The 72,089-nt window shown below is 36.6% G+C and overlaps 1 protein-coding gene across 2 annotated transcripts; it reads right to left on the bottom strand.

Annotated features, from left to right (window-relative positions):
• Positions 1–17,039: 17,039 nt before the first annotated feature.
• Positions 17,040–49,280, bottom strand: LOC141397153 (probable 4-coumarate--CoA ligase 1). Of its 2 annotated transcripts, none has more exons than XM_073973101.1 (5): positions 48,841–49,280; positions 26,519–26,726; positions 18,684–18,870; positions 18,492–18,608; positions 17,040–18,430 (listed from the first exon to the last, which is right to left on the bottom strand). In XM_073973101.1, the coding sequence occupies exons 1-5, from the start codon at positions 48,970–48,972 to the stop codon at positions 17,473–17,475; spliced, it is 1,602 nt and encodes a 533-aa protein (XP_073829202.1). In that variant the 5' UTR covers positions 48,973–49,280; the 3' UTR covers positions 17,040–17,472. The 2 variants fall into 2 exon arrangements, with proteins under 2 accessions (XP_073829202.1, XP_073829201.1); XM_073973100.1 differs by lacking the exon at positions 48,841–49,280 and adding an exon at positions 36,691–37,107.
• Positions 49,281–72,089: the final 22,809 nt, after the last annotated feature.

A 72,089-nucleotide genomic window follows, 5' to 3' on the forward strand; every position in this document is an offset into this window, starting at 1 on the left:
TTCCCCAAGGTGGCTTGATATCTCCGGAACTGGTTAAACTCTACTTCTTGCACGATCCTGGCGTCGGGTACCTTCCCTGATGACATCTGTGAGAGACTGAGCTCCTATTTAACCGATCTTACCACCTTTTTCCATGCGAGGAATATGCAGATTTCCAGCCTCTCTGTTCACCACATGGACAACGCAGTTTGAAAGAGAATTGAATGTCGTGGTCGACGGTAGCAGAATTCCGACCACAAACTGCCCCAAAATTTTAGGGGTCACATTCGATACTACGTTCAAGTCGTGAGCGCACGCCACAGCTATCTACGACAAACTGAAAAGCAGGAACAAGGTCCTCAAGTCCCTAGCCGGCAGCATTTAGTGTGCAGATAAAGAAACCTTGTTGACCATATACAACGCGATAGGCCGGTCTGTGGTAAGCTATGCGGCTCCAGTTTGGACCCCGGGATTATGTGATATGAATTGGAAAAAGATTCGAACCTGTCAGAATGCCGTACTGAGAACAGCAACAGAGTGTCTCCTCAAGTCTTCAGTGGACCATCTACATGAGGAGGCAAAGATTCTTCCAGTAAAGCAACACAATGAGATGCTTTCGTTTCAGTACTTGCTTGGGTGTTACTGTGAGGGCCATCCCACTCACCATCTGCTTGCTAGGTCGACACATTCAGGCATATCATGCTCATTCATGCTCTAGAAGGGGAGGTCCAACAGTATAGGAAAGAACCCCTAGATCAACAGGCATATCAAGAAGGTTTAAATAGTATTCATACGGATGCAGTTGCTAAGGCCATAAGCAAATATGGGGTGAATAAAGTCCTCGGAGTACATTCCCCATATATCGCAACTGCGGAGCGTCAGCTGCCACGACAAACCAGAGTAGTTTTGGTTCAACTACGCTAGGGATATTGCAGTCGCCTAAATTCTTATTGGGCGGAAATCGAACGCGCCGTGCATGATATCTGCCCTGTATGCGGCATGGGTCCGCACGACACAAAACACCTTTTCAACTGCCCCCGCCAAAACTACTCATCTAACTCCAGTGGTTACATCCCATCGAAGCAGCTACTTTCTTGAACTGTAGATAGACCCAGAGCCAGATTGAACAGAAGAACGAACATACAAACATAATAATAAACACTGTTACAACAATAACCGGTCTTCTGTCCACCATAAGAGACCTTACACGATTTTCAGTGTTATAAAAAGGTCACCTGTATATCACCCGGATTGAGATACATCCAAACATGGATCTTGAAAGCTTTTACCGCATCTTCTGGCGACCACGTCTTTTTTTCTTGATATTCTGGAATCAAATGAAGTCAAGCAGGCGCTGGTTTGAATCGATGTGTGAGAGCTCGCATTGCCATGATGCATAATGATTCGTCTTTACTTGTTCGTTTTTCGAATTTCTCAGGAAAGGCAAAAAAATTGTAGTGTACCACTAAGAATTAACAGTCCTACATTTCTCAAGCCGTATGGTCGCCACATGGTCAGTTTTGCCTAAGACACAGGCCAGAATTTGCTTCGAAGTGCTTCTTACATAAACAACTTTTGTCGGATTTGGCTCTTCTGTTAAAATAGTCTTCTGTTTACAATAAAAGACATTTCAAAGTCTTCTATCTACCATGGAATACCATAAGCCGTTTTCTGCCTACTAGATGATGCTTCTTCTGTGTACTAAAAAACCTTAAAAGGTCTTCAGTCTACTATACAATACTTCAAAACGTCATCTGTCTACCAAAGAAGACCTCAAAAGGTCTTCTGCTTACTATAGAGGGATAGGTTATCCCCAATTGAATAACATGCTCTGATGCTGGGGATGAGTAACGCCTCAACGCCCGCATCCCTGCTATTGGTGACAAAAGTGGATCGTTCTGTATGGTTCAACGTTGCTGGCATCCTTGCCGGGACCACCACCATTTTCCAGGCTTTGGAAGCTATTAGGGTAGCGGTGAATTCTCCGAATCCTCCTCCTAGTACCAGTGGATTGTCCAAAAGTGACTTAATTTCAGGCGAATAATGTGGGACACAGCTATTAATCGGCGAGATGTACACACTAGACCCAACTATGGGTCACTACAGTCGAGCTCATGCGAAATAGGCCTGTACTGAACAGTGCAATAGGATTGCAAGTTCACTATTGCCAAGTATCATACGATCCAAGCGAAGAACGTTGTATCCACCACAACTCCGAAGACCCCTGTGGTGTATCAGAAGATTCCGGAGCAGGCATTCTTTGACATACAGTTCCCAAAATAAAAATAAGAGGAACACGCACATGTAGTTGCTGGGGTGACGGCTTCTGGCCGAGATGAGGTTTCCTCGCGTTAGTAGTGTCTGTGTCCCTGTCAGGCAACTTGATGCCATCGGTCCTGACGACGGCAACATAGCTGACACCAATCAGTGGGAGGTAGTCGAACTTGATGTATACCTGGTAGAAATATTACGACGTACAAAGTATGGACCAAATTGGTTACTCCTCTCGAGAGTTATCATGCGACTTTTTAACGAAAAATTTTGAACTTTTGTAGGGGGTGTTATAGGGAGTGGACCAATATGGCAAATCTTTTGGACAAAATATTACTACTGCCCAATTTTGAACCGAATCAGTTGACTTATTCGAGAGTTATCGTGAGCTCCAGCCAGCCATATGGCTACATCGACTCCAAATTTTCTGTAAAGGATATCATCCAAACATACTTGAGGTCCAAAGCCTTAATTTCGATGAGACGCATTTTCATCGTATATATACCTATGTATATATACCCGTGTATATACCTTACCCTCTTTAGCCTAAAGGCTGACGTTATAAAAATGAGAAACTAAACAATGAACTGAATTTTCAAACGCCACAATAAAGAAATGTTATCGCCATGCTTGAATTTAACTTTTCCTTTTCCGTCTCGGATTTTATGGCACTCTGTTGTCAACGTTGTCATATGGAATTTGTTAGGTTTGTGTCTGTTACTTTTGCCGCTGCTTGGCAGTCAGTCTCAATGCATTGACATTTCTATCATCATTTGTCAATCAGCGGTTTTCTATCATTATCGTTAAATTCTTGTTGCCAGTTATGGAGTTTTGGTTTCTCATCAATATGCGCGATGTGCCATCATTGTTGTAGTATGCTTATTTCACCATCACCACCACCTCCTCAAAAAAATGCCACAATGATTATTTGGACAATTTGATTGTCAGGAAATTTCAAACTTCTTGCTTTGGCAAGGAGAACAAGGAAAATGTTGTAAAATAAAGTCATAATGACGAAATAGGCTTTAGTAGTTATTGATGTGATGACAATGAATGGGTTTTAAAGTCAGCATATTTAAAAAATTAGAAGCATTTTAAGCGAGAAGTTAATGATTGGTTATATGTTTGTAGGTGCCGGCTGGCAATTTTAGAGCTTTTAGTTAATAATCTCAGGGAGTACCGACTTGCATCCTAAAAAATTTTCCAGTTGCAAAAGAGGCCGTGAGAACAACCTGCTGAAAAAATTCTTATATTCCACATTCAAACCTGATGTGTGTCTGAAAGAAATACATATTAGGAGAAAGTCATTTTGGACAAAATAATTTGATGGAACTCTACCAAAGTGGACTGAGTTATATTTATTGTCTACCTATTATGTTTCGAGAACATATTAATGCGTTGGGGGTAATTAAAGGTGGAAACATCTGTAAATACTTGATACCGGGTGGATTCAATCCCATGGCGGTTCTTCGGCATCGGAATGATCCGGAAGTACACAACACCCGTATTCCGGCCAGCGGCATAAGTTTGTATTTGTCTCGTCTTTTGTGTTGGGAGCAGCATATCCCGGAATTCCTGCTACGGATTTTTTATCCATATTGGGACGGGGGAAAAGCCTGTAGCCACAATCAAGCTTCGGCGAGGTGCAATAGATGTCATGAGTAGGTGCATCTCAGGGGTTGCTCTGGACTCCATCAGTCGTGATCAGAATACGAGACACCCCACAGTTTCCTCAACAGCAGCCGCACATGGAGTCATCGCTGTTCAAATCCCCAAAAATGAATCCTTTTGGCAATTTAATCACAATGGACTCTGAGGTAAGATCGAGCATATGGTTCAGGAGGAATGGCAGCAAAGGTACGAACCCGTCTAAACGTTGCAAACAAAGCACAAACGGATACAACGCGGAAGCTGGATATCGGTAGGCAGCAAACACAACAGATAGCTACAGCATATTCCATTTAACTAGCCCAATTGCTTCATGAAAGCACTCCTCGTCCCGATAACATATCAGCACAATGGCAAAATATTGCCCTCTCCATGCAAACCGCAGCAAAATCCATACTTGGATACCTGATACCTCCACCAAGGAATCCATGGTATGACCAGTAGTGTCGTGCTGCTACTGAAGAGAAAATGCCGCATATAGGGCTACTCTACAATAAGTAGCAACGCGTAGCGCACGAAAGTGGCATCGGGAGAAAAGGAGAGAAGAGAAACGTCTTTTCCGAAGGAAAAAGATAGAAATGGAAAGGCGGGAGAGTGAAAAAATCAAGATATACAGGAGCCAGAATGAAGTTCGAAAGTTTTTCCAAAGAATGAAATATCAAACCGGCTTTGGTAAAGGCGCATCCTTCTGTAAAGACCAGAAAGGTAATTTGGTAACTGATACAGAGAGTGTGCTCAAGATATGGAAAGAACACTTTTCCAAACTGTTGGTATCCGATAGTAGCGAATACGGCAAATATACCACAGATCCAATCCCAGAAGATGGTATTGAATGCATACCGCCCAGCCAAGATGAGGCTTACCAGTCAAGCTGTTCAAAACCGTAGGCGAAACCCTGATAAGGTGTATTCATCAGCTAGTTACCACCATCTGGCAGGAAGAACGAGTACCCAACGATTGGAACCTGAGTTTCCTGTGCCCTGTCCACAAGAAAGAAGATAAGACTGTATGCTCTAACTATAGGGACATACGTTTTCTCGCTATTGCCCACAAGCCTGTGGTCATTGAAATAATTTGACCATACCAATGCGGGTTTAGACCTGGCAATTCCACAATTGACCAGATATTTACCCTGCGGCAAATCCTGGAGAAGTCCCAAGAGATGTAGATCGCAACCTACCATATTTTTGTCGATTAGAAAGCAGCTTAAAGGGCGTATAAATACGTGCCACATGGCGGTGCACGCAGAATTGGCAGGCCAAGGAATAGATAGCGCAAACAAGTGGATGCAGAGATGAAAAGGCACGGTATTCCAGAAAGCGAATTAGCAAACAGAGAGAATTGGATATCTTTTCTTAGTTCGGCTTATGAAACAAATGTTCTGTAATGGGCCAGTAAGGAATGGAAGAAAGGTCCAGAAACCCATTTTTATCTCTACGTTTTGCACAGTCAATGAGGAAGCCCCTACCATAATTAGCGGAGTGTGTCACAGTTCACCGGTTCTGACAAATGACGTTACTTGTCAAACCGTAGTTTTTCTTGGGGCAGACCTTCTCCTCATAATTGTCTCCATCAAGGGACCGCCGATTATATTACCTCTCAACGCCACACTGTCATCACCGCTAATCACCGCTTCAGAGATCTTCCCAACTCTTCTGATTTCGGGTAGCAGAAAGTATGTTTCGGGACATCATCAGAGCTGCAGCCGCTCGCTATATACCTTTTGGTCGAATACCCGAAGTGATTCCAATTTACCCAGCGGAGTCGACGGACAAGCAAACTCCGCTTTTTATTACTAGTACCGCCGCCTAGAGCCAGTCTCAGTGACCCCAAGTTGGGGAGCTGACAATGGAGATTAATCGGTAGGCAGAACAAGTGGCTACATCATCTAAAGAGTTGCACCATTTGAGCCGAAATTAGTGAATTATGGGCAACGGTTATGTCACTCTATCGAGAAAGAAAATATGACCCCAGTCACATTTGTAGTTGTTACGCTGGTTGATCCGAAGATCCTGGCCTAATATATAACAAGTAAAAAAATTTAAAGTAAAAAATTTTATGAACTAAAATGGAATAATTAGTTTTCATTCCTGGCCACAATTTTAATTGGAGAAGTTATTTGGCCCCTGATATCCAAATGTCTAAACTATGTTAAACAAGTAAGAATGGCGTTAAGTTCGGCGGGCCGTACTTGTAATACCCTCCACTACGAGTTGTATTGAGGTAAAATGGAACAATTAGTTTGCTTTCGTTTACGAAGAAGACTAAATACTAAATTTCAGCAATTTCGTCGATCTATACCAATAAATTTACGCGGAAAGTTGTTAGACTCAAGGAAGACTAAATACTAAATTTCCGATATTTCGGTAAGATAATGTGGCTACAACCTAAAAAAATACCAAAAATCAAGAGGTATGTTTCTATGGGGGATATAGGAAGACGTGGACCTATACTAATAATTCTTTTCTTTTGGTGTGTTTTGCAAACACTTTCATCGGGGTTGTGTGAGATTGCCAAAGAAAAACTTCTCATAGGTTGCCAAAGAAAAACTTCCCAGGTGTAAACACCTTCCACCGTGGAATGACTCCCAAAGTAAAACCCACTTCCAACCTCACTATGTCGGGCGATTCCTTTAGTAACTTTTTTTGGAAAGAAGTGTTCCAGTTCACACACAGGCTGAGGGCATATCTCTGTCGGCAAAACTGACTGATACGTTTTTACTTGTTTAAAAAGTTTTCAAACCCAATAACACCATGGATAGTATGCGCCTTGTTACCAAACAATGGTGTTTGTGTGTATTTGGTTTGCCATACATTTTTGTCATAATTTTAACAAGTTAAAGCCTTATTAGCATTTATATTGTTTTGACCATTACCTTTTTAACTCATAATTTTTAACTGTTGTACAGTTTAGCGACAGTGTGCCTGACAGTAGTAGTGCAACATGGCAATAACAGTGTTAGTCGATATTATTGGAGCGCAATGTTGAAACGGTGAAACCTTAAGATTCAGAAAGAAGAAACAAAAATTCATCATCGTTCGTTCAATCGTGTTCCATAAAATAAAATACAGAAGGAACATTCTCTCTCCAAATTGCATTCAAAAATATATTACATCAAACAAGACATGCACGAGTGATTTTAGCATAATTAAGTCCCGGACCATGCGTGACGTAGGGGATGGAAGATACCAAGGAACGGTCCCGACCGGCTTTAACATGGCAAAGCCCAGGATTTATCTTGGTCCCTCTTTCATCTCAAGTGGACACTGACCCTGTAGTGTCACCTGGGGAACTGCCTTTAACACCCGTTAAAGGTAGTGAGCTAACATGTGCCGCGCGTTCACCCATAAGAACGTTAAAAACTTGGGTTTGGGCGTCGGGTTAGTAACCCTCCCCTAGAAAAAACAGCATACTATGAAAAAACGAACGAAAAGAAAAACAAATCCCTCAAAAGTTGACGACCCCCGCAAACGTTTTAAGGACCATGATCTGCTAATTCGCACTCTTTATAGAAAAGCTGCAGTTTACGCATTGGCAGATGTACTTGAAAAGTACAAGGCCGATATTACTGCCATACAGGAAATACGATGGAACGGGAAAGGCGTCACAACAACACCTAAAGGTGACGCACTGTATTATAGCTGCCATGACACAGAGCATGAGTTTGGTTGCGGATTTGTAGTTAAAACATCTGTTCTCCAGCTTCAACCCAGTGAATGAAAGACTCGCTGCAATTCGATTTAAAGCAACATTCTTCAACATCAGCTTTATTTGCGCTCATGCTCCCACTGAAGACAAGGACGAACAGACCAAAGATATATTTTACGAGCGCTTAGAAGAAACTTATGACGGTTGTCCTACCCATGACATTAAAAATATACTACGCGATTTTAATCCCAAAATTGGAAAGGAGAATATCTTTGGCCCAACAGTCGGGAAATTCAGTCTCTACAGTGAAACATCTGACAATGGTATAAGGCTGATAGACTTTGCAGCTGCAAGAAACGTGGTAGTTAGCAGTACCAGATTTAAGCATCTCGATATTCATAAGGCAACTGGCTGTCGCCAGATCAAAGAACAAGAAATCAAATTGATCACGTTGTGATAGATGGAAGACATACATCAAGCGTGTTGGATGTACGATCGTTCCGAGGTGCAAACATAGACTTGGACCACTACCTTGTTACAGCCCAGGTACATACCAGATTAAACGTAGCCAACAAAGTGAGAACAGACACATCAAGGAAGTTGGACATCGGTAAGCTGCAATCTTAACAGATAGAAACAGCATATTCCACTCACCTGGCCCAACTGCTTAATCAAAGCACTCCTCGTCCCGATAACATATCAGTACAATGTCAAAACATTGCCCACTCCATGCAAACAGCCGCAAAATCATTACTTGGATACCAGAGACAACCATCAAGAAATCCATGGTATGACCAGGAGTGTCGTACTGCAACCGAAGAGAAAAATGCGGCATATAGGGTTACTTTACAATCCGTAGCAACGCGTAGCGCTCGAGAGAGGTATCGGGAGAAAAGGAGAGAGGAGAAACGTCTTTTCCATCTCACTGTACAGGAGACAGAATGAAGTCCAAAAATTCTACCAAAGAGTAAAACATCAAACTGATGGCTTTGGAACTGGCACATCCTCCTGTAGAGACCAGCAAGGTAATCTGGTAACTGATACAGATAGTGTGCTAAGGATATGGAAAGATAATTTTTCCAAACTGTTGGTATCCAATAATAGCGAAGTCGGCGAAGATACCACAGATCCAATCCCAGAAGATGGTATTGAATGTATACCACCCGGCCAAGATGAGGTAATGACAGCAATAAACCGGCTGAAGAATAATAAGGCAGCAGGAGCTGATGGCCTACCAGCCGAGCTGTTTAAAACCGGAGGCAACAAGCTGATAAGGTGTATGCATCAGCTAGTTAGCTCCATCGGGCAGGAGCAACGCGTACCCGACGATTGGAACCTAACCATCCTGTGTCCTGTCCATAAGAAAGGAGATAAGTCTTTATGCTCCAACTATAGGGGCGTAAGTCTTCTCCCTATCGTCTACAAGATAGTGTCAAGAGATGCAGATCGTCACCTACCACCTTTTTGTCGATTATAAAGCAGCCTTCGACAGCCCGCTATGTTCAAAGGTATTCCAAGCAATGTCTGAATTTGGTATCCCCGCAAAGCTCATTCGGCTTTGTAAAATGACTCTAACTGACACAAGATCTTCAGTAAAAATAGGAAAGAACCTCTTCGAAGAGTTTTGTACCAAAAGAGGTTTCAGGCAAGGAGACAGCCTTTCGTGTGATCTTTTCAACATCTTGCTAGAAAAGATTATACGAGAGGCAAACGTCAAAAGAAGTGGCACAATCTACACCAATAGCCACATGTTACTTGCTTATGCTGATGATATAGACATCATGGGACGATCAGTAAAAGAAGTAACCGATACCTTTATGAAGGTCGAAGGAGAATCTGCTAAGGTGAGTCTGGCGGTAAACGGCGAGAAGACCAAGTTTATGGTGTCGACGCGCAATGCGTCCATTGAGATCGGACCAACTGTTAGTTGCTTCCCATAATTTTGAGGTAGTAAAAGACTTCGTATACCTCGGCACCGCCGGAAACAAACGATATCAGTTGTGAAATAAAAAGAAGAATTGTATTGGCCTTTGTAAGCACTTAAGTAAGCACTTTAAAAACAAAGCCACAGCTCTGAGAGAAAAATTCTTCGAAAGATCTACGGACCGATCTGCGTTGACGGTGAATATCGACGTCATATGAACCACGAGCTGTATCTTCTATACAACGACATCGAGATGCAGCGATTGCGTTGGCCAGGCCATATAATAAGAATGAGCGATGATGAAGCCGCTAAAAAGGCGTATAAATTCGAGCCACATTGCGGGCACGCAGAATTGGCAGGCCAAAGAATAGATGGCGCAAACAAATGGATTTAGAGATGACAGGGCACGGTATACCAGAAAGCGAAGCATTAAACAGAGAGAATTGGAGATCTTTTCTTAGTTCGGCCTATGGAACAAATTTTCTGTAATGGGCCAGCTAAGTAAGTAAGTCCCGGACGATGCAGCCATCTCAATTCATATTGGGCCCGAAGCGATACCGATCACATGTGTTGCTTGTGGATTGGGCCGCATGGCACATTGCATCTGTTGAACTGCCCAGTTAAAACCGCTCACATGTCTCCAGATTCTTTACGGACGCAGCCAGTCCAGTTTGTAGAATTTTTAAATCTAGACTTACTGTGATCAGAAACAGATAACATAAAGATATACGAACGAACATATTTGCGCTACTACAACAACCACAACGCGTTCTTTCACGATTGCTTAATGTTCTCAAGAAAATAAAACCATAAAATTATAAAAAAAAATCAGCAACACATTTTTCGAGTTTTTGTGCAACGGGAAGTTAGCTACATGGCACAGTGCGAAATATCGGAACATTAGTGGAACTTTACTCAAAAATTAAAGTACATAGAACTAGTAAGATTCTTCTTGAATTCCATTGCTAAGTATGCCATTACAAATGCCTCATATTCAGTTTTGCAATTTACACCGCGAAACAGCTAGAAATTAACTTAAAAGTGCACTTTTGTTTTACAATATTTATTTTCCTTAAAAATTGCTTCTAGCTTTGCTTAAGTGATAGAGTGTTAGTTGACTATAGCTTTTTGTCGCTGTTATAACTCCTGAAATTTTTTTAATTATTTGGTGTTTATAGAGTTGTAATATTTAGTTTAGTTTGATTGCTTTTCGTTCCCCAAAAATTTACTTTTTTTAAAGTCCACTAATTTCCTTTTTTTATAAAATCTTTGGAAGTTTTTAAATGTGTGCAGAATAAAATTTTTAAATTTTTTTCAAATAATTTAAAATTTGTTAAAAAATACTCATTTATGTCAAAAATGTTCATTTGTGTAAAAAAGCTATAATTTATATGGGAAAATTTAAATTTAAACAAGTGAGCCAAGGCTATAGTCTGGTCGAGCCCGACTATGTGATACCCTTACACCACTTCCCCTGTGCATAAGCTTTTGACTGGTAAAATTCAAAATATTAAAATTGGGATAGCTTAGCGCCTTTGCTCTGAATGTCTTCATTAATACAGGTCAATTTTATTGAAACGCGTTTAAGTGCATCGTCAGAATAACTCAAATAAAAAATGGAAAAGTGGGATGTATGCCAACCATCAACCATCACATTCCGACCCCTGAATAATATCTGACCATTACCAAAATCAATAGGTTTATTCCTCTGTGGGACCCCCATTAACACCCAAAATTTCGTGACGATCCTATCAAAATTGCGACCTGTAGCGTGATTACAAGGTTTAGATGGACAGACGGACAGACGGACGGACGGAAGGACGGACTGACGGACGGACACACATAGCCATCGACATCGACTCAGCTCATCGAGACATTCATTTTGGTATATATAAGTATGGGTCTACGACCATTATATCGATGCGTTACAAACTTTTTGGCCAAAACCAACTTATAATACCCTCCCCACATAGTGGTGTAGGGTATAAAAAGTGCTCAACGGATGGAACGGGACGTGTACAAAGTATATATAAACTGAAAGACGACACTCTCAGGCATCATTCTGTGAAAATGAAAGCCTATTCCATACTGTTCCCTAAAAGTTCTAGTCAACTAAATTTGGAATTTCACTAAAATTTAGAACCTGAGGAAAAATAAAGTTGCTCACTTCGTGTAAAAGCTACGGTACAACAATCCTACCTACCTAACAAAAACACAATGAATATAATATCTGTTATAGTTTCCGAGTAATAGCTATTTCTTTCTCCAGAAATTTGCGAAAATTACGTATTTTCAAAATTGGGGAAAAATTTTCGTCTTTAGGAGCACGTCACCTCCCCACCTTCCAATGTTTTGACCTAGTTTTTTGGTTCCTTAGTTTCAATTAGTTTACTATCGAATTTCATATAGAAATTAACAATCGGTGACAACAACAAAATTGGGGTTTTGGCCAGGAAAATTGATTCCTGAACCACTGTGTGACGAAGATTTTACTGTTGTGTCAGTATAACAAGATGTTGTCGATGCTGTACCTGCTTACCGTCGTGAGCATTCCTGCCACAATCCACTTAGGCACGCCAGGAGAGATCTTCATGATCTAGAGAGAGATCCAAAGGTACAAGCCAGAACCTCTAGATTAACGACCCTATCAGGCTGTCACACTTATGCAGTTGCAAAGGTAGTGCAAAGGTACTGTGTTAATCTCATACTCGGAGACCACCCACCATCCATCGACGCAAAAGAACGGCATATAGAGAGCAGTTTCCCTGTTTCCGTTCCTGAAATGTTCGATTTACTTTTACATATGATACAGAATAATTTCATTGACGGTGATGATATTGTCCTTCTTCCTGTTGCGCTGAACTCACTGTTTTAGGTTTTATTTTGTATTTTTTATCATTCTAATTTACTTTTGATATAACTTTTTTCTCCACTATTCCATGGTGTTGGCGTCGTTCTACGCCGAGATGTAATAAGAATTATTTATTAAGGACATTATTTTTTATGGCTTCTACTGGAGTTGGCTGGCTGTTCACTACGTCGTCGTCGTCTGCTGGTGACAGTGTTAAAATAATTTCGAATATTTCTATTTTTATTTGCCAACAAATACTCCATGGCTGTTGGAATATCGCACACGGAAGTTTATATCAAATTTATACAATTAGTTGCAGTCACGAAAAAATGAAAAATATTTCTTGACAGTAAAAAATAAAGTGATAATCGATGCTGTTATTAAATGGGACTAATTAACAATATTGTTGGACTGTAAATAAGGATGGTGTCTGGTGATTTGGTGAGGGTGCAGAAAAACGGGGATTCTTTTCATTTACACCTTTGGGAATAATAAATAATATTCAACTAATTAATTGAGAAATATGTTCAAATATTGATAGTTTATTGGGGAAAATATAAATTGGCAATTAAGCTTTGCTTAACATAATGCGAAATCACAAGAAGTAAAAAATTATCTCCTGAATGAATTGAAACTGACATTTATGAACAAATCGAATGTCCGGCTACACAACAGAAATCCTTTTCTCCACAAACTAAATAATCAGAATTTTGTGGCCTTATTTGGACATATGAACTTGCCAATAAAATACCTAAACTGTTTGGATATTTATCTTATTCATTGTGGACATTCCGAATAAAGACGGACGATTTGACAGTAAATTTGATTTGGATTAAATCTCAAAGGAGTTCAAGTTTGCGGGATAGGTACCACAAAGCATGGACTGTCATAGTCAATTTTGGAAGTGGATATTATTTTTGGAGCCATTCCTTTCGGGCAATCCACCATCCATTTTAGTTGATCACCGTGGGATTTTTTTTACAACTTTTAGATCGTTATGTCAGGAAACATGGACTTATTAATGAAAACATAAAGGACCACAAGGAGTACCTTCAATAAAAATTTCGAATGGATCATCGAACAGCCCCTAAATTGCACTTAAGCGAAAATGTAATGTATTGAACTCTTGTGTTGCTGTGCCATAAAGACCCTCTTTTAATTTTGGAAGAAATTTTACAATGTACAAAGTTTCGGCCAAATCGGATACTGAATTCCTAAGTTATCGCGATCAGATTTTGTTGTTGTTGTAGCAATGTTCGATCGTTCGTATATCTCTTTTAGTTACCAGATAATTATTACTCTTCAGATTCAACAAGTGAAAAAGTTTGTGAATTGAAACTTTCATCTGCGGTCAGATCGAATGTATTTAGGGGGTTTTCGTGTTATGTGGCATTTTTTGGACATTTGAACTTGCCGATGAAAATGTGAATTAGGATTAAAGTTCAAAGTGATTCATTCGGAGCAGGTCTTAAAGTTAACTTATCCTAAACTATGTGTGGGAGGTACCCAGAGGAGTGGGCAAATATAGCCCATATTTGAACCTGTTCTATATCCGGTATATATATATATATATATATATATATATATATATATATATATATATATATATATATATATATATATATATATATATATATATTAATATATAATAATTGCTCCACAAACATCCTAGGCGGGACAGGGGAGACTTCTCTCATATCAATGAGTGCACCCCGATTAATATTAGCTCAATGATATGGGACCTACAGATTATCGCCGAGTCCGAACGGCGTGTCCTAAGACACCATTTGTAGAGGAGTTTTACATGGCTGAAATACTCAGGAAATGTCGCCAACATTACTGAGGGGTATTTTGCCAACGTTGAAAATTTGATGTTGCCTAGCCGGGGAATCGAACCCACGAACTTCTGCGTGCAAGGCGGGTGTGCATACCCAGCAAACCAAATGTCTGATGTCCGACACGTCTGAACAATTTCGGAAGCAAAGTCGTTCAGATTTCGTTCCGATTTCTAAACGATTTTTGGGATAGGAAATAGTTCAGATTTTGTACCGATTTCGTTCCGATTTCGGAACGAATGTCGGAAAAAAATTTCCTTTCCGAATTTCCCAAGGATTTTCTTCAGATTTCGTTACGAAATCGGACCGAAATCGATCCGATGTCGCTAAGACATTTCGTTCCGAAATTATGTCAACCACTTCATACAACTTTCGTTAAGATATCGTTACGATTTCGGATCAGATATCGGACGTATCGTCCGAATTTTGTTCCGATTTCGTTACGATGTCGGTACGATTGGTTTGGTTTTTGGATGTGTAAAGTATGGACCAAATCGGTCGTTCGAACAATAATCATCAAACATCAACCTGTGGCTTTGGTACAGGTCAGAGAATGACTTCGATCACAAAAAATTTCATCACACTCATTCATTTACTCAATTTTTGTTCATAACGTTGTTGTGTTTGATCTGCATAGAATTATTGTTTTTAAATAGGCTTGAACAAAACGATCAGGTTTGATGAGTTTTATCCGCACACACAAAATGAGCGTGTGTGGTTGTGTCTTTTGTTCAGTAACAACCCAGCAAACCAATCGTACCGAGATCGTAACGAAATCGGAACAAAATTCGGAAGATACGTTGTATGAAGTGGTTGACATAATTTCGGAATAGAGTTTGGGAATACCCGACTTTTTTCATTCCCGGGAACCCGGGAATTCCCGGGACTATGGTAAATCAAATTCGTGGGGCATAGACGTGAAAGAGAGTAAGCCAACATGAAATACCTACTCCCTTTATGTGTAGTTGTGTCATTAGTTATCTCTTTGGAACAATATTAAGGGTAAAATAGGGTCAAAAAACAATATCAAACATCTTAAACGACGTTGTGCCCAAATCTTGAAGGAACCAATAAATCATATATGGCATATGGCAGCTGTTCAAGAGTATCTATATGTACGCGGTCAAAATCCAATTATTTCTGACTAATTAGCGGAGGTTATATAAATATCTTGTTCCAACTACCATCCTAGCAAGGCTTCCTTGAATCAAAGAGTGCTGTCCGATTACATTTTTAAAGTCAACGATATCGTATAACAAATATAACAAATAACAAATCCATTTATAACGAATTTTTACACGCCTGACCTTTTGAGTACACGGCTTTACAATGGCAATACGGTGGCACCAATGATATAGATTCGTACTTATATGAACATACATACCATTGTTATTACTGGTTTCCTATCCTAATATGCTCTATTTGCCACTTACACATTATACAGTGTTTTATATTGCAAACACTAATTTTGAAAAAAAAAAAACAATTCGAATGGATCACAGCTTTTATATCTTAGCAAATTAATATCCTTCAAGAATGCCACCAATAAAAATTTAGACTAGAACAACCGTGATAAACTAAAAAATAAGAATTATGTGAGGCTTTACAGACTTCGAACTCCAGAAAAAAATACCAATTATCCAAAAGACCAATACATACATATTTCATACGAATTATGGCAATTTTTCCAATGGGCCTGTAATTACGAATGATCGGGGCACGAAATATCTATATGACTTATACATGAATTGGGAATTTCAAAAAATTTTCTCGTAAATTCCCGAAATTTTTTGAACGGGATCGCGGGCCTGGATTTCCCGACCAGAAACTTTATTTCGGAACGAAATGTCGGAACGACATCGGATCGATTTCGGTCCGATTTCGTAACGAAATCTGAAGAAAATCCTTGGGAAATTCGGAAAGGAAATTTCTTTCCGACAAGTGTTCCGAAATCGGTACAAAATCTGAACTATTTCCTTTCCGAAAAATCGTTTAGAAATCGGAACGAAATCTGAACGACGTTGCTTCCGAAATTGTTTAGACTTGTCGGACATCAGATATTTGGTTTGCTGGGAAGGCATGATCGGACATATGACTCGTTGGTAAACGTTCATAAATATGAATTTCGTTTACAACCGTGTTTGCTATGGCTTAATGATTGTTCACGTGTTCGCTCAACTCAGTGATTTTTTTTTTAATTTCAGTAAATAGCTTTTCGTTTGTTTGTTTTTCTTTGTTGAAATGGAGGAAAACAGCGAAAGTGTTGCAAGTATAAGATATACAGTTTCTGTCCATCGAAAGAGTCAAAGTTTTTTGTGGAACATATTAACCGATATTTTAAAACTTATACCTATTAAATGAATTTCCTTTTTTAAATACCATTTGTAACCTTGTTGTCATCTACTCAATTTTAATAACATATTTACTTTAAATAACATTTTTGGGAGTCTGTATAGAAATGATAGTTTTAAGTCACATAGACTGAGGGTATAACTCTGTCGGCTTATGTCTTTGGGTCTGAAATGGATACTGATCCGAGGAATTGTTCGATCCCTCCACAAACCAATATGGCTTCCGATACATGACGCTCCAAAAACAGAAAAAAAACTAGAAGAACACCTTGGCAGTCGGTGACCTAATCGCTTGTGTAATGTAACTTGGGGCGGTCCAAACAAGTACCGAATAACCTGTCGGCATGTGATTACTTGAATCGGTGACTAGGCTCGCCAAACTCCGCTGAGTTAATAAACGAGTTTGAGAAATGACCGATTCTTTAACATAGGACGACATCTTCTAGGATCTTTCCGCATTTATAATTTATCTTCTCTAAGACTGAGACTCCACCCAATAATACAATTTTCGATTTAAATTTTAATTGTTAATTTATTTTTAAAATTTTTAGCTTCGTTCCAGTTCTTTTTTAATGATAAAAGTGTCAAAAGAGCAAACTGTCGAAAATGAGTCCAACATGCACATTTTTCCAAAATTTACGGGATCGGAAAAATGACAGAAACGTCATAAAAACTATAACAAATGTCAAAGTCGGCGTGTCAGCCAATCAGAAGCCGGCAAACATGTTGCACATTTTTGCTCGCCCAAATTTGTCGTGTAAAAAGTTTCTAAGCAGAAAGTCATTTAGCGCCATTTTTGTTCAAAGCGAAGTGAACATTTTGCAACTTTTTTTTGGTGTATGGGAACACATTTTGGGGAAAAATGTGCAAAATTAGTGAAAACTTCTTAGTTCTGGAAGGAAGCTTTTGACACAAACAACCTTAATGTAAAGACTACAACTTAATTTAATTTTGATTTAAAGCTAACCGTTTCAATAATTTGCTGGCTTCCTTTTTAATTAATTTTCCATTTTGATTTTGCGGCAATTTATCCACAAAATAGGCCCCACCGTTCAAGTGTTTGTGCGGTGACACTAAACGTTTCTTAACATACTCCACTACATCTTTCTCCTTTAAAGTAGATCCTTCGGACAACACCACCAAGGCTCCAGCTAAATCGCCATCAGCTTCATTAAACAACGACACAACACAAACATCACGAACACCTTCCAACTCAGCAATTACTCCCTCAATTTCATTGGTGGAAAATTGTAGACCACGATATTTTAAAATTTCCTTTTTACGATCGACAATAAACAGATCATTCTCATCATCCACATAGCCCAAGTCTCCACTGTGGAACCAACCATTACTATCCATTGCCTTGGCAGTTTCAATGGGATTTCCATAGTAACCAATCCATGGATAGGGAACTTTTACAACAATTTCACCCACTTCATTTGGACCCAAATGATGGCCTTCATCACTAATTATGGCCAGTTGGGTGTTATTAAACAATTTTCCAACTGAATTGCATTTCCTTTTTTCCAATCTCTGTGATATTGGACCCATTTCTGTACTGCCATAACAAAAACTTATTCGTGCCGTTTCCGTACATAGTTCAATTAACTTTTCTGAATTAACTTCACTCAATGCCGAGCCACCAAAAGCCACAACTTGCAGTTGTTTCAAAGCTTCTCGTGATACGCCAGGATGTTGAACCAATGCAGCAACATAGCGGGACGAAAGAAAAGCCGTGGTAATGTGATATTTTTTGAGGATTTCTAAGAAATGGCCAGCTTCAAAACCTTTGCTGAATATTACCCGCGTAAAACCTCTGAGACAGCTACTGAAGAGAAAAAAGATACCAGTAATCCAATCAATGCCACTTGATATGTACAGAACGCTATCATTGGTATTTAACCTGAAAAGAGAAGGTGATTAAAATTATTATGTAGTTTACATGATAAAAAGCTATAATCTACCAATCATTAAACAGAAACAATGCAGAAGAGATGCAAATCGCTTTCGGTTTTCCTGTGGTGCCAGATGAACAAAGAATAGCAACTGTTTGTTTAAATCCCCCGGAGAGCTTTACTGGTCTGGAAATATTTAAAGAAAGGAGAGCCAAAAATCGATGAGAAAAATCAAGAGAAGTTGCTCTAAACAAATCTTACCTAAACGAATTCTCTGTTTCTGTCACCTCCAACAGATCTTCAACTTTAGAAATATTCTTAATATGTCCGGTTAAAGTATAAATCAGCGGTTTAAAGGAACTTGTTGCCTTTTGTAATAACTCGTAGTTTTCACCACCACAAAATATCAATTTTGGTTTGGTTATACCCAAGCAATGGGAAATTGTATCTAAAAAAGAGATAAATATTATTCTTATGGCTATTCTTATGACTTATTGCACAGAAAAAAATTGTAAACACAACAAGTAAAAAAGTATCGGTCGGCTTTGCCGACAGAGATATACCCTCAGCCTGTGTGAATTAAAATATTGTTTTCTCGAAAAAAAACGTATGTATTTAGGGTGGGTTTCTAAATTTTGGGCGTATGAACTTCCCGACAAAAATATGGACTAGGATAAAAGCTCAAAGCTTCGAGAGTTGCCATGCGCTCCAGTCGCTACATATGCCGCCATAGGGATTTTTTACACGTTTCGGGCTGTTTTCTCATGAAGTATGGACTTGCCCCTGATAAAGATTTTACCGCCGTAATAGTCTCGAGAGTTATCTTATGCTTAGGGTGTCCAAAACCGCTTAACCGGTTAATCGGTTTTGAGTTACAAAACCGAAACCGGTTTTCGTCAAAAACGTCATTTTCGGTTAACCGAAAAAACCGGTTATTTGTGTCGGTTAACCGGTTTTAGAAAAATAGTAATATTTTTAATATTTAATTAAAATTGTATTCTTGAATGTAAACTAAACTTAACAACATAAGTTGCGGGCAAAGTTGTGAATGTCAGATACCTTTAAATTTGAAAAATATTTAATAATAGTTGAGTTTAATTGAACCATCTATGAAAAACTGCATATACGTAATATCACACGGTAGTTTGAATTAGTACAGTAAACTAAAGGCCTGGGTACATAAGCTACTTCGCCTGCTTGCCTTGCTTGCTCCTGATAAAAGAATAAAAATTAAAAGGGCAACCCAATTCGAAATTTGCTCGGCTTTCTTTATTCTTTTATTTTTATTATGTCAGAAATTAAGCAGGAAAGCAAGGCAATCAGGCGAGACAGCTTTAAGAGCCTTAAGAGAACTTGTCAAATTTAAGGTAAAGCTGAAAACACATCCAACGTTTGAGTAAAGTTTTGTGCCATTTCTGGTAGAAGAATAACGACAAATTTGTCTTGTATTCATCTACCAGAAATGACACAAAACTTTACTCAAACGTTGGATGTGTTTACAGCTTAACGATAACAAAATGCATGTTTCATTCCGGCACGATAATTTAAGGTTCTCAACGCAAGAGGCAAAATCCATAATAAAATGTAAACTTAATTCTTTTGGTACACAATTTTATATATGTAAGGTTTTTTACTATTAATTGAGCACAATTTAAGTTTTAATTTTGCTGTCCCCACTTCGAGGTTGAATGTCAAATAACAGGGATATGTTGAGATAATTATATAAGAACGAAGTCCTTATACTTAATTTAGTCTTGCCGCACATTTTTAATCAAATATTTATCAATTATGAAACATTTTGTACTTATTTTACAAAACCGGTTAACCGGTTTTGAAAACTTCTGAAACCCGAAAACCGGTTTTTGAAAAAATAGAAAATTTCGGTTAACCGAAAACCGTTTTGTTTGGAAAACCCGGTTTTTTGGACACCCTACTTATGCTCTAACCACTACACACGGTGTCATAGGGGTTTTTTGCAACTTTCAGGTTATTTTCTCAGGAAGTATGGACTTGGCCCTGATGAAACTTGTACCGTCGTATGGGGGACAGTGAATATAAGTTGCTACAACAAAAATCAAAGGAAAGTATGGACCAATAAAAATCAAAGCGATTCGAGAGCAGGCCCTAAACTGAACTTTTCCGAAAATTTGTGTGCGAGGTTCCCGAAGGAGTAAACCGATTGAGTCCATATTGGAACCTTATCTAAGTCTAGTATACATTTCACGATGTGGAAAGTATGGACCAAATCGGTTACTCCCTTCAAGAGTAATCGGGGGCACAAATTATCCGAACATTTTCAAACTTTTGTGGGGGAGGTACCGGAAGGAGTGGACCGATATAACCCATCTTCGAACTTAAACAAAGTTTGTACGAAATATTGCGAAAGCCAAATTTTGGGCCGAATCGGTTGATCCGTTCGAGAGTTATCGTCCGCTCCAGCCAGCTAGCCAGCCAGACAGACAGACGGACGGACATTGCTCAATCGACTACAAATTGTCTAAAACACATTTCGTCCAAACATACTAGGGGTCTAAAACCATTATTTCGATGAGGCACATTTTGCCCGTATGAAAGTGTATATACCCTCGTTAGCATAAATGCTGAGTTTGTCATTCTGTTTGTAACACATCGAACTAATCATTTGCGACCCTATAAAGTATATATATTCTTGATCAGGATAAAATTCTAAGACGATCTAGCCATGTCCGTCTGTCCGTCTGTTGTAATCACTCTAGCGTCCGCAATAATTGAGATAGAGTGCTGACATTTTGCACCCGAGGGTCGTTTTTCCATAGGCAGGTCAAGTTCGAAGATGGGCTATATCGGTCCACTCTTTGGTATAGCCCCCATATAACGGTACCTCCGGATTTAAGATATTTTGACGTTCTTCGCCACATTTGCAGACCGAATTAGCTATAATTTGGCACTTAGGGTTCCTAATGATCAACAAACTTACATCCCAAACGATATGGGCATAGGTCCATGTTTTGGTATAGTCCCCATATAACGGTACCTCCCGATTTTCGGTATTTTGAGAATTTTAGCCACAATTTTTAACCAAACTACCTGCAATTTGACATTTGAGGTTCCCAGTAGTCAAAAAACATCTCCACCAAACATCGTCAACATAGGTCCATGTTTTGGTATAGCCCCCATATAACGGTACCTCCCGATTTTCGGTATTTTGAGAATTTTAGCTACAATTTGTAACCGAACTATCTGCAATTTGACATTTGAGGTTCTCAGTGGTCATGAAACATCTCCGCCAAACATCGTCAACATAGGTCCATGTTTTGGTATAGCCCCCATATAAGGGTACCTCCCGATTTTCGGTATTTTGAGAATTTTAGTTACAATTTTTAACCGAACTAGCTGTAATTTGACATTTAAGGTTCTCAGTGGTCATGAAACATCTCCACGAAACATCGTCAACATAGGTCCATGTTTTGGTATAGCCCCCATATATCGGTACCTTCCGATTTTCGGTATTTTGAGAATTTTAGCTACAATTTTCAACTGAACTAGCTGTAATTTGCCATTTGAGGTTCTCAGTGGTCATAAAACATCTCCAACGAAACATCGTCAACATAGGTCCATGTTTTGGTATAGCCCCCATATAACGGTACCTCCCGATTTTCGGTATTTTGAGAATTTTAGCTGCAATTTTTAACCGAACTAGCTGTAATGATCGGTATTTTGAGAATTTTAGCTACAATTTTGTCTATTTAAAAATAATCGTCAATATAGGTCCATGTTTTGGTATATCCCCCCCAAATAACTTTACCTCCCGATTTTCGGGAATTTTCAGTGGTCACGAAATTTCTTCACTAAAATTCGTCAACATGGGCCCATTTTTGAGGGCCTACATTGTTTTGATGAAACTACCCTCAATTTGACTCTTGAAGTTCCCTGCAGCTATAAAACTTTTCCGTCAAAAAATTTAAAGATAGGTTAACTCTTTGATATAGCCCCGTAGGTGGTACCTTTCACCTAGCTGAACACATTTTTTAGATTAGATAACACTGTGCAACAAAATGGAGGCGTTATATCTTTGTTCACTGTTGCTTAAGTGTTCTACAAAAACAACAAACAAAGATATAATGCTAATTCATTATGGCTTACTGGGTCTCTTGCAAAAACTTCATCACGCCATAACGCGGAAGTTCGACTCACGGCGCATCTGTCCTTCGGGGCTTTTAATATACTCACCAGTATCGAAAAGTTGTTAGACCTAAAATTGTAAAAGGACCCTAATAATTCCATTTTAATTAAGATTTTTTTATGGTGGAGGGTATAAAAAGTTCGGCCCGGCCGAACTTAACGACTTTTTACTTGTTTTAAATAGTCTAGCTTAATCATATCGTGGTTGTTTTAATATTTTAAAACAACTAATTTATTATTGAAATTTTGAAAAAAAAAAAATTAACAGCTATCCCAACAAAAAACGCCACCAATGTTCTATTTGAGAAACGCAGCCACGATTTGTATGATTGGTTATGGCTTTAACAAGCATACCAACAACCTTTTGTTACGTTGTCTTCGTCGAAGTAAACCTCACTCATTGAAGTATTTTCTTTGTCCACCTTTATACTTCGAGCTCACGATTAATGTTTGAGCATAAACAGTTTTTTGTTGAAGAAGTTATTGAAAAATAACTTCGGTGGGGAATATCCACAAACAAAAAACAAGGGAACTGAAGATATCCTGTGGCGAGGATCGAAACTAGTCTTCCCTGCCTTACCCCTTGTCGAACAATGCCAAACTTTCTCCCCTAATGCATTAGTTGTTTTAAAATACTAAAACAACTACAATGGGATTAAGCCAGACTATTTTGAAAAAAAACAGCTATCCCAATGAAAAGCGTCATCAATGTTCTAGTAAACATAAAAATTCAAAAATCTGATCAAGTTTTAATTGATTTTTTGCCGATAAAACTAAAGTTCATATTGACAATCGTCGATAAAAAATTTAGTATTCGTTAAAAATTATTTTGATAAAGTAGTTATCATACTAACTAAGAATTTTGTGGTTTTTATTTTTTTCAATCGATAAAATATTCTTCATATTAACAAAATGGTTTGTCGAGTTTTTTTTTTTATTTTTGCATGATAAAAAATTATCACATATACAACAACGTTTATCGATTTTTATACCCTCCTTCATAATATTAAGGGTATAATTAAATTTGTCATGCTGTTTGTAACACATCGAAATATTCATCGGAGACCTTATAGAGTATATATATTCATGATCAGGGTAAAATTCTAAGTCAATATAACCATGTCCGTCTGTTGAAATCTAGATACAGCTCGCAATTTTTAAGATAGAGCTTTGTAATTTGGTTAAGCAGTTTTTATTACTCTTAGGATGTTTGGTATTGCAAATGGGCAATATCGGCCCACGCTTTGATATAGCCCACATAGAACGGTACCACCCGATTTTCGGTATTTTCAAGATTTTAGCTTCATTATCACACCGAAATGGCTGAAATTTGGTACTTAGTCTTCGTTGGGGGTATACAACTTTCCATATGTAATTTGTGGGTATAGGTCCACGCCTTCATATAGCCCCTATAGAACGTTACCTCCCGATTTTCGTATTTTGAAGGTTATTGCCTCAATATTCCCCCGAAATGGCTGAAATTTGGTACTTAGTCTTCATTTGTGGTATGAAACCTTGCATATAAAATTTGCCAATATAGGCCCACGCCTTCATATAGCCCCATAGAACGGTACCTCCCGATTTTCGGTATTTTGAAGGTTGTGGCCTCAATCTTCTTTAAGGGTATAAAACTTTCCCCAGAAATTTGCCGGCACATGTCCAAGCCTTCATATAGCCCCAATAGAACCGTGCCTCCCGATTTTCGATATTTTGAACGTTATGGCCAAGTAATCCATTGAAATGGCAGAAATTTGGTTCTTAGTCTTCAACTTCCCCCTCTAAAATTGTCGTTATAGATCCACGCCTTCATATAGCCCCCATAGAACGGTACCTCCCAATTTTCGGTATTTTAAAGGTTGTGGCCTCAATATTTATACGAAGTATGGTATTTAGTCTTCATTTGGGCTATCAAACTTTTCATATGAAATTTGTCGGTACAGGTTCACGCCTTCATATAGACCCTTTAAACGATTCCTCCCGATGTTCGGTATTTTGAAGGTTGTGGCCTAAATATTCCTCCGAAATAGCTGAAAGTTAGTATTTAGTCTTCATTTGGGGTATAAAACTTTCCATATCGCTCATTTACTCAAAGAGTGACATAACTCAAAAAATGCATTTTCTGAGTTAGGAATTTCTATTTTTTTCTGCGACTTCTACTTTATCTTGTGTCAAATTTTCATGTCGATATCTCTAAAACTCATCGAATTACAGGTCATTTACTACGATATTTTCAACGTTATGGCCAAGTAATCCATTGAAATGGCAGAAATTTGGTACTTAGTCTTCAACTTCCCCCTCTAAAATTGTCGTTATAGATCCACGCCTTCATATAGCCCCCATAGAACGGTACCTCCCAATTTTCGGTATTTTAAAGGTTGTGGCCTCAATATTTATACGAAGTATGGTATTTAGTCTTCATTTGGGCTATCAAACTTTTCATATGAAATTTGTCGGTACAGGTTCACGCCTTCATATAGACCCTTTAAAAGATTCCTCCCGATGTTCGGTATTTTGAAGGTTGTGGCCTAAATATTCCTCCGAAATGGCTGAAAGTTAGTATTTAGTCTTCATTTGGGGTATAAAACTTTCCATATCGCTCATTTACTCAAAGAGTGACATAACTCAGGAATTTCTATTTTTTTCTGCGACTTCTACTTTATCTTGTGTCAAATTTTCATGTCGATATCTCTAAAACTCATCGAATTACAGGTCATTTACTACGAGTTTGGCATAATTCAACAAACAAGTTTTTTGAGTTTATGAAGGACTAAAACTCTTCAAATCATGCTTGACTTGCACATAAATTTAACACTGATATCAAGCTAGCTGTTTACAAAATATGGTCCAAGTAGTTATTTTGGTTTTTGTGCAACAATCATTTCAAGTTGGGAAGTCAAATTTCGATCGCCAACTTAAAAAGTGTTTTTTCTCGAAACTGGATTTTTTGAAATGTGTCACACTTTGAGTAAATGAGCGATATGTAATATGTTGGTATAGACCCACTCCTTCATATAGCCCCTGTAGAACGGTGGCTCCCAAATTTCGGAATTTTGAATTTGGTGGCCTCAATATGCATCCAAATTGACTAAAATTTGGTACTAAGTCTTGTCGGTACAAGTCAACGCCTTAGTATAGTCCCCATCCGATTTCTTGTATTTTGAAGGTGGTGGCCTCAATATTCCTGCGAAATGGCTGAAATTGTGTATTTGGTCTTCATTTGTCGGTATAGGTCCACACTTAGTATAGCCCCCATAGAACGCTACCTCCCCATTTTCGGTATTTTCCAGGTTATGGCCACAATAATCCATCGAAATGGCTGAAATTTGGTATTTAGTCTTCGTTGGGTGTATTAAACAATCCCCTCTAAATATGTCGGGATAGGTCCACGGCTTAATAGACGCATGGAACAGCACATTCTACTTTTCGGTATTTTGAAGATTGTGGATTCAATATTACACCGAAATGGCTGAAGTTCGGTATTGAGTCTTCGTTAGGGGTGCAAAACTTTCCACCTGAAATTTGTAGGTATAGGTCCACGCGACCATAGAAGTGTACCTCCCGATTTTCGGTGTTTAGTCTTCGTTGGTCGCATAAACCTTTCCCCCACCCCAAAATTTTTCCGTATAGGTCCACGCCTTCATATAGCGCCCTTAGAACGGTATCTACTGAATTACGGTATTTTGAAAGTTACCCACATTGTTTTACCCAAAATACTGAAATTTGTTCAGTTTTACTTCAATACAACTCGTGGTGAAGGGTACAGAAAGTTCCGTTCTTACTTTTTTATTTTTAATTTGATGAAAAACTGATCACACACACAATAGGTTTTGTTGAATATCAGGGCAAAAAATTATAAAGAAATCTTCCAATTGACAATTATTTCGCATTGTTTTTTTTTTTTTTTTTTTTTTTTTTTTTTGAAATGTTATCCTCACCCAAGTCCAATCTGGGATTGACAGTATGTATTGGAGTTCCATTGAAAAGACAACCCAAAGCTGCTGGCAGAACATAGGTTGTATTGTTAGCAGCAATGCTAACAACATCGTTTTCACCCAATTGCAGATTTCCCAAATGTTGAGCAATACGTATGCCCCAACTCAGGGCCTGTTGACCGGTTACTTGTGTATTGTGCGTGTCATCAATCTAAAAATATATGAAGAAATGATAATTGTTTTAATTTAATAGTATAATGTACTTGGTCTTCTCCCTGAAACCTTTGCATGGGAACCTGAAGGCTCCTCCAAAGGGAAAGATTCCACATACAGGGTTACACTGCTATTTGTTTTTTGCAAGAAAAAAACAGAAAAATTGTAGAAAGCGAAAAAGTCGAGATTTACGAGTACAGGAGTCAGAAAAAAAGTCCGAAAATATTACTAAAGTGCTGCGAGTTATTTAGTAGTAGCTGTGATGAGGAAGCCTCCAAACCAACCGAAGAGTATGACATGCAATGTAAAAGGTTACTTGGTCAGCTAATAATCAGCATTTGATAAGACGGAGGTATACCGTCTTTAAGAACTTGAGGATTCTATATCAGCTTTTTTATAGAATATTTACTTATGTTGAAGCTGAGGTATGTAATGTAAAAGGTTACTTGGTCAGCTAATAACCAGAATTTCATAAGACGAAAGCATACCCTTACTTATAACTTGAGGATTCTATATAAGCTTTTTTGTAGAATATTTACTTATGTTGAAACTGAGGTATGGGGTATTTAACTCGCGAGCTTTTGTACTATACCAGACCTCTTAAATGCATTTGGGTAAAATAAACTGTTTTTGGTACGATTCAACGATGAGTGTCTTTAAATGAACTGTTCTTAAAGGTCAAAATAGCAAACAACTTTAGAAAATATTCGATTTTTATATTTTATTCTCGGAATCTTATCCACAGAGATTGAACCGTTTAAAATTCAAGAACACAAGCAACTACAAACATTTACCTAAGATCTCAGTAACAACTTTCTATAACATATGAACATTGTATGAGTTGTCCTTCAAGTTCATAGAGAGCTCAGATCTTCCAGAAAGTTGTTTACTGAAATCTTTAATATGTTATTGTTGTTGATTCTTTTTTTTTATGAATTGTGAATGGTTTAGTTTCTATGGAGTAGAAACCAAAAAAATGAGGATGAAACCGCGTTTGTTTTGTTATTTTGACCTTAAAGAGTTCGCACAGAGTTCATATGTTCTAAAAAGTTGTTTATTGAGATCTAAGGTACATTTTTGTAGTTGGTTGTTTTATTCAATTTTGATCGGTTTCATATCTGTAGACTAAACTCCAAACTACGAGAAAAATTAAAATGGATATTTCACCTTACCATTTTTGACCATGGAGATGAGGTAAAATGGATTTTTAGTGTTAACAATTATTATTCTTTAAGACGAGAGATACTTTGCTTCCACGAGTAAACCAAAATCTTTAGCGGTTTAGAAGATATGAGCATGACAAAATGATCCCTTTTGACATCAAGGCCTCAGGTTTTTGGGGGACCATAATCGCAAAAGTCGAACTATCAGGAAAAAACGCCGGGATAAGAAGACACTATTTTTCGTCTTCTATTACGCTGCGGTGTCTGAACATGGCTAATATTTTTCGTGTCACACAGTGTTACCAATAATTGGGCAGATGTAATTAGGAATTTAGGGTTTCTAATGGTCAAAAACTTCTCCATAAAATTATTATGGGCATACCGTCCGATTTTAGGTACTCGCATTTTGAACTTTTTTTAGCCATAATAACTGTCAAAAATGAGTTCCACATACAAATTTGTTCAAAAACAAGTAAGGAAGTATCAGTCAGCTGTGCTGAGAGAGATATACCCTCAGCCACTGAAAAAAACTGAACCAAACACAATAATTATGCCGCATATAAAATATATTGATGTTAAAGCAAACTCGTAATACAAGAGTTTGCTTTAACATCTGTATGTACCGTGATTCGGTATAGCGCCACACCAAATCATTGACATATACCAAACATTTTTAGTAACCAAACATCTTCATAAAGGACTCGAAATATTAAATTACGTTAAACTAAGTTTGAAAGAAATTTTTGAAAAACAACCTACTGAAAAAAGAATCATAATGGTGCGAGAGGAGCTCTTAAACTTCACTTTTTTTGAATTTTGTGTGGGATGTACCCGAATGAGTGGACCGATATAGCCCATATTCCAACCTGATACATGACTGGATAAAATAATATGATGCGCAAAGTCTGCACCAATCAGAAACTTCTGCGAGAATTATCTTGCTGATTTGTCATTTTGGTTGGAGCTGTCAGGGTTTCTTGGAACACGAAGGCCAATATCTCAGGAAGTATGGACTTGAGCAAAAAAAATGTACCGTTATAATGGGAGTCGCAAGGACAATCTGCTGAAAAAAAATTTAAGACGATCCGAGAGGAGCTCTTAAACTTCACTTTATCCGAATTTTATTAATTTGATGAGGCACATTTTTGGTTGTATCAAAGTGTATATGGGAAATGTTGCTAATTCTTTCATATTCAATTTCAAAAAAATTAAAGTTTTCTTTTCGCGTTACATCAACGATTTTTGTGTACATAGGTTAAGAAAGAATTCCCCAGTACAAATCCGCTCGCGAGCAAATTTTTGGTTGTTGCGGACAAAAATTATCACGGTTTTACTTCTGCTTTTAAGAAAAAATTCTTATTAAAACGCTAATTATTTTAATAGGCACAATTGTCACTAGAAAGTTATCACGAAGCGACGTCAGTGAGTAGATAGCATAATATTTTTTAAATGTTGCTCAGTATTCGCGGAATTTACAAAAATATAACAAAATTTTAAATGTAATTCGACTTTTTTTTTTCAAAATATAGGTCCATTTACCCGTTAAAAATTATAAAAAATTAGGACCTGTTTCACTATGTCGAAAGAAAATAAATGCGAACGAAAAACACCTCAACTTTGCTTTTCATGGTAATATTGACTTTGTTTTTGCTTTATCTACATTCACATAGAAGGTTTCCCATAGAAGAAAGTTATCGGGTTGTTGAGATAAATAATTAGGCTTCTTAAGAGGAAATAGAGCTCAAATAAACCATTTCAATTTATATGCATTTTTAAAATATGTATGTGCAAATCGCGTAATTATCAAAATCATTTTGTCCGCATGTGATTTTTATGTACAGCAAGACCATATCTTTAATTTGTATATGGCGAAAAACAAAAATTTTTTACAATCGATGAATCCGAGTTTCACCCTTTCAGAATTCGCGAACTGTTAACATATTCTATATAGTATGATATACATTCTTTAAACTGAAGTGTTTTAGGAGGAATCCCATAAGGTCGACCATTAAAATTAATTTACGTGGAAGCTGTGTTGGCATCAATGTAGAAAAATAGGTAAAAATGGGTTGAAGCCAACAAGTTTTTTTATGCTCCCTTCCGATTTTAGGCTTAACCTTACATTTTATAGACATATGCCCAAAGAAAGACTCAAAGAATACTTCATGGGCAATATGATACTAGTGTATCATTTTTCGATATATCCACTGCATCCACCTAAAATTGATGCTGACATTTTGAAGCCGGAATTTCGGGGTTTTTTGAATTGTTTTAATAATTCGGACGCGCAACAAGATAATATTCAAAACTCACATTAGGATTATAAAACTCGTGATTCTACGTCGTTTAATGCATATCTCATGAGTGTGCTCCTTACAGCATCCTAGTAATTGGAGTCTAAAGGCCAATATTTGATGCGTGATTTTTTTAAAAAAAAACTTATTTAAAATTTACAAGTGCCATTCAATTTCCTTTGTACCCCGCGTGAATTTAGTTTTTTTACGCGACGGATCTAATGAGACCTTCCGCGATCGAATCCATCCACTAAAACCGCGGATATAGATACCCTGAAAATAGGAAAAGCAGCAAAAAATTATTTCGACAAATCCGCGTACTAAACCGCGATTTTCTTGAATTTTTTTTTACTTAAATGGAATCCTTTATACGCGATTATAATATTTGCGAAAACGCGTGTCATAAATTACAGAGATTCGCGTGTAATATTGGTTTTTCACCAAAAATAGAATGTGGAGGCACATCCGCGGTTCTTGAAGAATCTAATTAAAATTGGTATATTTGGACGTATTTTTGATAGGCGCTGACGAAACCGGATGCGCATCAAAATCGTATGCACATTGCGCGACTTTTACCAACTTTAAGGTTTTTTGCAGTGTATGATGCGACTGGTGGCACACAATGACCCCTGAGTGAAACATCGAAATATGCATAAATATTGAAAGAGATTGATTCGCTGTATCCAAAAACGGATGCGCATCAACCGACTTTAACTAATTCGCGAATAACAGGCTTTTTAATTATAATATTAACTGAATGATTGTAATTTCAATATTACTCTTAATTTCCTACCCTTATAAGTTATCACAGTAATCAGTTAAACTCTCGCGATGGTAAACCATATGTTTTGATGAAGTTTTAACTGTATACATTCATTATTCTATGGGATTTTAGCAAAATAGTTGGAGAACTCCCAAATATTTTTTTCTAATTTTTAGAATCAAACCAAAAAAATATTTGCAACAATATTTTCCAACAATAAGTTTTTCTCTTTTGTTGTTGCTATAATATGCAATTTATGTACCCAATCTCTATTAATTTGGTATCATATTTTTCTACACATTGTCTAGATTCCGCATATATTCTTTAATTTATTTTTTGAGGGTTTGTACGGATTCTGGGACAGGATAATTTGGATTTACTTCAAAATTTTTTTATTATTTGTTGACTTTCCGCGAAAATAATAATAAATTTAATAACTATTTTAACATCTACGAATAGATATGGACTGCTGTTAACGATTTATGCATACATTTTCTCATAACAACAAAAAAGATATTTTTAAATATTTTTTCTTTATATGAGAATAAAAACCGCTATAACTTTTGCGCGCAATGTCCAATTTCGTGAACGCGAGCAGATTTGAAACCGGATTTTTTTCCTTTACCTCTGTACCAAAAATCGTAAATGTGCTCGTAAAAAAAATTTTTAATTTTTTTCAAATGGAATTGTAAAGGAATTTTGTTATTCGCCATATATTTATCGAAATATAATTTGGATGCTAGCATCGGCTGGATGTAGCATCGGCTGCATCTTAGCATAAAAAAAACCAATAAAACATCGTTAATTTTCGCAAAGTGGGTACAATTTTGTTCCGCATCCGGTTTCGATGTCACTATTAAAATCCACATCGATATATATCTATTTCAAGGCGATCAATCCTTCCTAATCAGTAAAATTTTTAAATCTCTGTTTCCGCATACAGGAAGATTCTGCACTAGTGTTTTCATTGCAGTGGAAACGGCCTGTAAAATAAGCGATAAAATGCGCGATATTTTCAAAAAAATGTAGGCGATTTTCCTACTTTGGAATTTCTTGTATCTCACGTTTTAGTAGATGGATTTTCACAAGTATTGATTTATTAGATCCGCAACGTAAAAATCTAAAATTTGCAATCAAGAACGAGAAATTGGAATGACATTTGCAAAAATTAAACCCGAAAAATATGATTTTTAGAAAATTGTTCGCACTAAATCTTCATATTTTGATACAGATTTCTGTGAAGGCTACATTCACAACACATATACCAAATAACTCAGAATCGCGAGTTCTACCATCCTATATATGATTATGAAAAACTGTTTGCGGAACGAAATTAGAAGTAATTTTCAAAAAACACTCAAAATCTGGCTTCAAAATGTCAGCATCATTTAATGGTAGACGCAGATTAAACTTTGAAAAATTTTACATTGGTAAGATGATTCTTATTTAGTTGGCTTTTACTTTGACAGGAAAATTGTGAAAAGTCTGGTTTAATCACAAATCGAGAGAAAACAAAAAAAGACACGTTGGCTTCAACCCATTTTTACCATAAATATAGCCACAGCTTCCACACAAATTAACTTTCAAGGCCAATATTTTTTGCCAAGTCTAAAAACATTTCATTTTATCCAAAAGCATTTAATTTTTATAATATACAACCACAATTCGCTAATTATAAAAAGGTAAACCTTTTCAAAAATATTGCCCATATACCCTTTCTAGCCTCTAGGCTGAGAATATAAATACGCGAACGTAAAAATAACAGTGGCATCAAAAAATGTGAATTAATATGTCAGCCAATTAGAATGCAGCAATCATGTTGCCCAAATTTGTCGTTCTTGTGCAGGGTTTGCTAGATTTAGGAGTATGGGAACCCTCAACCATAGTATGGAGGGTATATTAATTTTGTTTTTCCGTTTGTAACGCATTGAAATAATTACACTGTGATACAAAAGTTGACAAAAAATTTTTGCAGGTGTTCTGATGCATAAATTCGGTTTTGTGGGAGTCCATAGAAGACGAAAATACCTTTGGTTTCTTTGGGTCACTTCGGTTTTTGGTTTTATAACGGTAAGTGTAGCGAAAAATAGGCATTCTTGGATTTTCAACTTTAAACGAACATTACTTCTTTTCTCCACAACCGATTTGCACACCCTATTTTTCACTACAAAGGGGAGAATAATGTCTTTCGAATAAGCCATAGATTTTTAAAATCGGTTAACAAATGGCTATGTAATAGTGGTTTATATGTGACAAAAACCCATTAAAAAACAGTGGCATGTTTTTCCTTGTGCTCTAGGCTGCGTAACCGATGCCTAACAGTGTAATTATTTACTGTTAGCAAGTAGGAAATTTATGTGACAAAAACGCATTAAAAACAGTAAAATGTTTTTCCTTGTGATCTAGGCTGCGTAAACGATACCTAACAGTACAGTTATTTACTGTTAGCAAGTAGGAAATTTAGTTGGTTTTCCAAAATGGGAAAAACCAACGAAATCGTTTGAAAAATGAATGCGCTATGGCATTTTTTGTGTTTCAACTTTTTGGTTTTTTTCATATTTTCCTTTATAAAAGATTGGTACATTGTGCGTAATTGTTAAGCAAGATAATCACAATAAGAATCATACATGCTAAGGTACCAATCTTTTATAAAGGAAAATATGAAAAAAAAAAAACAAAAAAGTTGAAACACAAAAAATGCCATAGCGCATTCATTTTTCAACCGATTTCGTTGGGTTTTCCCATTTTGGAAAACCAACTAAATTTCCTACTTGCTAACAGTAAATAACTGTACTGTTAGGTATCGTTTACGCAGCCTAGATCACAAGGAAAAACATTTTACTGTTTTTAATGCGTTTTTGTCACATAAAAACCACTATTACTTAGCCATTTGTTTTGGTTGTGGAAAAAAGAAGTAATGTCCGTTTAAAGTTGAAAATCCAAGAAAGCCCATTTTTCACTACATTTACCGTTATAAAATCAAAAACCGAAGTGACCCAAAGAAACCAAAGGTATTTTCGTATTCTATGGACTGCGACAAAACCGAATTTATGCATTAGAACCCCTGCAAATTTTCACTGTAGCACAGTGTTATTAGTGCCGATCTTAACATGTATGTCTGTCCGTCTGTTGTAATCACTCTAGCTGTAACGCTAGATTTTTGCACCCAAGTATTTTACTTCCATAGGCAGGCCAAATTCGAAGATGGGCTATATCGGCGCATGTTTTGGTATAGCTCCCATATAAAGGTACCTCCCGATTTTCGGTATTTTGAGAGTTTAAGCTATAATTGTTACCCGAACAAGCTGTAATTTGGCATTTAGGGTTCCAGGGGGGGTCACAACAGTCCTCCACCAATACTAATCCACCAAAAATTGTCAAAATAGGACCATGTTTAGGTATAGCCCCCAAATAACGATACCTCCCGATTTTCGATATATTGAGGGTTTTAGCTACAATTTTTAACCGAACGAGCTGTAATTTGACATTTAAGGTTCCTAGGGGCCACGAAAGTTCTCCATGAAAAATTGTCATCATAGATCCACGTTTTGGTATAGCTCCCATAGAACAGTACCACCAGATTTTCGGATTTTGAAGGTTTTGGCCTCTTTATCACATCGAAATGTCTGAAATTTGGTTGTTGTTGTTGCAACGCATATACTCGTATGTATGTTCGTTCGTGTATTATTTCAGTTATCAAGTTCCTCTTATCCAGACTCAAGAATTCTGCAACTTGGACTGGTTGCGTCCATAAAGAATGAGGAGACAGGCGAGTGGGATTAGCTGGGCAGTTGAATAAATGTAGAGTATCGTGTGGTCCCAATCCACATGCTGGACATATGTTGGGTATCGTGGCGTCAATTCTGGCCCAATACGAATTGAGGCGGCTGCATCGTCCGGATCTTACTCTGAAAGAAAAACGTTTTAATGATTTTGAGCCAACGTAGAGTTTCATTGAATAAATGAAAAGTTTCATTAAATAACAATAATGAGTCTCTTCATTATTCCAATGTTATTTGCTCACTTATGTGATGATACTTCTTTATTAATTCAAAAAAGTAGTTAGAAGTTACAATTCTATTATTGCTATGAAGCTTTCACATTGATACTATGAAACAATAATGAAAGTTCTTTTATGAAACGCAATGAAACTTCTTCATTAATACAATGAAGTCTTACGTTGGTTCAAAATCAATGAAAATTTTCATTGATACAACGTAATTTTCTTTCAGTGTAACTGAGCTAAAACCACTCGTGTTTGACTTGGCAGCTGGCGTTCTTCTGCTGCGATGGATGGGGGATTGTATCCAAGTATTCACATTGTATCTTCGTGCTGCTTGCGCAACCATGTTGGTGTGAATGCGATTCAAGCCTGCTGAATGGGCTCGTTGATCTAGCGGTTCTCTTTTATACCTTTGGACCTCTCTCTCTAGATCATGAAGAGCCTGTCCATTAAATCGTGACAGGGATGCTCACTGCGGTAACACCCAAGCAGGTACTGCATCGACAACATCTTTTTGTGCTGACGCACCGGTAAAACCTTCGCCTCCTCATGAAGATGGTATGTGTGTTTGAAATTTGGTACTTAGTCTTCGTTGGAGGAATAAAACTTTCCCTCAGAAATTTGTCGGTATAGGTCCACGCCTTCATATAGCCCCCATAAAACGGTACCTCCCGATTTTCAATATTTTGAAGGTTGTGGCCTCAATAATCCACCGAAAAATTGAAATTTGTTACTTAGTCTTCCATGGGGTTATAAAATTTTCCAGAGGAGAATTATCAGCATACGTCCGCGGGTTCCTATTACCCCCATAGAAGCGTACCTCTTGATTTTCGGTATTTTGATGGTTTTACCGAAACTTGGTATTAAGTCTTCTTTGAGTCTAAAAACTTTCCGCCAGAAATTTATATGAATAGATCAACATTTTGATATGGCCCCCACGGGACGCTACCTCCCGAATTTCGGTGTTTTAAAGGTTAGCCACATTATTTTACCGAACTTGCTGAAAATTAGTATTTAGTCTTCTTCATAAACGAAAGGAAACTAATTGTTCCATTTTACTTCAATACAACTCGTGGTGGAGGCTGTAGAACTTAACAACTTTTTACTTGTTTAAAGTTAATAACAACATTACATGAGGGATCCAACTATAACACTGTGCCACAAAAGCTGACAACATTTTTTGCAGGGGTTCTGATGCATATATTCAGTTTTGTGGGAGTCCATGGAAGACGGAAATACCTTTGGTTTCTTTGGGTCACTTCGTTTTTTGATTTTATAACGGTAAATGTAGTGAAAAACTTCGTTTCTTGGATTTTCAACTTAAAACGCTCATAACTTGGTTTTTCCACAAAGGACAGATTTTTTTTATTTAAAAGGTGAAAATCATGTCTTTCGAACAAGCCATAGCTTTTAAAAATAGGGTAACAAATGGTTATGTTATAGTGATTTAAGTGTGACCAAAACGCATTAAAAAACAGGAAAATGCTTTCCCTCGTGCTCTAGGCTCCGTAGAAGACACCAAACTGCGTAATTATTTACTTTTATTTATTTTTAAACAATTTTAATACTTTGCTCCCCTTTCTTAGATTTGTACCACACATTTTCACCAAACACCGTGTTAAGTCGCCACTCCAAGTTTTCCGCTTTCTGCAGTTGTCAAAAAAAAAAAAAAAATATATAGTCCTTTGTATGTTTCACTTTTTTATATGATTTCCACTCATTAAGAAAACACCACAAACCTGTATCACATTTTTAGGAAAATTCTGCAATTGGTGGAAGACAATTTGTCCCAATGAAGTCGTGTCACTATAAATACTTTCTTCACTTTGGCTATACCAAATTTTGTTATTTGCATCGTAAGTTACAGACATAATTTTTCACTTAACTTTTTTAGAAACCGATGCTATTTAATGTGTTACAGAAGCTTTACTAAATTCTTTTCAATTAAAATGTGCACTTTTAAAAACAATTTGTAAGCGCAATTTCATTCGAAGATAGATATTGCACAATAGAAATGAAATGAATTGCAATTATTATTAATAACACATTGTTGGACATTTATGATGCTGCTCACACTTATTATCAGGGGTTCATTCAACAAACGTTTCTTCTTTTTTCCACTACAGATTGTTGATATCTGTGAACAGTTTAAATGCGTTGAATTTGTTTATTGTTTAGACTGCAATATATGTATGTGCATTGTACAATCATACATACATATATAATTAAGACAACTGTAGATTTATCTCGTGCGATTGCAATACTTACTTCATTGTGGAGAATTATTCGTAATAGAATTGTTTATTATGGAGAAGTTAAGATAAAATGCCAAATGCAGCTATAGACGTAATAGATATGTAGTTGTTTGTGTGTTGTGCCACTTAAGATTTGATGTAATTTTAATGACACAAAGAAAAATTCTGTAATTAAAAAATACAGGTATGTGATGAAAACCGAATCGACTCGATTTTCAGAATCGAAATGGTATATAATCGGAGTGCCTTTGATGATATAGTTTTGCTTCACAAACGCCCCTTATTTGAATAATATTCTTAAAATTCATTGTCAATTTCATTAAAATATTCACCAAAATTAGAGATATACGATTTCGATTTATGGCAAAACGAGTCGAATCGTTTTCCATCACATACCTGATAACACTGTGCCACAAATTGGAACTCAAGGTCTGTGCGGTGGAAAATTCCTTTTGGAGATGAAAGCCCTTAGTGAGTATATTAAGAACCCAAAAGGAAATTTTCCCCATAGGTCAAATTTCTGAGATATCGCGCGATGAATTTGTTGAATTTTTGCCTATGATGCTTGAGAAAATAGCTTTATATCTCTGTTTGTCGTTATTGTAGCTTCGTTATGAGATTACATGTCTTCAGTCAAATCGAATGGCGAATCTTTTTGTAGAACATTTCATTCTTCTAACTCAATTCCTTTCATGTCCTTTTCGTCCTTTCTTTCTTGAACCGTAGTAAAAGTACCACAATATGAGATTTTACAGCATCCAAATATTCCGCAAAAGTGTTGCTCAGAGAATTTCAGGTACGGTTCTCATTGACAACTAATCGATATTGTCACGTTTTCATTGTCTTTTTTGACATTTACCCGGTTTTTGTTCAGAAAAAACCTATGTTTTGTTTTTCTGTATATTCGTTATTTGTTATGTATTGGTAGGTAGACATACCCATTGGTTATCGCTTATATTGACATCTGGGATGTATCTGAAATATTTACCATATATAGCTCCCGATATGCTGAACACGTTAATGACAAATTTTCTTGGAAAATAGATCCGGTTATCTAATATTTTGAACCGGATATAGCGATATAAAACCCGGATTTTGTACCGATTTTAAGTAACCGATTAATCTTATATGTACCCCATTAGAAAGCTAATAAAATTGTCAATCAGGGAAAACAAATTTTTTGACAGCATCTTATCTGAGTTCGGTGCTAAAACAAAAAACCCGTATTCTTGAACCGTTTTTAAGGAAAAATATCACTGCGCGTAAATATGAAGATAAATGCTTGGTGGGTGAAATATTCTTTTTGCCGCTGAAAGTCGATGAAGTTAATATTATGAACCCGGAAGGACAGTTATGCCATATGTCAAACTTCTGAGTTATAGCGAAATGGAATTTATGTTACGGGTTTATTGTCGTGCTCTTAAAGTTCATCAAGAATGTATGCATCACGCCATAACTCAGAAGTTTGACCTACGGCATAACTGTCCTTCCGGGTTCATAATATTAACTTCATCCACTTTCATCGGCAAAAAGAATATTTCACCCACCAAGCTTTGATCTTCATATTTAAGCGCAGTGATATTTTTCCTTAAAAACGGTTCAAGAATACGGGTTTTTTGTTTTAGCACCGAACTCAGGTGAGATGCTGTCAAAAAATTTATTTTCCCTGATTGGCAATTTTATTAGCTTTCTAATGGTATACATATTAGCTTATTCGGTTACTTAAAATCGGTACAAAATCCGGGTTTTATATCGCTATATCCGGTTTAAAATATTAAATAACCGGATCTATTCTCCAACAAAATTTGTCATTAACGTGTTCAGCATATCGGGAGCTATATATGGTAAATATTTCAGATACATCCCAAATGTCAATATAAGCGATAACCAATGGGTATGTCTACCTACCAATACATAACAAATAACGAATATACAGAAAAACAAAACATAGGTTTTTTCTGAACAAAAACCGGGTAAATGTCAAAAAAGACAATGAAAACGTGACAATATCGATTAGTTGTCAATGAGAACCGTACCTGAAATTCTCTGAGCAACACTTTTGCGGAATATTTGGATGCTGTAAAATCTCATATTGTGGTACTTTTACTACGGTTCAAGAAAGAAAGGACGAAAAGGACATGAAAGGAATTGAGTTAGAAGAATGAAATGTTCTACAAAAAGATTCGCCATTCGATTTGACTGAAGACATGTAATCTCATAACGAAGCTACAATAACGACAAACAGAGATATAAAGCTATTTTCTCAAGCATCATGGGCAAAAATTCAAAAAATTCATCGCGCGATATCTCAGAAACTTGACCTATGGGGAAAATTTCCTTTTGGGTTCTTAATATACTCACTAAGGGCTTTCATCTCCAAAAGGAATTTTCCACCGCACAGAAACCTTGTTGCACAGTGTAATAATAATTTGGAGAACATAAAACTTTGAGATAAGGGAATAAATAGGCAAAGCATTTTATTGTACGGCTGAGCCTGTGTAAAATATTATTTTAAAAGAATCAGTGTTTTACAACCAATTACATTGTAAAGATCCGAGGGACTACCTTTAATTTGCCTGCGGGCAAATACTTTTGTTTAAAAGTCTCTTCGAACTGGCCCTTAAACAAGGACAACTACTCATTTAACGATTATTTTCAGTAGGCCATATTAATTATACCCACTACCATAATATGGAGGGTATAATTAAATTTGTCATTCCGTTTGTAACATATCGAAACATTATTCGGAGTCCCTATAAAGTACTATATATATGGTAAAAACCAACAATATTTTGCAATCGACGAATCCGAGTTTCACCCTTACAGAATTCGCGAACTATTAACATATTCTATATAGTATGACTGTAATTCTTTAAAATGAAGTGTTTTAGGAGGGATCCCATATTGTCGACCATTAAAATTCATTTTCGTAGACGCTGTGTTGGCATCAATGTAGAAAAATGGATAAAAATGGTATGAAACCAACAAGTTTTTAATGTTCCCTTCCGATTTCTGGCTTAACCTTACATAGACATATGCCCAACGAAAGACGCAAAAAAATACTCCATTGGCAACATGGCAGTGTTGATTTGTCGATATATCCACTGCATCCACCTAAAATTGATGCTGACATTTGGAAGCCGGAATTTCAGGGGTTTTTGATTTTTTTTAATAATCCGGATGCGCAACAAGATAATATTCAAAACTCATAATAGAATTATAGAACTCGTGGTTTTACATCGTTTAATGTATATCTCATGAGTGTGCTGCTAGTAATTGGAGTCTAAAGACCGTGAATTTTCTTAAAAACCTATTTTTTGCATGTAAAATTTACAAGTGTCATTGAATTTCCTTTTAACCCCGCGTGAATTTAGTTTTTTTTTACGCGACGGATCTAATGAGCCCTTCCGCGATCGAATCCATTCGCTAAAACCGCGGGTATAGATACCTTGAATATAGGACAATCAGCAAAAATATATTTTAACAAATTCGCTTAATAAACCGCGTTTTTTTTTTAAAGTGTTTACGTAAATGGAATCCCTTATAAGCGATTATAATATTTGCGAAAACGCGTGTTATAAATTGCAGGGATACGCGAGTAATATGGGTATCTTACGCAAAATAGAACATCCGCGGTTCTTGAAGAATCTATTTGAAATATGTGTATATTGACTTATTTTTGATGGGTGCTACTGAAACCGGATGCGCATCAAAATCGTATGCACATTGCGCGATTTTTAACCACTTTAAGGTTTTATGCATTGTGTGATGCAACTGGTGGCACACACTTTGGCCGCTGAGTGAAACATCGAAATATGCATAGCAATTGTAAGAGATTGATTCGCTGTATCAACTGATTTTAACTAATTCACGAATAATAGGCTCTTTAATTTCCACATTTTTTTAATGATTGTAACTTCAATATTACTCTTAATCAGAGTTCGAAAATAAACAGTACACTAACATAGTGTACAGTATCACTAAAATATTTTTAGCGCTAGTGTTCCGGAACACAAACACTAAAAAATATTTTAGTGCTACTGTTCCGGAGCACAACGATAAACGTAATGTACCACATTTTGGTACACTAAAAACGTTGGGTACCGCAGTCGGAACACTAAAACTCGTAGTGCTCCGCAGCCGGAGCACTAAAAATCGTAGTGTACCACATGTGGGAACACTAAAAAATAACGTAATGAAAAAATTATGATTTTCGAGGAAAATTAAATATTTATAATTTTTGAGATAAGTACAAATTAAGACATAAAAACACAGATACACCTGTTAAATCCATGTATATATACATTAGGGCTATAACAAAAAAAATACCACCACATAGCCGTGTAGACCATGAAAAACTCTTATGAAATACGGTGTCAATTTTTCTCTACCGCGAAAAAAGTTTCCGCACCAAATGCATTGAAGTTCTGTAATGCATTTTTTAATTTTATCTGCCATAACAACATATTTGCTTTTCACTAAAATTTTTATTTTTTTGTAATCTAATTTAAAATCATTATCAAAGCGTTCTGGACCAATTTGTTCTCAAATCGCGCCATTTTGGACCATATTAGGATTTTTTGACACTATTGCAATTTTTGGTTTTTCTTTATAAACTCTTATAGAAAAAAATACAATTCTCACAAAGTCAACAAAAACAACCTGTAACTTTCGCGAATTCGTTGCAAATGACCCCATATTCTCTTGTCCTATAGGTTAAACAAATATAAACATAAAATTCACGAGTTTATAAAGAAAAACCAAAAATTGCAATAGTGTCAAAAAATCCTAATATGGTCCAAAATGGCGCGATTTGAGAACAAATTGGTCCAGAACGCTTTGATAATGATTTTAAATTAGATTACAAAAAAATAAAAATTTTAGTGAAAAGCAAATATGTTGTTATGACAGATAAAATTAAAAAATGCATTACAAAACTTCAATGCATTTGGTGCGGAAACTTTTTTCGCGGTAGAGAAAAATTGACACCGTATTTCATAATAGTTTTTCATGCTCTACACGGCTATGTGGTGGTATTTTTGATATTTGCAAAAAAGTGCAAAAAGTTATATCCCAAATATACATATTAACTAATAACGTTGAGAAAACAAAAAAAAACATTGTTCCACAACATCCCATACGGGACAAGGGAGACTTCTCTCATATCAATGAGTGCACCCCGATTCATATTAGCTCAATGATATGGGACCTACAGTTTATCGCCGAGTCCGAACGGCGTGTCATACGACACCACTTGTAGAGAAGTTTTACATGGCTGAAGTACTCAGGAAATGTCGCCAACATTACTGAGGGGTATTTTGCCAGCGTTGAAAATTTGATGTTGCCTAGTCGGGGAATCGAACCCACGACCTTCTGCGTGCAAGGCGGGTGTGCATACCATTGCACCACGGTGGGAACTTAAGTAGAAAATATGCAAAAAAATGATTCGGTTGTTCTACAATGGCACACTAAAAATTGTAGTGTTCTGACTGTGGATACATAAAAAATACCACACATGAGTTTATTATGATTTGATGTTAAGGTAATCGTCTGTCTATTATGATTTGTGAGGAAAATTGAATATTTTATATCTTTAGGATATTAAATAAAATTAGAAGAAAATATAAAATTATATAAAAATTAGAAGAAAATGTGTAAAACATCTGATTCGATTTATGGACAATGGAGCACTAAAAATCGTAATTTCTTAATTTGTATTAATTAAAAAAAAAACATAAAATATTAAATTTTCCTCAGGAATCATAATAAACTCATGTATGGTACATTACCTTATTGTTGTACACGTGGTACACTACGGTTTTTAGTTACGACTTTTAGTGCTACGATTTTTAGTGCTCCGCAACCGAACACTACGATTTTTAATGATCCATTTTCCAAAATCATTCCACAAGAACTAAATATTGCTTTTGTCATATTTTTGACCAAATTTCACAACGTGTTTAACTAATTTAAACATAAATTTTTATTTAATCAAATTTAACCAAATGTTTAATTTTCCTAAGAAAACATAATACATTTGTTATTTCTTAGTTTGGTACACGTGGTGCACTTCGATTTTTAGTGATCCGGAAGTCGGAACACTAAAATTTTTAGTCCTCCGTAGTCGGAACACTACAATCTTTAGTGCTCCGCAGTCGGACAACTACGAATTTAAGTGCTCCGGCAGTCGGAGTACTAAAATTTTTAGTGCTCCGAAGTCGGAACACTACGATTTTTATTGCTCCGGCATGCGGTACACTACGATTATCGTTGTGTTCCGGTACAGTATCACTAAAATATTTTTTAGTGTTTGTGTTACGGAGCGGTACATTATCGTAGTGTACCTATCCACCTTGGTACGGTACAGAACGGTACGGTATGATACCATAGTGTTTATTTTCGAACACTACTCTTAATTTCCTATCCTTATAAGTTATCACAGTAAGCAAATAAACTTTCACGATGGTAAACCATATTTCTTGATGAAGTTTTAGCAGTACACAGTAATTATTGTTTGGGATTTTAGCGAAATAATTGGGGAACTCCAAAATATTTTTTCTAATTTTTCGAATCAAACCAAAAAATATATTTGCAACAATATTTTCCAACAATAACCTTTTTTCTTTTGTTGTTGCTATATATGCAATTTATGTACCCAATCTCTATAAATTTGGTTTCATATTCTTCTACGCATTGTCTAAATTCCGCATATATTTTTTAATTTATTTTTTGAGGGTTTGTACGGACTCTGGGACAGGATAATTTGGATTTACTTCAACATTTTTTATTATTTGTTGATTTTCCACGAAAATAATAATAAATTTATTCATCTACGAATAGATATGGATTAACGATTTATGCATAAATTTTCTCATAATAACAAATATGATATTTTTAAATATTTTTTCTCTATTTGAGAATAAAAACCGCTATGACATTTGGGCGCATCTTCCAATTTTGTGAACGCGAACAAATTTGGAACCAGAATTTTTTCCTTAATCTCTATACCAAAAAATGTAGATGTGCTCGCAAAAATGTTTTTTAAATTTTTTCAAATGGAATTGCAAAGGAATTTTAGTTTTTACCATATATTCTTGTTCAAGGTAAAATTCTAAGTCGATATTACAATGTCCGTTTGTCCGTCCGTCCGTCTGTTAATTCTTAAGAAGTTTCTATTATCCTTGGGTGCTTGCTAGTGCAAATGGGTTATATCGGTCCACGTTTTGATATAGCCTCCATAGAACGGTACTACCCGATTTAAAGGTTTTAACCTCCTTATTACACCGAAATGACTGAAATTTGGTACTTAGTCTTCGCTGGGGGTAACTTTCTCCCACAAATTTGTCCGTCCGTCTGTTAATTCTTAAGAAGTTTCTATTATCATTGGATGCTTTCTATTGCAAATGGGTTATATCGGTCCACGTCTTGATATAGCCTCCATAGAACGGTACCACCCGATTTAAAGGTTTTAACCTCCTTATTACACCGAAATGACTGAAATTTGGTACATAGTCTTTCGCCCAGAAATTTATCGGTATGGGTCCACGCCTTTATAGGTTTGAAGGTTTTAGGCTCATTACTAAAACGAAATGGCTGAAATTTGGTACTTGTCTTCGTTGGGGGTGTAAAACTTTCTCCCAGAAATTTGTCGGTATAGGTTCTCACCTCATATAGCCCCCATAGAACGGTACCTGCCGATTTTCGGTATTTTGAAGGTTGTGGGCATAGCAACCCACTGAAATGGCTGACATTTGGTTTTTATTCTTTGTTTGAGGTAAAAGTCTTTCTGACTGAAATTCGTCGGCATAGGTCCATGTTTCGATAAAGCCCCCATAGAACGGTACCTCCCGATTTTGAAGGTTGTGACGTCAATAGCCCTCCGAAATGACTGACATTTGTTGTTTAGTCTTTCATGGTGTTATAAAAAGTTCCAGAAATAATTATCAGTATTGGTCCGCGAGTTCCTACATCCCCTATAGAAGCGTACCTCGTGATTTTCGGAATTTTGAAGGTTTTACCGAAATATCGGGAATTTGGTATTTAGTCTTCTTTGAGTCTAAAAACTTTCCGCCAGAAATTTGTAGGTATAGATCGATGTTTTGATATAGCCCCAATGGAGGGGTACCTCTCGAATTTTGGTTTTTGAAGGTTAGCCACAATGTTTTACCGAACTTGCTGAAACTTGGTAATTAGTATTCTTCATAAACGAAAGGAAACTAATTGTTCCATTTTACTTCAATACAACTTGTGGTGGAGGTTATAACAAGTTCGGTCTGGCCGAACTTAACGCCGTTCTTACTTGTTTTTGCTAATTATACCCTACACCACTGTGTGGGGAGGGTATTATAAGTTGGTTTTGGCCAAAAAGTTTGTAACGCATCGAAATAATGGTCGCAGACCCATACTTATATATACCAAAATGAATGTCTCGACGAGCTGAGTCGATCTGGCTATGTGTTTCCGTCCGTCAGTCCGTCCGTCTGTCCATCTGTCCATCTAAACCTTGTAATCACGCTACAGGTCGCAATTTTGATCGGATCGTCACCAAATTTTGGATGTTGATGAGGGTCCCGGAGGGGAAGAAGCCTATTGATTTTGGTGATGGTCGGATAATATTCAGGGGTCGGAATGGGCAAAAAACTTATTTGCGGAAAAAGTCAACGTTTTATTTCAAAGCGAATATCTCCGTATCTATAAGGGGTATATTAAAGGTAAAGCCTGCTAATGAAAGCAGAAAATATCACGTTTACAGCGATGTATGGTAGGTTGTCGTAGGTGGTCAAACAACGAAGATATCGCAATAGTCGCTTATAGAACCCCACTTTTCATTTATTCGATTTTAATTCTAATGACGAATAACACAGCTTTTGTTGGATACTTTCCAAAAACAAAACCTTGCTATGAAAGTGGCCAAATAACGGAGATATCACAATAGTCGGAAATACATCCCATTTGTCCACTTTTAAAGAAATCACGCTACAGGTCGTAATTTGGATCGGATCGTCACCAAATTTTGGGTGTTGATGGGGGTCCCGAGGGGAAAAAGCCTATTTATTTTGGTGATAGTCGGATAATATTTAGGGGTCGGAATGGGCAAAAACTTTTTTGGAGAAAAAGACAATGTTTTTTTCCAAACCGAATATCTCAGCTTCTATAGGAGGTATGCCAAAAGCAAAACCTGCTAATGAAAGTAGAAAATATCGCCTTTGCAACGATATATAGTAGGTTGTTGTAGATGGTCAAACAACGAAGATATCGCAATAGCCGCTATTAAAACACAACTTCTCATTTTTGCGATTTTAATAATAATGACGAATAGCACAGCATTGGTTGGGGACCTTCCAAAAGCAAAGTCCAACTATGAAAGTAGAAAATCCCATCTTTACAATGATGTAAAGCATGTTGGCGTATGTGGCCAAACAACGGAGATATAGCAATAGTCGTTAATACGTCCTATTTTTTAATTTTTTGTAATCACGCTACACTTCGGTGTTAATGGGGGTCCCACAGAGGAATAAACCTATTGATTTTGGTAATCGACGGATATTATTCAGCGGTCGGAATGTGATGGTTGATGGTTCCATTTTTTTATTTGAGTTATTCTGACGATGCACTTAAACGCGTTTCAATAAAATTGACCTGTATTAATGAAGACATTCAGAGCTAAGCTATCCCAATTTTAATGTTTTGAATTTTACCAGTCAAAAGCTTATGCACAGGGCAAGTGGTGTAGGGTATTACATAGTCGGCCCCGACCCGACTATAGCCTTGGCTCACTTGTTTTTTTTTTTTTAATTTGTCAATACAATTTTTCCTTTATTCCAGGGTGAAACATTTGTTATTTTATCAGCAAATAAAAAGATTACATGTGTTTTGTTGTTTCAGTTAGAAACTTATCTCAAACATCTTAAAATCTGCTTATTTTTTTCGATTTTGAAAATGGATTAACAAATATTATGCCAGCCAGACAATAAACTAACTAAAGTGATTATCAAATAACTACAGCTCGGGAATAACAATAACAAATTTGAGGACACTCAAATTTCAAAGGAAAGCATATCTTAAATACTTGTACTCACCACACGATTAAAGAGGAAATTATTGGCTTTATATCACATTCAAGGATAACAATAAGGACATCAAAAATGTCCTTGAAAAATTAAATACTAAGAAATCCTTTGAAAACATCCTGCAATTTTTTCAAGAAATGTACTTTACTTACTTACTTCAACGTCCTTGCTTTGTAAGTATAAATATTTACATGAAATTCCTTAAAGAAAACAAAACATTTTGTTCTACATCACTGTGTCCCATCACTTACAGTTTTGTGGGCCACCAAATGTTTGAGGCCTTCTTGTCAGAAGGGACCAGTTTGTCAAACTCATATCTTCCAAGCAAAGTTGTAGCACTTGTCTTAAAGAACAAATTCTGAACATATAAAATCCACCAAAATCCTTCTTTAGGAAAAATTGTCAAGGTCAAATTTCCTTTACAAATTTTTCTTTTTTTTAATGAAGAAAAAATCTTCATTCTAATCCCACTACCACATAGGACTTAAAATTTTTGTAAGTCATCGCAGTTTAACACAAAAATATTTCAAGAAAATCGAAGAGTTCAATCATTGTTAAAAACGTATTTTAAATATAAAATTCCCAAACTGCATCCAAGCCTTCTATGCAAATTTTTCCATTTGTATTAAATAGCTTATAAAACAACAAAAATACAACAAGTAAAAAGCGTTAAGTTTCGACGGGCCGAACTTTTTATTCCCTCCACCATAAAATATTCTGTACTAAAACGGAATATTTATGTTCTTTTCTGTCCACAATTTTAGGGGAAGATATTTTTATTTTATCTAGATAAAGTAAAAAATGCATATAAAAATGTCTTCAATCATTCGCCAACTTTACAGATAGTTCCGTCAAAATGTTTAGGTAAAATCCTCAAAATATTGAAAATCGGTAGGTACCGTTATATGACGGATATATCAAAACATGGACCTTTATTCACAGTTTTTGGTGGAGATGTTTTGTCCTCACTGGGACCTAGTAACTGCCAACCTACAGGTAGATCTTTTGAAAATTGTTGCTAAAATCCGCAAAATGACAAAAATCGGGAGGAACCGTTATATGGGGGCTATACCAAAAAAATTGACCTATGTTCAAAGTTTTTGGTAGAGACGTTTTGTGGCCACTAGGAACCACAAAATCATATTACAGGCGTGGGGGCTATACCAAAACGTGGGGCGATATAGCCCATCTTCGAACTTGACCTGCCTATGGAAAAATACAATCGGGTGCAATTATTGTGGACGCTAGAGTAAGAGTATTACAACAGACGGACATGGCAATATCGACTCAAAATTTCCTGATCAAGAATATATATACTTTATAGGGTCGCAAATGTATATTTCAATGCGTTACATTGTGGACAGAAAGGAAAAATTAACTTATATGTATTTATGGAGTGTGTAAAAAGTTCGACCCGGTCGAACTTCACGCTTTTTTACTTGTTTTTATTAAAATATCAAAAACATTTTTTGAAACTATGCAGTTGTTTGAAAAACCTTCAGTTTTCTTACAATATTCCCCTATGTTCCATTAGATAGTCCTCGATTCGTAAAACCCTACAAACCTGTATCACATTATTTGGAAAGTTCTGCAATTGTTGGTAGATAATTTGTCCCAATGAAATTTTATCACTATAGATACATTCTTTACTTTCAGCATACCAAATGTTGGTCTTTTTATCGTAAGTTATAGACATTTCCAGCTTTCCACTTCACTTTAAGAACTGATGTTATTTAATGTGTTACAGACACTTTACTAAAATTCTTTTCAACTAAAATGTGCACTTATAAAAACAATTCACAAGGGCAACTTCATTCGAAGATATATAAATTGTAAAATAGAAATGCAATAAATTACAGGTATTAGTTATAACACATTCTTGAATCTTTATGAAGCTGAGACTTTTCTACTGGTGTTGAACAAACGTTTCTTTTCTTCACTTCAAATTGTTGATATGTATGAACAATTTACATGGTTTAAGCTTGTTTATTGTTTAACTGCAATACACAATCAAACATACAAGTGTAAGTGTATGACAATTGTAGATTTATCTCATGCTATATAATAAATTGGCATACAGTAGAAAATTTCTATACCGTTGCTGCTGGAAATGAAGAATTTCTATGTTATATAGAAAATTCATATTAAGGAACTATTTTATTTGAGAATGTATTTTATGTTTTTAAATTCAATTCATTGCAGAGAACTATTCGTTATAGGAACATGCGTTATTGAGAGGTTTGACTGTACATTTTATTTCAACATGCCACTTAATTGCTCATAACGATCGACATGTGTAACTTAATCTGCTACATCATCATTATACGCAACTTTAATTTGTGTGAACAGTACCTTATTTTGATCGTTAAACCGAAGAATCTGTAATTTCGCTTTGACATGACCAATGAACGGAAAGAAACAAAACGATTCCCGTACCAATCACACAACGCCACAAACTTTTCAGCTTCTCTGAATCGTTTCATTCTCACAACCAAAACAAAAACACAAACTTTTCAACGTAAAAAGATGGAAACCGTACGATTGGTGAAATGTAACTTCGGCTATGCTTTGCCAAGTTGTTTCATTCACCACCGAAACGACAAGTATTTTTGGGAAACGTTTGCCGTGCGTTATGGTCAATGACACACACATATGTGATGCTTAACAACCCTATAAGATAGCATCAGCATCATAGATGGGCAAAATGTCTCTTAAATAGAATTTAAGGGAAAATTAGAACGGGGTTTTTGTTAAAATTTGTTTGCTTTTTTAATATTTTTTGAACACAGACGGTATCTTAACAAGTCCAAAAAACTGTTATATTAAAAAAAATCTGCAAAATTACCCGTAAATGTTTATTTATGTTGTAACAACGAAAAAGAAAAACAAAACATAGCAACGCTGGCGTGCAAGAAAGCCCATCTATGATCAGCATACCACAGTGAATTTTATCAACCACCAATCAGCATACCACAGTGAATTTTATCAACCACCAAACGTTTTTGATTTATTCACATGTGTTAAGTACTATTTAGTTTTCTATCTGTTGTTGTGGAGTTGAGTGCTTTTCGCTTTTCGTTTTGTTCATACTCACGAATGTAAACAAAACGAAACTAAACAGCGAGCTCGGCCAACGAGGTTTATGTTTCGTTTTGTATTGTTCCTATGGAAAATACTAAACGAAACGATTGGACATTTTATTTAAAGTATTTTTACGTACTCTGGACATGACCCCTATATAACAGTTATTTTTATACCCTCAGCATTTAAGGTAACGAGGGTATATAGTATATACCATAGCCGACCAAGAAGAGCGAGCGCTTAAATTGTTTATGTGTGGGTAAAATTACACTGACAGCTCAGAACAGGGTGATGATTTTCATATTGAGTATGAAATGAAAAACACAGGAAAAAAGTTGTCACGGCGTGTTAGCGTTCAGAACCAAACATAGTGGTGGGTGTGTGGGTTCGAATCGTCGGCTTTCCTTTTTCATTTGCATTATAGATCATAAAAAAGCTTGATTAATAAATTAAAAAAAAAAATGAATACTAAAAATGATCTTCGCCTAAAAAGGCAAAATTTTCAAATAGAAAAAATATATTGTTGACGCGTTCGCTTTGTATGACTAAAATTAAAAATAATATACAGTGAATCACAGTCAAAAGTATCCACTTCAGTTTCTTTTATTAAAACTTTTTTTATTGTTGCATTGCAGACGAGGCATTCTGCGTCATTAAAAATATTAATACAAAACAAAAAATCATTTTCAAATTCTTCCCTCCACATAATATTTGCTGTGCAACTGCAAAATCTTTTCAGTGTACCCAAAAAAAAAAAAAAAACAAATAAAGCGGCGTCAACCTGCTTGCATGACATTCAGTACAAGACTGAAGTAAAAAAAATCAAAACATTTGCTCTCTTACTTTGCGTTCGGGTCGCATGTGTGTGATTTGCCGAAAAACTTCGTAACCATATCAATACCAACGAACGGGTTTGGTATATACACTTTCATACAGGCAAAATGTGCCTCATCGAAATAATGGTTTTAGACCCCAAGTATGTTTGGACGAAATCCGTTTCAGACAATTTGGAGTTGATTTAGCCGTGTCCGTCCGTCTGTCTGGCTGGCTGGAACGCACGATAACTCCCGAACGGATCAACCGATTCGGTTCAAAATTTGGCTTTCGTAATATTTTGTCCAAACTTAGTTTAAGTTCGAAGAATATCCAATCGGTCCACTCCTTCCGGTACCTCCCCACAAAAGTTCGAAAATGTTCGGAAAATGTTCTGACACGATATAAATCAGTTATCGTGTCAAAACATTTTACGAACTTTTGCGCATCGTGAAATTTCTACCACACTTAGATGAGGTTCCAATTTGGACTCAATCGATCCATTCTTTCGGGTACCTCCCACACAAGATTTCGGATAAGTTCAGTTTAGCAACCTGTATTCACTGCCCCCCATACAACGGTACAGGTTTAATCAGGGGCTCCACACTTCCTGAGAAAATAGACTGAAGGTTGCAAAAAAAAAAACCCTTTGACCCCGTGTGTAGAGGTTGGAGCGCAAGATAACTCTCGAAAGGATATGCCGATTCGGTGCAAAGTTTGGCCTTCGTAATATTTTGTTCAAACTTAACTTAAGTTACCTCCCCAACAATAATTCAAAAATGTTCGGAACAATTGTGCGCACGATAACTCTTGAAGGGAGTGACCGATTTGGTACATATTTTACACATCCTAAAATATCCACCAGATATAGATCAGAATATGTACTATATTTGTCCACTCCTTTGGGTACAGCCAACACAAAATTTCGGAAAAGTTCACCTTAAGACCTGCTCTTGGTTAACATTGTTTTTTGTTGAACCAACTTGCATTTGCTACCTCAGTTACGACAGTAAAAGTGTTTTCAGGGGCAAGTCCATACTGCTTGAGAAAACATCCCGAAAGGTGTAAAACCCCCCAATGGCACCATATGTAGTGGCTGGAGAGCTCGATAACTTGAACAGATTTGGTCAAAAATTCCACCGTCGTCATATTTTGTCCCAAGATAGTTTCAGTTCAAAGATGGGCAATACCGGTCCACAACTTTCGGTATTTCCCCCCAATATTTAAAATAAATATTTAAATTTCGAAGTTCCTTTGGAAATGTATACCGATGTTGTTCGTCGATATTATGTTTTTCGTGGACAAGTCCATGCTTCCTGGCATACTGGTCCAAAATTTATACGATGACTTACTGAAATAACTAGTGGGCGCGACATGACTCCCAAAAATAAGATCCACTTCCACAATGGACTATGTCGGTCCATACCTACTCCGCAACACTTTTGAACTTTAATCTTAATCCACATTTTTGTCTGCAAGTTCAAATGTCCAAAAAGGGCCGAAAAATTCTGAAGAGACCCTAGACATAGGCTGAGGGTATATCTCTGTCGGCAAAGCCGACTGATACTTTTTTACTTTTTTTTGCACATTTTAATTTAGGTTTTTTTGTTCTCAGGGGAACCTTCATGTAAAATGCATAGATTTTCGTTTTCAAAAGTTCTTTCTAAAACATCCAGAAAAAAAATTGTTCAAAAGGTACGTTTGATTTTTTGATTTCAGTGCATTATTCATTTTGAAGCTCCATGGTACTGCACGTAGAAAGATTCTATACATATTTAAGGCGGATTTTCATAAATACTCTCTATACCAGTGCTTCAACATCGAACCTGACAAATAAATAATAAATCAGAATTCCAATTCCATTCCTTAGCCCAATACCAAATTTTTGCACTTTCGTACTTTTCGCACACTAATAAAATAATTCCAGCTTCAAGCAACACCAAATTTAGTACTATTTTGTACTTTTCGTATTTCCAATACCAACTCAATAATTCAGTCCTTAGCGACCTCCATACCTAATTTCAGAATTTGTAAACATTTAAAAACTCCTTATCTGAAAACTAACATAGACCCTATTAAAAAAATCGGAATTCCAGCTATATTCATTTATGCAACATCAAAACGGTACCATATTTAATACTTATAATATGTATAAGTCTCAGAATTTACATGGCTACAACAAAAACTATATCCCAACCGCAATACTCATTTACAGCTTTATCTGAACAATTTGAACCAAATTTTGTAGCATTTAGTAATTTTCGTTCACTAATGATACGTAAACCCACAACCACACCCATATCGCAACCCTACACACCAACATCGACTATAATACCAAATTTCTGAATTCCACATTTATTCATATACCAAATTTGGTACCATTTAATATTGTTTGTACGAAGGTACGAATTTCAATAACTATCTCAATCCTTCACTCCAACAGTAATCTTAATTCAATATTTCGGGATTTTAGCTCCATGCGTTCACCCATATCCAAATTGTATAAAATTTAGTAGCATTTAGTATGTTTTGTACACATAAGTACGAATTTCCGAAATCTGTCTCTATCCACCACGCAACGGTAATCATAATTCCAAATTTCACGATTCAGTCTCTATCTATTCACCAAAATCCAAATTGTACTAAATTTATTACCATTTAATACTTTTCGTACATATGAGTACGAAATTCGAAAAACTCCATCAGTAATCGTAATTCTAAATTTCAGGATCCCAGCTCTATCCGTTAACTCAAAACCAAATAAGTACCATTTAGTACTTCTCGTACGCAATAAGTACGAAGTTGCAAAACTACCTTCGACAGTCCGACAGTAAAAGAATTTGGAAAGATTACGTCACTAGAATGTTTGCATATGATGAGAGGTCAACCTATGATTTTAATCAAACCGCTCAAATAAACAAGAATGAAGTCGAATACGCAATTGCTTCCTATAAGGATAGAAAAACAGTTGGTCCCGACAAAATTCCCTCAGAATTGTTGAAGTTAATAGGTGGAGAAAACCATGTCTCTGTTTCTAGTCACACTTTTTAACCGTATATATAACAGTGGTCAATATCCACAAGACTGGCTAAAATCGATTTTCATAACCATACTAAAGAAGAAAAATGCAAAGAAATACGATGAATATAGGCTTATAAGTCTAATGAATCACGCCCTAAAATTTTTCCTGAGAATTATACTTAGAAGAATCTAAAAATGTTGCATAGTATTATTCTATTATATTAGAAATGTAAGGTGGGAACAGAAAAGCTTCATTACAAACAAAGCATTAATTTTTACTTTTAAATAAAACTAGGGTGTCCAAAACCGAAACCGGTTAACCGGTTTTGAGTTACAAAACCGAAACCGGTTTTCGCCAAAAACGTCATTTTCGGTTAACCGAAAAAACCGGTTATTTGTGTCTGTTAACCGGTTTTAAAAATATAGTAATATTTTTAATATTAAACTAAATTTATATTCTTGAACGTTAACTAAAATTAACTAACACAAGGTACGGGCCAAGTTGTAAATGTCAGATACCTTTAAATTTGAAAAATGTTTTGTGTAAAATGTATAGTTGTGCCAATCTAGCTCAACTGAACGATCTATGAAACAACTGCGTATACGTAATATCGCAAGTTAGTTTGTATGACGTTACCCATACATTTTTGAATTAGTACAGTAAACGAAGAACTTGTCGAATCAAAGGTTGTAAAGGGTAACGATAACAAAATGAATGTTTGATTCCGGCACAATAATTAAAGGTTCTAAACGCATGATGGAGAATCCAGACATAATAAAATGTACACTTAATTCTGTTGGTACACAATTTTTTATATGTAAGGGTTTTTACTATACTTAGAGCACATTTTCAGTCTTAATTTTGCTGTCCCCACTTCGAGGTTGAATGTCAAATAACAGGGATATTATGAGATAATTATATAATAACGAAGTCATTATACTTAATTTACCCCTTTCCGCACATTTCTAATCAAATATTTATCAATTATGAGCCATTTTGTACCTATTTTACAAAACCGGTTTAAACCGATTAACCGGTTTTGAAAATTTTTGAAAACCGAAAACCGGTTTTTGGAAATGTTGAAAATTTCGGTTAACCGAAAACCGTTTTGTTTGGAAAAACCGGTTTTTTGGACACCCTAAATAAAACACAGTCTACAATTTAATAAAGAGAGTATATTGTGTGAAAAATGCAAAATTCTCACAAGAAGTACGAATTACACAATTTAACCCCTTTGCTTACACATTACATGATTTTTAGTTGACATGTAAAGCTTATGAGGTTATGATATCTGTGGAAATTACATGTATTTTTCTCAATTACCATGCAGTAACTTAAAGCCATCAATTGAGTATATGAATTATGCTACAAAATATTGAAAAAGTGTTCGACTGTCATACAATTATCTTGCGTGTTTACACATGCCAGTGCAAATTAACTTTAAAAAAGATAACCGTAAATGAAGGTCAGATTTTCTGATTTCGTTTACGTGTTTCTTTTTGGAATACCCCTTATAGAAGCATATTTATGAAACATATTTCAAAACGATCCGAGAGGAGCTCTTAAAATTCATTTTATCCGAATATTCGAACCTGATCTATATCTGGAAGGAATATTACGATGTGTAAAGTTTGGACCAAATCCATTGCTCCCTTCGAGAGTCATCGTTCACACCATTTTTCAGAAAAAAATTATTTACCCGAAGGTGTGGACCGATATGGCCCATCTTCGGACTAAAACTAAGTCTGTACAAAATATTACAATAGCCAAATTTTGGACATAATCGGTTGATCCGTTCGAGAGTTATCGTGCGCACCAGCCAGCCAGATAGACAAACGGACGGACATGGCTAAATCGACTCCAAATTGTCGGAAACGAATTTCGTCCAAACATACTCAGGGTCTAAAACCGTTATTTCGATGAGGCACATTTTTGGTCGCATCAAAGTGTATATGGGAAATGTTGCCAATTATTTCATATTCCATTTCCAAAAAATTGATCTTTTTCTTTTCTCGCTACATTTACGATTTTTTGGTACATATGTTAAGAAACAACAAATCCGCTACCGAGCAAATTTTTGGTTGTTGCGGACAAATGTTATCGCGTTTTAATTCGGCTTTTAAGAAAAAAATATTATAAAAACGCTAATTATTTTATTGAGCGCAATTGTCACTAACAAGTTATCACGAAGTGACGTCATTAAATAGATTGCATAATATTTGTAAAATGTTGCTCAGTATTCGCGGAATTTACAAAAAATTGACAAAATCTTAAATGTAATCCGATTTTTTGAAAATATAGGTTTATATACCCTTCAATAATTACAAAAAAATTACAGTTTTAAATAAAGACTCCACGGGGAATCAAATGAGACCAAACTTATAATCATCGGGATAGTAGTTAGGATATTATAGCCAAAATAAACGCATATTTGTGCTACAAAAAACAAATATTGGTTTGGAATAATAGTTTTCAAATGCATTCTAGAGTTGAAAATATTGGAAAAATTCTATAGGAGTACTTCTTTTATTTTTCTTGAAACTCCCAAGAAAATGGGCGGATTTTGCTTTATCTACATTCCCATAGAAGGTTTCCCATTAAGAAAAGTCATCGGGTTGATGAAATAAACCATAAGACTTCTTAAACGGAAATAGAGTTCATATAAACCGCTTTAACTTATATGCATTATTAAAATATGTGTAAATCGCGTAATTATCAAAATCGTTTTGTCCGCATGTGATTTTCATGTACAGCAAGACCATATCTTTTAATTTGAATATATTTTTCGAAATAGAACTTGGACGCTTAGATGTAGCATCGCCTGCATCTACGCATTAAAAAACCTATAAAACATCTCTAATTTGTGCAAAGTACAATAAATTTTGTTCCGCATCCGGTTTCAGTGTCACCACGAAAGTCTACATCGATATATATCTATTTCAAGGCGATCAATCAGGAACAGTGGATGTAGCATCACACACTACTTTTTGGGATAAAATTAATGTAGCTCCCCTATCAGTGAAGTTTCTCTGTTTCTCTCTCTCTGTTTCCACAAAAACGAATATGCTGCTGTAGTTTTTTCATTGCAGTGGAGACGGCCCCCAGAATACACGATAAAATGCGCGATATTTTCGAAAACAATTTCAGGTGATTTTGCTACCTTGGAATTTCTCGTATCTCGCGGTTTAATAGATGGAATTTCACGAGTAAAGATTAATTAGATCCGCAACGTTAAAATCTAAAATTTGCAATCAAGTACGAGTAAATCGAATGACAATTGTAAAAATTAGGCCCGAAAAATATGATTTTTAAAAAAAAGTTCGCACAAAATTTTCGTATTTGGATGCAGACTTCTGTGAAACTGTGTAGGGTACATTCACGACACATATATCAAATAACTCAGAATCGCGAGTTCTACAATCCTATATACGATTTCTTGAAAAACCTGTTTGCGGAACGAAATTAGAAGAAAATTTCAAAAAACACTTAAAATCTGGCTTCAAAATGTCAGCATCATTTAACGATAGACGCAGATCAAATTTTGAGAAGTTATGCACTAGTGAGTTGATCCTTATTTAGTTGCCTTCTACTTTTACTTTGACGGGAAAATCGTGAAAAGTGCGGTTTAATCACAAATCGAGAGAAAACAAACAAATACACGTTGACTTCAACCCATTTTTAACCATTATTTAACATAAATGTAGCCACAGCTTCCACGCAAATTAACTTTTAAGGCCAATATTTTTTGCCAAGTCTAAAAACATTTCATTTTATCCGAAAGAATTTAATTTGTATAATATTCAAACACATTTCGCGAGTTATTAAAGGTTAAACCTTGGCTTCAACTATGTTAAATTTTCAAAAATATTGCCCATATACCCTTTCTACCCTAAACGCTAAGGGTATAAACATCATTTGGTTGTTGCTTTTTTCACTTATACATTCGTACATGCATTCGTTTTGTTTCTATTCCTATTAGATGGACAGGCGGATGACAGACGGACACCCATAGACAAACCGAAGAGGTCGGTCTACGATCACTGTGTTGCAATGTGTTACAAACGCAGGAGCCAAAACCAACTTATAATACCCTCCCCACAAATTGTAAAATACAGTCGGACCTCGATTATCCGTAATGGTCGGGACTGGGGGCATTACGGATAATCGATTATCACGGATAATGGAGTCAATGCTTTTTATGCGGCTTTTGAACATATTTTTTAGAAAAAATGGCATAGTATTGTACACATTTGTGTTAGATAAACATGAAATTTATCTTGTTCTGAAATACTACGTCAGACAGTGGTCATCATGAGGTCCAACAATGTTGTGGAAGCATGTATTGTTCCGTCATCGTCATCATATTCATCTGCATTGACAATTTTCCTTGGTTTTCGTGATGCCATAAATACACAAATTTTGTGAAACAGTCACACATTCCAAATTTTATCGAAATCGGACATATATAGCGCTTTTGGTGCAGCAAATACCTGAAATCGGCCAAAAATATATATGGGAGCTATATCGAAATCTGAACGGATTTCGATATAATTTGGCACATTTATTTTTAGACTGAATTCTAAAATTTCAAATTTCATCAAAATTGGACGTACGAGGGCCATTCGGAAACTTCTTAGCCTAGCAAAAAGCGGGGTATAAACAGAAAAAAGTTAAGTGTTTTGGAAACTTCCATCTCTGTTATGAACACATGTTATATTTTGTTTCGATCTGGCAACTCCTTCATATAGAAACAGGTGTTCAAAAAGACGCAGCCACAATTTTTTACAATGGAAAAATTAGAAATGGGTGCTGTCATTAAATATTTACATAAAAAGGTTTATCGGGACAAGAAATTCATAATGATATGGTGAATGTGTTACGTGAAGGTGCTCCTTCATATGCAACAGTAAAAAATTGGGTTGCTGAATTTAAACGTGGTCATACAAGCATTGAAGATGAACCACATAGTGGACGTCCAAAAACAGCAACAACAACAGAAATTGTAGCCAAAGTGCATGATATGGTATTAAATGATCGACGAATAAAAGTGCGTGAAATTGCTAATATCATGGGCATCTCAAATGATCGAGTCCATTTAATTTTGCATGAAGAACTACAGATGAAAAAGCTTTCTGCAAGATGGGTGCCGCATTTGTTAGCAGTCGATCAAAAACGCATAAGAATGAACATTTCTCAAGCTTCTTTGGATCGTTTTAAGCGAAATAAAATGTATTTTAAGCGTCGTTTCATAACTGTTGATGAGACATGGTTCCAAAACTATACTCCAGAGACAAAAGAACAATCCAAACAATGGACTGAAGCTGGAGGAAGTGCCCCAAAGAAGGCAAAAACAATTCAATCGGCTGGTAAGGTTATGGCAGCGGTTTTTTTGGGACTTCAAAGGTATTTTATTGATTGACTATCTGCAAAAGGGTAAAACAATAAATTCAGAGTACTATTGCAACCTTTTGGATCAATTAAATGTACAAATTCGAGAAAAAGGTCCTGGCTTACAAAACAAACAAAAAATTTCATCAAGCGCACAAGAGTGTTTTAACAATGGCTAAAATCAACGAATTAAAGTACGAGTTGCTTGACCACCCACCTTATTCTCCTGATTTAGCTCCCAGTGACTTTTACTTGTTCCCAAATCTAAAAAAATTCCTTACTGGCAAGCTTTTTACCTCAAATGAAGATGCAATTACAGTTGTAAACCACTATTTTGAAGACCTTGAGGAAAACTATTTTAATCAAGGGATAGAATTGTAGAAAAGCGTTGGACTAAGTGTATTGAAGTTTCAGGAGATTGTATTGAAAAATAAAAATATTTTTGAAAAACTAACTATTCTCTTTCATTGATAGGCTAAGAAGTTTCCGAACCGCCCTCGTATATAGCGTGTTTGGTGCAGCAAGTACGTGAAATCGGCCGAAAATATATATGGAAGCTATATCCAAATCTGAACCGATTTTGACCAAAAGCAATAGCGTTCTTCATATGGCTAAGAAATTGATATTCCCCAATTTTCAACTGAATCGGAAAATATATGCGAGCTGTACGTTGCGAACGGACAGACGAGCATGCATAAATCGACTCAGAAATTGATTCTATTAATATGCCTAGAAGGAACTATGGGTCTATCTCGTTTCCTTTCTCCACCAAAAACCGTCGACATAGGTCTATGTTTTGGTACAGTCCCCATATAACGGTACCTGCCGATTTTCGGTATTTTGGAATACTCCACCAAAAATTGTAAAAATAAGTTCATGTTTGGGTATAGTCCCCCCTATATCGGTACCTCCCGATTTTCGGTATTTTGAGGATTTTGGCTACCATTGTTTACCAACTTAGCTGTAATTTGACATTTATAGTTCTTAGTGGTCACAAAACATCGCCTCCAAAAATTGTTAGCATAGGTCCACGTTTAATTATATATACATATATAGCTGTACCTAACGATTTTCGTGTAGTTGGCGGATTTTAGCTAAAATTTTTAACCGAAATACCGGTAATTTGACAGTTAAGGTTCCTTGAGGTTTCTAGTGATCTCAAAACTGTGAACAAAGGCCCATGTTTTGTTAAATCCTTCATATAACGGTACCTCCCGATTTCCGGTATTTTGAGGATTTTAGCTACAATGTTTAACCCAAATAAACATAAAAAAACCAGTCAATATAGGTCCACGTTTTAGTATAGCCCCAATATTACATTTCCTCCTGATTTTTGGTATTTGGCGGATTTAGATACAAATTTTAACCGAACTTCCTGTAAAATAACGTTTGGAGTTCCCTGTCCCAAAATATCTCTTCCAAAAATTGTCAACCTAGGTCAAGGTTTTTGTATGGCCCCCATATAACAATACCTTCAGATTTTCGGCATTTTGAGGATTTTAGCTAAAATTTTTGACGGAACTATCTGTAAAGGTGCTAACCGATTGAATTTTTTACCTTATGTCGGTAAAAGAAAAATATCTCCGCCTTGGACCATTATACTAGGAAGCATGGACTTGTCCACGAAAACCATAATTTAGCGGTAAACAGGACCACAAGGATTACCTAGGGGTAGTGTGAAGTTTGCGGTATCAGTATTCCACCGAAATTGTTGAAATTTGGTGCTTAGTCTTCGTTGGGTGTATAAAACATTCCCCCAGAATGTTGTCGGTATAGGTCCCCGCCTTAAAATAGCCCCCATAGAAAGGTACCTTCCGATTTTGGGTATTCTGAAGCTTGTGACCACAATAATCCATCGAAATGGCTCAAATTTGGTATTTAGTCTTCGTTGGGGGTATTCAACTTTCCCCTCTAAATTTGTCGATATAGGTGCACGCCTTGATATAGCCCCATAGAACGGTACATCCCAATTTTCGATATTTTAAAGGTTGTGGCCTCAAGGTGACGTAGGGGATGGAAGATACCAAGGAACGGTCCTGACCGGTTTTAACATGGCAAAGCCCAGGATTTATCTTGGTCCCTCTTTCATCCCAAGTGGACACTGACCTCCCCGTGGTGTCACCTGGGGAACTGCCTTTAACACCCGTTAAAGGTAGTGAGCTAACATGTGCCGCGCGTTCACCCATAAGAACGTTAAAAACTTGGGTTTGGGCGTCGGGTTAGTAACCCTCCCCTAGAAAAAACAGCCTACTATGAAAAAACGAAAGAAAAGAAAAACAAACCCCTCTAAAGTTGACGAACCCCGCAAACGTTTTAAGGACCATGATCTGCGAATCTGCACCTGGAATGTTCGCACTCTTTATAGAGAAGGTGCAGTCTTCGCATTGGCAGACGTACTTGAAAAGTACAAGACCGATATTACTGCCATACAGGAAATACGATGGATTGGGAAAGGCGTCACAACAACACCTAAAGGTGACGCACTGTATTATAGCTGCCATGACGTAAAGCATGAGTTTGGTTGTGGATTCGTAGTTAGTCGGAGACTAAAACATCTTGTATCCAGCTTCACTCCAGTGAATGAAAGACTTGCTGCAATTCGAATAAAAGCTAAATTCTTCAACATCAGCTTTATTTGCGCTCATGCTCCCACTGAAGAAAAGGATGAACAGACCAAAGATATATTTTACGAGCGCTTAGAAGAAACATATGACCGTTGCCCTGCCCATGACATTAAAATCATTCTAGGCGATTTTAATGCCAAAATTGGAAAGGAGAATATCTTTGGCCCAACAGTCGGGAAATTCAGTCTCCACAGTGAAACATCTGACAATGGTATGAGACTGATAGACTTTGCAGCTGCAAAAAACATGGTAGTTAGCAGTACCAGATTTAATCATCTCGATATTCATAAGGGCACCTGGCTGTCTCCAGATCAGAAAACAAGAAACCAAATTGATCATGTTGTGATAGATGGAAGACATTCATCGAGCGTGTTGGATGTACGATCGTTCCGAGGCGCAAACATTGATTCGGACCACTACCTTGTTGCAGCAAAGGTACGCACCCGCTTAAACGTAGCAAACAAAGTACGAACAGACACAACACGAAAGTTAGACATCGGTAAGCTGCAATCACAACAGATAGCCACAGCATATTCCACTCAACTAGCCCAATTGCTTAATCAAAGCCCTCCTCATCCCGATAACATATCAGCGCAATGGCAAAGCATTGCCCACTCCATGCAAACAGCCGCAAAATCCATACTTGGATACCAGAGACTTCCACCAAGGAATCCATGGTATGATGAGGAGTGTCGTGCTGCCACCGAAGAGAAAAATGCGGCATATAAGGCTACTTTACAATCCGTAGCAACGCGTAGCGCACGAGAGAGATACAGGGAGAAAAGGAGAGAGGAGAAACGTCTTTTCCGCAGGAAAAAGAGAGAGATGGAAAAGCGGGAGTGTGAAAAAATCGAGATGTACAGGAGCCAGAATGAAGTCCGAAAATTCTACCAAAGAGTCAAGCATCAAACTGATGGCTTTGGTACAGGCACATCCTCCTGTAGAGACCAGCAAGGTAATTTGGTAACTGATACAGATAGTGTACTCAGGATATGGAAAGAACATTTTTCAAATCTGTTGGTATCCAATAGCAGCGAAGACGACGAAGATACCACAGTCCCAATCCCAGAAGATGGTATTGAATGTATACCGCCCAGCCAAGATGAGGTAAAGACAGCAATAAATCGGCTGAAGAATAATAAGGCAGCAGGGGCCGATGGCTTACCAGCCGAGCTGTTCAAAACCGGAGGCGACACGCTGATAAGGTGTATTCATCAGCTAGTTAGCACCATCTGGCAGGAAGAACGAGTACCCGACGATTGGAACCTGAGTATCCTGTGCCCCGTCCACAAGAAGGGAGATAAGACTGTATGCTCTAACTATAGGGGCATAAGTCTACTCCCTATTGCCTACAAGATCGTGTCAGGGATATTGTGCGAACGACTAAAGCCAATGGTCAACGAGATTATTGGACCATACCAATGCGGCTTTAGACCTGGCAAGTCCACCATTGACCAGATATTTACCCTGCGGCAAATCCTGGAGAAGACCCAAGAGATGCAGATCGACACCTACCACCTTTTTGTCGATTATAAAGCAGCCTTCGACAGTCCGCTGCGCTCAAAGGTATTCCAAGCCATGTCTGAATTTGGTATACCCGCAAAGCTCATCCGGCTTTGTAAAATGACTTTAACTGACACGAGGTCCTCAGTTAAAATAGGAAAGAACCTCTCCGAAGAGTTTGGTACCAAAAGAGGTTTCAGACAAGGAGACAGCCTTTCGTGTGACCTCTTCAACATCCTGCTAGAAAAGGTTATACGAGAGGCAAACGTCAAAAGAAGTGGCACAATCTACACCAATAGTCACATGTTACTTGCTTATGCTGATGATATAGACATCATGGGTCGATCAGTAAAAGAAGTAACTGATACCTTTATAAAAGTCGAAGGAGAATCTGCTAAAGTGGGTCTGGCGGTAAACGGTGAGAAGACCAAGTTGATGGTGTCGACGCGCAATGCGTCCATTGAGCTCGGGCCGACTGTGGAAGTTGGTTCCTATAATATTGAGGTAGTAAAAGACTTCGTCTACCTCGGCACCTCCGTCAACACAACAAACGACATCAGTTGTGAAATAAAAAGAAGAATTGTATTGGCCAACAGATGCTACTTTGGATTAAGTAAGCAGTTTAAAAACAAAGCCACATCTCGTCAAACAAAAATAACGCTCTACAAAACACTGATACTACCCGTGCTGATGTATGGCTCCGAAGCCTGGGTACTTGCGCAAGCAGACATGGCAGTGCTTGGTGTGTTTGAGAGAAAAATTCTTCGAAAGATCTACGGACCAATCTGCGTTGACGGTGAATATCGACGTCGCATGAACCACGAGCTGTATCTGCTATACAACGACATCAATATTGTTAAACGTATCGAGATGCAGCGATTGCGTTGGCTAGGCCATATCAAAAGAATGAGCGATGATGAACCCACTAAAAAGGCGTATGAATACATGCCACATGGCGGTGCACGCAGAATTGGCAGGCCAAGGAATAGATGGCGCAAACAAGTGGATGATGAGATGACAAGGCGCGGTATTCCAGAGAGCAAAGCAACAAATAGAGAGGAATGGAGATCTCTTCTTAGTTCGGCCTATAGAACAAATGTTCTGTAATGGGCCAGCTAAGTAAGTAAGTAGGCCTCAATATTCCACCAAAATGGGTAACATTTTGTATTAAGTCTACGTTGGAGCTAAAAACCTTTCCGACTGAAATTCGTTGGTATAGGTCCTCGTTTCGATATAGCCCCCATAGAACGGTACCTTCCGACTTTTGTAATTCTGAGGGTCGTGACGTCAATATCCCAACGAAATGACCGAAATTTGTTATTAAGTCTTCCAGGGTGTTATAAAATATTCCAGAAGATAATTATCAGTATAGGTGCACGTCTTCTTATATCCCCACAGAAGCGTACATCTTGATTTTCGGTATTTTGAAGGTTTTAGCCACATTATCTTACAAGAATATCGGAAGTTGTGTATTTAGTCTTCTTTGAATCTAAAAACTTTCCGCCGGAAACTTTTCGGTTCAGATCGAAGTTTTGATATAGCCCCCATTGAACAGTACCTCCCGAATTTCGGTATTTTGAAATTGCTGAAATTTGGTATTTAGTCTTCTTCATAAACGAAAGGAAACTAATTGTTTCATTTTACTACAATACAACTCGAGGTGGAAGGTACGTATGACGGATATAAACATATAATTGCAAACTTCTATTAAATAAATCATATGATTGAATTATTATACCTATTTATTGCTCATTTTAACCGAAATAATAAATCACTTCACTGCAGCGTATATAAAATGTGTCTTTGAATTTCCTTCAAATCCATTTTTAATTCAGGAAAGATAGATTGATTCATTTGTCAAATTGACACCATCTGCAAACCAGTAATTCCACCATCGAATCTTTTCTTTTTCATTGTAGTAAAAGTATTTTTCTTTCAATCAAAAAGTTTCGCATTTGGCAACAGATGTTATTTTCTAGACTATTTACATCATATACTATTTTGCCTCTTGTTTACGTAATTAATGCTATAAATATGATAACTCTTCTTATCTCAAAATATCTTCTTACGTAGACAGAGAATGACTTGCTATCTGATGTCTTATCTTCATAGTTAACAAAATTTGCACCTTGCCGACAAAAATTATTTTCCACATTAGTTATCACTTTTGAGACGTTAAACAAGTTAACAATTTTGGACTTTGATCACAGTTTTTGGTGGAGATGTTTTGAGATTGTAAGCTAAGTATCATACCAAAGTGGTGGAGAGGTTTTGTGGCCACTGGGCAGTTTGGTAAAAAAAAAATTTAGCTAAGATCCTCAAAATACCGAAAATCGGGAGGTACCGTTATACATATTGAGGTATACCAAAACATGGATCTATGTTGACAATTTTTGGTGGAGAAGTGCTGTGACCACTAAGAAGCCCAAATGTCAAATTATACTTAGTTGGTAAAAAATTGTAGCTTAAATCGTCAAAATACCGGAACTTCGGAACCGTTCCTAGAAAGTTCATATATTCTGAGATCTTAGGTACATTGTCATATTTGTTGTTAGTATATATTGACCATATAATAATACAATAATATTCATCGGAGACCCTATAGAACATATGGGGATTTCTAAGTTTTTCCTTTGTACCAGTGTGAAACATTTATTTTACCTAAATAATGAAAAACAAGTAAGAAAAGACTATAGTCGGACGGAGCCGACTATTTGATACCCTACTCTACTACATTTGCATGATCTTTGTCGGATAAGAATATATTTTTCATAACAATTTATAATGAACATATGGGCCGACAAACATATAAAGGCAGGTGGGACCATCATTTACTATTGAATAAAACCAAAAGTAGCATAAAAACTTTAAGACGCTGTAGATAAATGGAAATCTAGATTTTTTTCTGTCACGATTCAGACAATTTCTTTACCGTCATATAATGACAAATTGTCGGATGTAAAAAATATACATTTCTTTAACAAGTAAGAAACGACTATAGACGGACGTGACTGACCATGTGATAACCGTTTTCAATGGTCTTTTGGAAAATAGAAGCAGTCGTTTTAACGCCAAACGCAAGTCGTTTGACCCTTAGCGTTCCAGTATGTGTACTCCACGTGCATAGTTGTTGGGAGTTAGAATCTAAAACCAATTGGTTGTACGCATTTGACATGTCTAACTTTGTGAAAAGTTGTCCCCCTTCCAAGGATGCGAAAATTTCCTCTATGCGAGGTAAGGGGTACTTTTCATCATTTAGGTATTTATTAATTGTGACTTTATAGTCTGCGCATATTCTAAAATCGCCATTAGGTTTAAATATAGACACAAGGGGCGTTCCCCAGTCGGAATTATCAACGACTTCTTACAAACCCAATTTTAGCATGTCTCGTAACTTTGCCTCAATTTTGTCTGTCCAAGCGAGTGGAAGTGGACGTGGCTTACAAAATATTGGAGCTACATTTTCTTTCAGAGACAAATTTACTTCACTAAACCGGTACTTGCCTATTTCATTAATAAAAAGTTCTTCTTTTTTTTACTTTGTGCAATTATTTCGTCACTTTTGCCTTCAATATTTATGGAATTAACTTGCAGTAATTCGAATCCAAATGCATGTAGAAAAGTTCTACCAAGTAAATGTGGGCTGTTAGATTTCGAGACAACTACTCTTAATTTTTTTCCAACACCGAGATAAGAAATTAATGCGTCGTACTCACCCAATATCTCTATTTTGTTACCGCTATAGTTTATGTACGGTGTATCTATTACACATTAATAAAGTCTAATTTTGTTTTTTAATAAAAGAATCAGAAACCAAGATGCATGTCGCGCCAGTGTCACACGTTGCTTCGACATTAATTACGTCAATAACAACTGAGAGTGAGTACAGTTAAAAATGTTATTAACATTATCACCTTCTTACTCACTGTTACAGTTAGATGCATAATTTATTTTGTTTTTGTTTTTATTCCGGCATACAGATGCTAAGTGTCCAACTCTTTTGCAAAAATTGCTTGTGCTGTTTTTGTATCGGCACTCATTGGATGAGTGATACATTTTCTCAATTTGAACTGCTATATCCCAATAACGGTAAAACCTACGAAATCATAATGGTCTATCCTGTAGAGCATTTTCATAGCTACAACATTTTCTTTAGTCCCATTTCGATAGGGCTTGCGGTTTCCAAGCAAAATCGTGAAAATCTAAAAAAACCCTAAAAATGTCAATTTGAATCGCGATTTTTTGTTTTTTGATTTTTCTCATCTATGAACATTGCAGTTTCAGAATCCGCAAAAACTTCCCAGGTGTAGTCAACGTCCATTTAAAGTTACTTCAAGAGCACCGTGAAAATAAAAAAAAAGTTTTGTTCTATTTGGACCAATATTAAAGAAGTTATGATTATTTTCTTGCATATAGTTTTTACCAGGGCTTCGGAGTCGGAGTCTGGAGTCTGAGTCTAGCAAATTTTGCTGGAGTCGGAGTCGGAGCCGGAGTCGTGAAAAAAAGCTCGACTCTGACTCCGGGCAACAATCTGTTCTACATTTATCAAAATTTGTCAAATCAATTTAAATTATTGTTGTTGGCGTTTTTTATTGTTGGACTGCAGAATTTTACATCGTTGTGTTTATTTCAGCTTGAGTCCATATTTTGTTGTAATTCAATTGTTTGAATAACAACAAAATATTTTAAAGTGGATATGGAATTGATTAGTTACGGCCGAAGGGTAGAGAATACTATAGTTTCAGTTGTCAGTGGTGGATATGAAATTCTTTAGTTCGACTCAAATTGTAGGGTAAGCAGCTTTAGGGCCATACAGCAAATTTCTCATTTTGTTTAATTTGCTAGATGGCTCTATTGACCTGTTTATCGATACAGAGTCGGCGAAAAAGGGAACTGATGAAGTTGTTTGGTGACAACTGAAACTATAGTATTCCCTACCCCTCGCCCGCAACTAATCAATTTCATATCCACTTTAAAATATTTTGTTGTTATTCAAACAATTGAATTACAACAAAATATGGACTCGAGCTGAAATAAACACAACGATGTAAATTTAAATTATTTAAATGAACATAATTTAAAAAACTCTTAATCTCTATTTTGACTACAAAATGCATATCGGATTGATTGGAATAATGTTTGCATGTTCGAAATATACCTAGGGAAGATCTTTTAGAAGATTTACAGGCAATTTTATAGAAGACTCACTGGTCTTCTCTTTTTGTTTTTTATTAGAAGTCATTTATGTCTGCTGCGAAAGACCCTGATGGACTTCTATGAAAGACCTTGTTGTACTTTAAGGGAAATCATACGAAAGACCTACTAGACTTCTTGCTGAATTTGTATGAGAAAAGTTAGAATCTTCTTAAAGACGATGTTCCTGCTATTTTCTAAACGACATATTCGTACTTTTGAAGAACCATGCGTCTTTTATAAAGAAGTCTGCTTTTTTATAATAGAATAGTGTGTGGTTATCTATAAGTAAACCTACTTAACCATTTCTCTTTCTATTTAAGGGGATATTCCTATGCTATCCTGTTGTTCTTCGATGAGAAGAGATCAAATGATTTTTCGATTAAGTCATGCATCTAGGATAAATTTGTCAATATACTTATGCTGAGGAATGAAAAATATTTAACAAATTGACGTTAAATTATGAGCATTGCCTCAACAGGATGGTGGATACATAAATTTCTAGAACAATTTAATCATTTCCGATTTTCAGTTCGGCTTAGCCGTACTAAACGTTGGTTTTACCTGTATTCTTTTTGAGGTGGTATACAAAAGAGACTTTCTACCATAAGATACTAACTTGTCATTCCGCATCGAAATATTCGTCGGGAACTTTATAAAGTATAAAGATATAAAATTGCCGATATAGGATTACGATTTAGTATAACGGCACGGCCCGAATTTATGTATTTCAAAGGGTTTCTTTTGTCACATTACGTGGTGCAATATGTAAAAAATAACTATGGACGGACAAGAATCCGAGATATTATCCTTGAAGATGAAGAGTTATGATCGCTTGACATAAAGGTTTCAAATAACCTTAACCACGAAAGTGTATGTTAAGGGGCAATACGCTATTTTGGTCTTCTATCACGTTGCGGTGTTAAAATATCGTTAATTTTCTATAACTCAAAAAATTACAAAGAGTGTTACCGGTCAGTAATTATGGTGATTTGGTATGGGTACATAAGTCAAATTCGGAAAATTGTAAATATACTCGTACGTCGGTGTTTAGGTAGAGGAACCTTGTTACGATACCGTCCGATTGCAGTTGCTTTGAAGGGTTTTGCTACATGTTCTGAAGTGTGAAGTATGCTGAAGTGCTTGTTACTTTTTATTCCGTATTGTCAACGAAAAAAAAAACGAACAATATAGGTCTATGTTTTGGTATCCTCCCAATGTAATGTATCTTCAAAATTCAAACTGAAATGACTGTAATTTAAGTTGTGAATTTTATTTTATATATTTTCGGAGTCGACTCTGGAGTTGGAGTCGGAGTCGAGAAAAAAATTGGACTGGAGTCGGAGTCTGACCAAAAATGGCTCGACTCCGAAGCCCTGGTTTTTACTGAATTCGACTTTTTCAAGGCGCGATATCTCTGGAAGTCAAAATAATCTGAAAATATACTGAAATGCTTGGCTAAGGAGCAGCATCAACAAAAGTGCATCAAAAGTGCAAAGTGTTCGTTTTTGTTCAGAAACCAAGGCGATACAAATGCAAAAACAAACTTAATATACCCTTCATACTATGGTGTAGGGTATAAAAATGAAACGAAATGAAATGAAAAATGAAATTGCATTTCATTTGATAAATTCGAAGAAAGCGTTAGACAGATTGTGTCGATACTGTTGGCCCAGTTCTTCGAGTTTTCTGTGTTAAGCATAGTACACACGGTCCAACAAAACTGAAAGTCATCGAGGTCTATTTCGTTAATATCAAAGTCTAGCTGAATAATTATTTTCCTAATCACTAAATTATACCTTAAATGCTGTATTTCAATCATTTTTAGCTAACAAAAAGTTTTTATTGCCAGAAAATTGCCGTAAAAGTACGTTGACTGTCAGTTTTGTTGGACCGTGTGTACTATGCTTTACATTGATTTGCAGTAATCGATATACATTTATGATTTCGATAGTGCGACTGTAGTTATTTTGGTACAATTAGCCTTAAGTATCTGTGCTTAGGCACACGGGTAGTGGTGTAGGGTACTCCATATTAGTCCCGGCAATGGCTTTTGCTACTCGAATTATTATATTTTGCTCAATATTACTTCATGTAAATGTCCATCTTTAGAGAAATTGACAGTTTCAATGTATTGGAAAACTTTCTACTTAACTACACCCCGAATTACTTACTTACTTACTTAGCTGGCCCATTACAGAACATTTGTTCTATAGGCCGAACTAAGAAGAGATCTCCATTCCTCTCTATTTGTTGCTTTGCTCTCTGGAATACCGCGCCTTTTCATCTCAACATCCACTTGTTTGCGCCATCTATTCCTTGGCCTGCCAATTCTGCGTGCACCGCCATGTGGCATGTATTCATACGCCTTTTTAGCGGGTTCATCATCGCTCATTCTTATGATATGGCCTAGCCAACGCAATCGCTGCATCTCGATACGTTTAACAATATTCATGTCGTTGTATAGCAGATACAGCTCGTGGTTCATGCGACGTCGATATTCACCGTCAACGCAGATTGGTCCGTAGATCTTTCGAAGAATTTTTCTCTCAAACACACCAAGCACTGCCATGTCTGCTTGCGCAAGTACCCAGGCTTCGGAGCCATACATCAGCACGGGTAGTATCAGTGTTTTGTAGAGCGTTATTTTTGTTTGACGAGATGTGGCTTTGTTTTTAAACTGCTTACTTAATCCAAAGTAGCATCTGTTGGCCAATACAATTCTTCTTTTTATTTCACAACTGATGTCGTTTGTTGTGTTGACGGAGGTGCCGAGGTAGACGAAGTCTTTTACTACCTCAATATTATAGGAACCAACTTCCACAGTCGGTCCGAGCTCAATGGACGCATTGCGCGTCGACACCATCAACTTGGTCTTCTCACCGTTTACCGCCAGACCCACTTTAGCAGATTCTCCTTCGACCTTTATAAAGGTATCAGTTACTTCTTTTACTGATCGACCCATGATGTCTATATCATCAGCATAAGCAAGTAACATGTGACTATTGGTGTAGATTGTGCCACTTCTTTTGACGTTTGCCTCTCGTATAACCTTTTCTAGCAGGATGTTGAAGAGGTCACACGAAAGGCTGTCTCCTTGTCTGAAACCTCTTTTGGTACCAAATTCTTCGGAGAGGTTCTTTCCTATTTTAACTGAGGACCTCGTGTCAGTTAAAGTCATTTTACAAA

The sequence above is a fragment of the Musca autumnalis genome, unplaced genomic scaffold (genome assembly GCF_047663935.1).
Source record: "Musca autumnalis isolate F117 unplaced genomic scaffold, ASM4766393v1 scaffold_3, whole genome shotgun sequence".
NCBI lineage: Eukaryota > Metazoa > Arthropoda > Insecta > Diptera > Muscidae > Musca > Musca autumnalis.

Bases quoted from the DNA above. Each gene is read 5' to 3' on its own strand.
- LOC141397153 (XM_073973101.1), bottom strand. From the start codon at position 48,972: ATGTCTATAACTTACGATAAAAAGACCAACATTTGGTATGCTGAAAGT. The intron at 26,727-48,840 runs GTTTGTAGGGTT...ATATATTTTTAG, and splicing joins TTCCAAATAATGTGATACAG to ATTGATGACACGCACAATAC. The intron at 18,431-18,491 runs GTAGATTATAGC...TTCTCTTTTCAG, and splicing joins TTGTTTCTGTTTAATGATTG to GTTAAATACCAATGATAGCG.